The sequence below is a fragment of the Vigna unguiculata genome, chromosome 2 (assembly GCF_004118075.2).
Source record: "Vigna unguiculata cultivar IT97K-499-35 chromosome 2, ASM411807v1, whole genome shotgun sequence".
In the NCBI taxonomy this organism is placed as follows: domain Eukaryota; kingdom Viridiplantae; phylum Streptophyta; class Magnoliopsida; order Fabales; family Fabaceae; genus Vigna; species Vigna unguiculata.
In genome coordinates, this window is record NC_040280.1 from 22,665,390 (window position 1) to 22,716,371 (window position 50,982).

A 50,982-nucleotide genomic window follows, 5' to 3' on the forward strand; every position below is an offset into this window, starting at 1 on the left:
AAGGGCATAAAGAAAATGAAAGACAACTTCTTAAGGTGTCCAAAAAGGAAAAAAGTGAGACATCAGATGATTTGCACTACTAAACAAAGGTACAAGGCAGCCTATGATAGTAAAAAGAGAAAGATGATCAAGTATCATCCTGAATGATGATCAACAATCATTCTATCGGTTAAAGGATGATCAAGCATCACCTGGTCGATAAAAATATGATCATTTATCATCCTAAAGAAGAAAGATGATCAAGTATCATCCTAAATAATGATCAAGAATCATCTGATTGGCCAAATGATGATCAAGCATCATCTGGTTGGTAAAAAAATGATCAAGTATCATCCTAAAGAAGAAAGATGATCAAGTACCATCCTAAATGATAATCAAGAATCATCTGATCGGCTAAATGGTGATCAAGCATCATTTGGTCTGTAAAAAGATGATCAAATATCATCCTAAAGAAGAAAGATGATCAAGTATCATCCTAAATGATTATCAAGAATCATCTTATTTGTCTATTGATGATCAAGCATCATTTGATCAGTAAAAAGATGATCAGGTATCATCCTAAATAAGACAAATGATCATGTGTCATCTTATATTATGATCAAGAATTATTTGATCAGTTAAATGGTGATGTAGCATCATCTGGTCTGTAAAAAGATGATCATGTATCATCCTAAAGAAGAAAGACGATCAAGTATTATCCCAAATGATGATCAAGAATCATCCGATTGATAAAATGATGATCAAGTATCATCTGATCAAGGCATCATCCATCAAGTATCATCTGATCAATTTAAGATGATAATGTATCATCTGATTAAGATATAATTAAGATAATTGCATATCATTTGGTCAAACAATATTAGTATGAATTTTAGGCACCTTGGAAAAGTTTCGATTTAGAAGCATCGAGGTAAGTGTTTAGTATCTGATAATAATTTTACATCAATTTGCCAATTGATCGAGGTACCTATTTAAAAATGGCAATAGTAATATTTATGCGAAGTAGATCCTTGATCATCAGAAGTAAGCGTTTAGAAAGTAAATAATATACAACGTTTTTTGAAGGGTGCTATGTGGTAATAGGCCAAATATCGACCACTCATTAGCCCCAATATCAATTGATAAAGGAATTGTTTCTTCACATCCTATAGCCTTTTTAGTCTAGATTAAAGGTTATGGGACTATGTAGTGTTAGGTCCAATGCCGGCTGGGTTATTAGACCAAAAGCCGACTTAAATATCAGTTCAATACCGATGAGTGTTGAAAGGTCATGTAAGATTTGTAACTGTTAGTCATTAGAATAATTACTGCAAATTTAATAGAGACAATAAATAGAAATAATAGTATTGAAATGGCATGTAAGAAGTTAAGGGAATGATTGGAAGACCTTATAATAGGAGGAAGAGATCGGAAATATGAGACAACTCTGAAAATTCCTTTTGGCTAGAACAATGTAGGACATCACTTCATCTATCTAATAAGAATGTTTGTCTCCATCAAAGTATAAAATTCCTCAAGCCTTTTATGTTATCATTGTGTCTTTGCTTGTATGCAGTAAGAGGATGGTTTCAGAACCGGATGAAGATGAAGAGATAATGCCATAGGCTTCATGTTTTTCACTAGTCTTACTTTCCTCTTGAGCCCGACCCCATAATACAGCATAAAATCCGATAGCTATTATAGCAGCTCCTATCACACTTCACAATGAATCAAAATCGAACAACTTATTAATTACCAAAAATGTAACATTATTAATTTCTTGCTACATGCGTGCACATACCTTCCAAGATAAAGAGTGTCTCCTAAAAATACAATCCCCATAGCAAGTGCAATCACAATTCCTATAGGACTGAACATAGCAGCATATACAGCTCCCATCTTTCGACATGCCCATGCATCCACCACACCTCTTGTACATATCACTATAATACCCTACAAAAATCACAAAAATAAAGTAAAATAAGGTCCCAATTGTACAAAGTTATTGGTCTGCTGCATCAAATAGTTTGTTCTGCCAGAAATCCAAACTTACTGTACACAACATGCACACTAATTCCATATCAGGCTTAAGTATCCAAGCCTTGGGATTTTTCTCTGCAATGAAAGCAACTACGAAAGATAGGATTACAGAGAAACTGGTAGCAATGGTTATTAGCATTAGCTCCTCTGGGTAGTCCTTAATTGTCCATGTCTGCATCAAAAGACTCATTTTTGTTATGTGTGAGGACAAAGTGACATTGCAGAAAGAAAAATGTACATAAGAGAACTAGAAGAATGGAAAATCAATAAAAATAAAATAGAGGAACTAAATTTGAACTTAAAGTCTTTTAGAAGAACTAAAACCATGTTTGTTCCGTTTTTAAGTACAGGGAAAAGCCATTAAGATTTGTTGATATAGTTTTTCTTTAGATAAAAAAGGAATATTAGCCCAAATATTATAATAGATAAACTAATAAGAAGAATGATAATTTATTATGAATTGATTTTCATCACACAATGAGATGAACTACGTTTAGCAAATCTTTCTAATTTCTGTTTGTTTTAATAAAATTCACAGTATTCCATGTTAATTTTTAAAGGGTTTTCTTGCATGGTCATTAAATTTTTACAAAATAGTTAAGATAAATGAATTATATTAATTATATTAATAGGTTTACAAAGCAGGTTTCATTGGGGAGATACAACACCAATGAAACCTGAGTCCAACCACTAAGGCATTAAGGCATTGACACCACTCTCAATCCAAAACCTTAAGACAATGGGTTTATGATGGGCCTTTATTGTTATATAATGCTATACTTTCTCATTTCTAGTTAATGTGAGACTTACTCACTTGGATTCCTAATAATCTTCCCGGGTGAGTTCCTTCAACCACATTGATACACTCTCCTCCAATAGAAGAATTTCCAACCACAAGTATTCATTTTCTGTCTTTTTTGTATCGTCGTTCTTCTTAACGAGACACACTTACCTGAAACCCTTACCAAGAAAACTTTCGATACAAGGACCATACTATATTCTTTATATATATATATATATATATATATATATATATATATATATATATATATATATATGAATTTGAATTTGATTAAGATATTATTGTTATTGAATTTTTTACTTGAATTATAAAGATTTTCTTAACTACAAATACTTTCCTTTGTATCAAATCCATTAATAAAATTTGTCAATAAGAATCATCCATTTTATAATTTTTATTATTGGGAATATTTTTTGTAAGGCCCCTTTTTAATTCTGCCCTAAAGTTAGTGGGCTGCCCTTGTAAGTGGGCCTAAGGGCTGGCCCAGCATATAAGACCCTACTATGTTGCCCTAATCCCACACTCACTTTCACTCTTTCAGAATCGTAGCCGTCACCTCCCTTAGTGCGCCAAAAGTACGTTCTGCTAGGGTTAGGCACTTGCCGTCGTCGAGCTAGTTCGAAGTTGCCTCCTACTCCATGTAAGTACTATGCTAGCCATTTTCGTCTCCTTTGTTCTTTTTTTTTTTCTTCCTTTCACAGCTAGGGTTCCAAATAGCCCATATCGTGCCTCTGTTTCGCGATCTTTTCAGTTCTGTCATTCACTCCGTGAGCTGTTGTGCTCGTACGTTCGGTGTTGGGGGCGTGTTGGGTCGTTTGCTAGCTTATTCCAGGTACGGGAAGTTAGAGCTCTTGTTTTCCAATAGTTTTAGTCTGTAATGGTGTGGATTCCTGCTTGCATGATTCAATCCTTCGATTTGGTGTATGAGAATGCTTTGTATGCGGGTTTGGCTTGATTTTCATGGCTGTTGCAGTGAAGAACAGTGGCGAGACCTGTTAATCTCGCCCAAGCGAGTCCATCTCGCCTAGGCGAGATGAAACAGGGAAGCTCGCCTAAGTTTTTGCACGAAAGGTCGCCCAGGCGACTCGCTTAACTTTTGAGCGAGCAGGCAACTCGCCCAGGCGAGAGGGATCTCGCTTAAGCGAGATCCCGCATTGCTCCTGCACTTGTTTTTGTGCTCTCGCCTAGGCGAGGGGGAGGCTCGCCTGAGCGAGCATGTCTCGCCTGAGCGAGACCCCTCAGCCTGAGCGAGATGCTGGGCGAGACCGTGCTGTGATTTGGATGTTTGATGTTTCCTGAATGATCTGTTTTGGTTGAGTATGATTGTATGATGATTGACCTGTATATAACGGAGCATGAAGTATATTCTTGGGTATGATTCATGAATTGTGGATGAATGGGTTGGTATGAGACTTAGCATGTGAAACGAATGTGAAGTTTGAAATTAAAGGAACATGGTATTAACATGAGATGAGACACTAGACCCATGGGATGGTGAGGATCAGAGGTATGAATTCAATATGCGATGCGTATGAGGAATAAATCTCATGGATGGGTATGGAATTGTAAACATGCTTTTGATGTTCTCCGAATATATTGTTTTATGAATGTTGGTCCGTGTCAGCGTGTAATTCCTTGGGGTCTCTAGATGAGACCTCCAGGGCTACGCTTCAGTGGTCGGGACGTAATTCCATGGCCTCTGTTAGTGGGTGTCCATGGTGGTGCCCCATCTGTATAACTAGGTAAGGATTCAAGGTAAGGTTGCATCCTGACACTCTGAGGAGCCAGTTAGTCTCACCTAGAGCGGACTGACCCCTGTGGTGAGAGTAGCAGGAGGCCTGAAATCCAGTAAGGGCTAACCTTGTGGTGAGGGAGATTTGATTTATCGTAACACTTGAAACACATAGCTTAGGATCGAGCAGAGGTATCCACCACAAGTGCAAGCATCCGCTGAATCCGACCAAGTTATACGTATCCGGATGAGTCGAGTCGAGTCGTAATGTATTGAATGAAGAGTCATGACATGTTTGGTTGTTATATGGATGTGAGTTGATGAAAATATATTTGACTGTATGATGAGTATGTGTTGGCTCTAGCTTATCTGTTTTGTTGCATGACTGTGTTGTATGTGGTGGTTCTTCCTTGCGATGATCATCAACTTGGTTGATGGGAGCAGATGGACGAGGTTCTCGTGGTCAGCAAGGAAGCGGTGATTCAGTAGCTTAGCCATCTGGGCTGGAGGCATTTTATTTACGATTTCTTTAGGGCTACGGCCCCTGTACCATCTTATGATTTCTTACCCTACACTCCTTGTTAGATTGTATCTGTTTTATGTTGGCACCGTGGTGTGCCAAGTTGTAGGGGTTGTGTTAAGGACCCCAAGACTACGCTGCTATACTTCATCACGTGACGTTTTCTTTAATTTCGTTTAATAATTAAATGGGACGTTACATTTATGGTATCAGAGCGGTCATTCCTTAGGTCTGTGGACTTGGATGTCCGCTTAGCTTTCTCTGTGTATCTTCTGAGTGTTCTTAGTTAAATTCTTGCCTTTATCGAGCCTAACCAAGTGATTTTCTGTGTGCCAGTGGATTATGGCACCTCCTCGCCGAGCTTCTCAGTCATCCCAGGGGGACACACCAGATATCGCCAGAGCCATAGAGGCAATGGTAGCAGCTATGACGCAGCAGAGTACTGCGATGATGCAGCAGCATGAGGCATCCATGCAGCGACAGACGGCATCATTTGAGCAGCAGCAGGCTGTGATGCAGCAGATGGAGGCTGCAAGAGTAGCTGCTGAGGATGCTCATAGGCAGCATATGGAGGCTCTCCGTCAGTTGGAGGAGAACAGGGCGACTGCCCTTGTGTTTGGTCCTGAACCACGACCTGCAGTTAGGGAGTGGAGCCTGGAGGACTTCCTAAAACACCACCTGGCGAAGTTTGACGGGAAGACCAGTTCTGACGCCGCAGACCAATAGCTGAAGGACCTGGAGCGCATCTATGATGCGAAGATGTGCCCTGCAGAGAACATGTTGGCGTTCTCTGTGTACATGCTCACGGGGGAGGCGGAGCATTGGTGGAGCAGCACCAGATCCATCCTGGAGGAGAGGGATGAGCCCGTGTCATGGGAGACTTTCAGGGATAGATTCCTCTCCGAGTACTTTCCCGACAACATTCGGTACGCCAAGGAGGTGGAGTTCCTCCAGTTGACCCAGGGAGGGAAGATTGTCGCTGAATATGCTGAGAGGTTCAAACACCTCAGCCGTTTTTATACCCTACCGCTTGATGAGAAGTGGAGATGCCGTAAGTTTGAGAACGGCCTCAGGGGAGATATACGCTTGATGGTGGCACCCTTGTCCATCAAGGACTTTGCTGCTCTGGTAGAGAAGGCAAGAGTGATGGAGAAGATGAAGCGCGAGGTGGAAGGCCAACGCCCACAGCAGCCACAGCCGCCTCAGAGGATCGGTGGACCATCTGGGTCCAGGCCCAGACATGAGGAGAGGAGGAGACCGTATGATAGACCACACCATCAGTCTCAGGGGCCTAGGGGTCTTCCTCCTCAGCAGGGACAAGTGCAGTGTTATACATGTGGAGGACCCCACCCGAGGCATGCTTGTCCACGTAGGGAGGGTTACCGCAGGTGCAACAACTGTGGCAAGGAAGGCCACTTTGGGAGAGATTGCCCCAACCTTTCTAGGGCAGCGACACGCCCTCCGGTTCAGACACCCTAGCAGCATCAGGGGAGGGACAGAGGCAACAGGCCTCAGGCGACGGGTAGAGTATACGCCATGTCAGGGGCTGAAGCATCAGGCTCAGGTAACTTGGTTATGGGTAGTTGCATGATAGCTGGTTCTTCTTGCTGTGTGTTATATGATTCTGGAGCGACACACTCTTTTGTGTCAAATGCATGTGTGGAACGGTTGGGTTTGCCAGTGCGCGAGCTGCAGTGTGAGCTTGTAGTATCTACTCCGGCGTCGGGTTTGGTCAGGACGTCGTCCTTGTGTGCTAGGCTTCCAGTAGAGGTAGAGGGACGCAGATACAGGGTGAACTTAATCTGCCTACCTCTACAGGAGTTGGAGGTGATCTTAGGAATGGATTGGCTCTCTACCAATCGCATTCTGATAGATTGTCGAGAGAAGAAGTTGTTGTTTCCCGACTCAGAGGAACATGAGTTGGTATCCTCCCAGGGAGTTATGAGAGAGCTACAGGACGGTGCGTAGTGCTACATGATCTTCACGCATATGGAGGTGGAGAGAGGAGAGGCAACGTCAGTGATACCGGTTGTTCAGGATTTTGTGGATGTGTTTCCGGAGGAGGTACCGAGATTGCCTCCCAATAGAGAGGTGGAGTTCTCCATCAATCTAGTCCCAGGCACCGGTCCGGTATCGATGGCTCCGTATCGTATGGCTCCAGCAGAGTTGGTAGAGCTCAAGAAACAGATAGAGGATCTGATGGAGAAACAGTTCATCCGACCCAGCACTTCACCTTGGGGAGCACCAGTGTTGTTGGTGAAGAAGAAGGACGGGAGTTCACGCCTGTGTGTGGATTACAGGCAATTGAACAAGATGACTATCAAGAACAAGTATCCGCTCCCGAGGGTCGACGACTTGATGGATCAGTTGCATGGGTCATCAGTGTTCTCGAAGATAGATCTGCGATCAGGGTACCACCAGATTTTGGTAAAGGCTGATGATGTACAGAAGACAGCCTTCAGATCCAGGTACGGCCACTATGAGTACGTGGTTATGCCGTTTGGTGTGACCAACGCTCCAGCAGTGTTTATGGACTACATGAACAGGATCTTCCGACCTTTCCTAGATAAGTTTGTCGTAGTCTTCATAGACGACATCCTTATCTATTCCAGGACTCAAGAGGAACATGCAGAACACCTGAGGTTGGTGCTTGGTGTTTTGAGAGAGAAGCAGTTGTATGTCAAGTTGTCCAAGTGCGAGTTCTGGATGGATGAGGTTCAGTTTTTGGGGCATGTGATATCAGCCCAGGGGATTGCAGTGGACCCGGCGAAGGTCGAGGCCGTGGTAAAGTGGGAAAGTCCTAGATCAGCCACAGAGATCAGGAGCTTTGTGGGGTTAGCGGGCTACTATAGGAGATTCATAGAGGGATTCTCCAAGATAGTGGCGCCTCTGACCTTGCTTACCCGGAAAGACCAACCCTTCACTTGGACGGACAAGTGTGAGGAGAGCTTTCAAGAGTTAAAGAGGAGATTGACGAGTGCTCCTATATTGGTAATTCCGGATTTGGGGAAACCGTTTGAAGTCTACTGCGACGCGTCTCATCTTGGACTTGGTTTTGTTTTGATGCAAGAAAAGAAGGCGGTGGCATATGCTTCGAGGCAGCTTAAGATACATGAGCGTAACTATCCCACTCATGACTTGGAATTGGCGGCTATAGTTTTCGCCTTGAAGATCTGGAGACACTATCTGTATGGTGCTCAGTTTCGGGTGTTCAGCGACCACAAGAGCTTAAAGTACTTGTTTGATCAGAAGGAGCTTAACATGAGGCAGAGGAGATGGATGGAATTCCTCAAGGATTACGACTTCGAGCTCCTATACCACCCGGGGAAGGCAAATGTAGTAGCAGATGCTCTGAGCAGGAAGACGGTACACACTGCACACCTTATGATTAAGGAGGTGGAACTACTAGAGAAATTCAGAGACATGAGGATACATGTGGAGTTGGGGTCTGAGTCCATTAGGTGTAGTACCCTTGCTATATCTAGTGACTTCTTGGGCTCAATCAGAGAGAGGCAGTTATTGGATGCCAGTCTGAACAGGGTTAGAGAACAGATTGGGTCAGATGAGGCTAGGAATTTTGTTGTGGGTGATGATGGCATACTGAGGTTTCGAGGCAGAGTATGTATACCAGATGACGCTGAGGTGAGAAAGTTGATCCTTGAGGAAGGACACAAGAGTCGTCTTAGCTTGCATCCTGGCATGACTAAGATGTACCAGGACCTCAAGGAAACTTTCTGGTGGCAGGGAATGAAGAAAGATGTGGCTCAGTTTGTATCAGCTTGTTTAACATGTCAGAAGGCGAAAGTGGAACATCAGAGGCCTGATGGCGTTCTACAGTCGTTGGAGGTACCGGTGTGGAAGTGGGACAGTATCTCCATGGACTTTGTGACTCATCTTCCACGGACTTTTAGAGGACATGACACTATCTGGGTGATAGTAGATCGGTTGACCAAGAGTGCTCACTTTTTGGCGATGAACTTGAGGATGTCTATGGCCAAGCTGGCCCAGTTGTACATTAAGGAGATAGTAAGACTTCATGGGGTGCCCTCGAGCATAGTTTCCGACAGAGACCCGCGGTTCACGTCCCAGTTTTGGCAGACGTTACAGAGTGCTATGGGTAGCAAGCTCACCATGAGTTCAGCGTATCACCCTCAGACAGATGGCCAGTCTGAGAGAACGATCCAGTCGTTAGAGGATTTGTTGAGGACTTGCATATTGGACCATCTGGGAGCTTGGGATGAAGTACTGCCTTTGATCGAGTTTACCTACAACAACAGTTTTCATGTGAGCATTGGCATGGCGCCATACGAGGCTCTTTATGGCAGGAGGTGTAGGACTCCTCTCTGTTGGTATCAGGATGGGGAGGCAGTATTAGTTGGACCAGAGTTGTTAGAGCAGACCACCGAGAAGGTGAGGATGGTGAGGGATAGGATGCTGGCGTCTCAGAGTAGGCAGAAGGCCTATGCGGATCGCAGGAGGAGGCCTTTGGAGTTTGCAGCAGGAGATCATGTGTTCTTGAGGGTGACCCGAACCACGGGTGTGGGAAGGGCTCTCCGCTCAAGGAAGCTTTCACCCAAATTCCTTGGCCCGTATCAGATCACGAGGAGGATTGGGCCGGTGGCCTATGAGATAGCCTTACCCCCGCAGTTGGCGAACCTTCATCCAATGTTTCATGTGTCACAGCTGAGGAAGTATGTTTTTGACCCGGCTCATGTGTTGGAAGCTGAGGATATACAGATCAGGGAAGATCTCACAGTGGAAGTACCACCCATCGCTCTTGAGGATAGCAAGGTTGAGGAACGTCGTGGGAAGACCGTTAGTCTTGTTAAAGTTATCTGGGATCGGAGGACGGGTGACTCGACGTGGGAGTTAGAGGAGGACATGAGAAAATCACATCCACATCTGTTTACCTAGTGAGTCTTTATTTTCGAGGTCGAAAATTTTCTTGTTGGGGAGAATGTAAGGCCCCTTTTTAATTCTGCCCTAAAGTTAGTGGGCTCCTTGTAAGTGGGCCTAAGGGCTGGCCCAGCATATAAGACCCTACTATGTTGCCCTAATCCCACACTCACTTTCACTCTTTCAGAATCGTAGCCGTCACCTCCCTTAGTGCGCCAAAAGTACGTTCTGCTAGGGTTAGGCACTTGCCGTCGTCGAGCTAGTTCGAAGTTGCCTCCTACTCCATGTAAGTACTATGCTAGCCATTTTCGTCTCCTTTGTTCTTTTTTTTTTTCTTCCTTTCACAGCTAGGGTTCCAAATAGCCCATATCGTGCCTCTGTTTCGCGATCTTTTCAGTTCTGTCATTCACTCCGTGAGCTGTTGTGCTCGTACGTTCGGTGTTGGGGGCGTGTTGGGTCGTTTGCTAGCTTATTCCAGGTACGGGAAGTTAGAGCTCTTGTTTTCCAGTAGTTTTAGTCTGTAATGGTGTGGATTCTTGCTTGCATGATTCAATCCTTCGATTTGGTGTATGAGAATGCTTTGTATGCGGGTTTGGCTTGATTTTCATGGCTGTTGCAGTGAAGAACAGTGGCGGGACCTGTTAATCTCGCCCAAGCGAGTCCATCTCGCCTAGGCGAGATGAAACAGGGAAGCTCGCCTAAGTTTTTGCACGAAAGGTCGCCCAGGCGACTCGCTTAACTTTTGAGCGAGCAGGCAACTCGCCCAGGCGAGAGGGATCTCGCTTAAGCGAGATCCCGCATTGCTCCTGCACTTGTTTTTGTGCTCTCGCCTAGGCGAGGGGGAGGCTCGCCTGAGCGAGCATGTCTCGCCTGAGCGAGACCCCTCAGCCTGAGCGAGATGTTGGGCGAGACCGTGCTGTGATTTGGATGTTTGATGTTTCCTGAATGATCTGTTTTGGTTGAGTATGATTGTATGATGATTGACCTGTATATAACGAAGCATGAAGTATATTCTTGGGTATGATTCATGAATTGTGGATGAATGGGTTGGTATGAGACTTAGCATGTGAAACGAATGTGAAGTTTGAAATTAAAGGAACATGGTATTAACATGAGATGAGACACTAGACCCATGGGATGGTGAGGATCAGAGGTATGAATTCAATATGCGATGCGTATGAGGAATAAATCTCATGGATGGGTATGGAATTGTAAACATGCTTTTGATGTTCTCCGAATATATTGTTTTATGAATGTCGGTCCGTGTCAGCGTGTAATTCCTTGGGGTCTCTAGGTGAGACCTCCGGGGCTACGCTTCAGTGGTCGGGACGTAATTCCATGGCCTCTGTTAGTGGGTGTCCATGGTGGTGCCCCATCTGTATAACTAGGTAAGGATTCAAGGTAAGGTTGCATCCTGACACTCTGAGGAGCCAGTTAGTCTCACCTAGAGCGGACTGACCCCTGTGGTGAGAGTAGCAGGAGGCCTGAAATCCAGTAAGGGCTAACCTTGTGGTGAGGGAGATTTGATTTATCGTAACACTTGAAACACATAGCTTAGGATCGAGCAGATGTATCCACCACAAGTGCAAGCATCCGCTGAATCCGACCAAGTTATACGTATCCGGATGAGTCGAGTCGAGTCGAGTCATAGTGTATTGAATGAAGAGTCATGACATGTTTGGTTGTTATATGGATGTGAGTTGATGAAAATATATTTAACTGTATGATGAGTATGTGTTGGCTCTAGCTTACCCGTTTTGTTGCATGACTGTGTTGTATGTGGTGGTTCTTCCTTGCGATGATCATCAACTTGGTTGATGGGAGCAGATGGGCGAGGTTCTCGTGGTCAGCAAGGAAGCGGTGATTCAGTAGCTTAGCCATCTGGGCTGGAGGCATTTTATTTACGATTTCTTTAGGGCTACGGCCCCTGTACCATCTTATGATTTCTTACCCTACACTCCTTGTTAGATTGTATCTGTTTTATGTTGGCATCGTGGTGTGCCAGGTTGTAGGGGTTGTGTTAAGGACCCCAAGACTACGCTGCTATACTTCATCACGTGACGTTTTCTTTAATTTCGTTTAATAATTAAATGGGACGTTCCATTTTTTTGGTAATTTATAATTTCAATAATCGATATTTCTTCTTTAGTAAATCTATCGTCGTTTTGGGCAACAAATTTGTTGTTAAGTATGATGTAAGTTTTTGTATATTAAGAAAAGATAATTGAGAATAAGATAAAGAAGAAAGGAAAGAAAAAAAAAAGGAGGATGAGGTGGAAGCTTTGCAGTGAATTAATGTGAGTCGATGGTGATGCAGCAACATGCGAAAAAGTTAAGTAATGATCAATTTACTAACAGATTTTTTCACATGGAGATCCGTTAATAAACTTAAATTCCGACAAAAATTTTTGTTATTAACAACGAATTAGATCCATTAATAATATATAATTTTCAATATCCATTTTATTATCGCATAGTGTATGTATATAGGCTTTAGATAGAAATAAATTCTTAATGTAGATTATAGTTTGAATGTTTAGTTAAACCTATTTACCTGTATAACAATCGAGACTGAAGCAGAAAAGGTAGCCATTGATAGGAAAAATCCTCCTAGTAGCCATTGTGATTGTTGAGATGAGAGAAAAAAGTCGTTTCGCATCACACCACTTGTTATTGCCAAACCTTTGTATAAAGTCACCATTAATGCCCCTGCAATTGAGACCACAGTCCCAATGATTTTTGCTTGACAGCTTCTTACTTTCAGGTCCAGCTTTTCCATCCTAAATCCCCACAAGAGGGCCACACTTTAATTACTTCATACAAAAATCCAAACTTGTGATTCTCCAAATTGATCTTCTAACAACTTTAATTATGTGATTTTACCTTGTTTTCAACATTTCCACCGGTTTACGACTTTTCTCGAGATTTTTTCATATTTTCTATGTTAGCGACAAAAATAATTTAATTGTAATTCTATAAATGTATCAATTTAATCATTTTAATTAAATTTTATTAATTTTATTTATAATTTTGAACGCAGTTTAAGATAATTTTTTAGTTAATATTTAAGAGGAGTGTGTCAAAAAGTATAAACAATTTAAATGTTATTGCAAAATACGTTTAAAATAACCAAATTTAATTAAAAGAATTAAATTTACTCATCTCTAAAATTAAAAACTAAATATGTCAAAATCTCAAAAAAAACTAATTACTTCTTCCATCCTAAAGCCCACATCAAACACTTCACACTTTAATTAGTTCCTACAAATATCCTCGAAGGATATACACTTTATTAATTTCGTAAAACAATTATTAATTACAGTTTATCTTTATTATTATTTAAGGTTAAAGAAAAAATATATATTTCTTTTACAAAACTTAAAGTATGTATAATTTTTCGTGTTTTCTATATTACTTTTGTATCTACATTTTAATTTTCATATATTTCTCTCCTGCTTTATTATCCATTCTCTAAATACACATACCAAAATGTGATGGTTATAACAAGTCTGAAAATTTATTATTATCTTAAAAATCGACAATAATATTTTGATTATTAAATTTTGATATTTTTTATAATAATATGAAGTGTTATTAATTTTAAATAATTTTAAAATATTGAGAATAAAAAATTGAAAATCACGATACCTAAGATGAAGAAGGGTAAAAAATGTAGTAGTAAAAAAAATCATTTTTCATATTTCAAAAAAGGTGCATCTTACTACAGCTATATGGAGACGGTTAGGAAAGGCATTGTAACGGTAAAGAATTGGAAACAGACCTGAAAACAACGGCGATTATGAAAGTGAAAGCTGGAAGAAGATCTTCTATGGCTGAGCTGAGAGTGGGAGAGCCGTATCGAAGCCCGGTATAAGAGAGCGTTTCAATGAAAACGCTAGCACAAGAAAAAAAAAAAATCATCAAAGACCAAAATTACAGGCGAAGAAAACAGAAGGTGTTAGTATACCCGAAGAAGCCAATGAGAAAAGCTCTAAAGAGAATGGAGTTATTGATCGGTGGGGGAGAGGTGTTCCTGTAACGAAGGGTGGTTGCAATTAGCAGGAAACAGAATCCGAAGAGGTTGGAATAAGCAACGAAAACGAAATTGCTCATGCCTTTGGAGAGGTTTGCTTTCACCAGAGTGTTCAAACCGACAGTCAAAACCAGTGACACCATCATCACTGTGGTTACGTCTCCGCTCACCATAATTTTGCTCTCTCTGCTCTCTCTCTCCCTCTCTTCCTTTCTCTCTTCAATCTGTGTTCTGTTGTTTTGCTTTTTATCCCTCGCTGTAGATTATGACCATGTTGACTGGAATGTGGACGGCATTTTTCCCATTAAATTTATTCTTTTTTTCATATTAAATTATTCATATTTTTACACATTTAAAAATATCTCCTGTTCTCTCCCTTTTCTTTTTTTTTTTTTTTCAAACAATACCAACCTATTGAGGTTTCTTTTGTCTAAAAGACGTCTGTAATATTGTTGAAAAGTTGTAATATAAAAATACTGTAAAACATCTAAAAAATGTTGTTTGATATTAAATAAGTGTGGCAATTTATCTTTAAATAAGCGTTTATAATAAATTTTCAATCAACATATAACAATATTTTTTAAGAACACACTATAAAGACTTTAATTAAGGTTGAGATAAGTCTATGTACAAATAATAGAAGGTCGAGATATACTAGTTCGGACTAAAAATCGAGACAAATTAGTTAGCCTAAAAGGTCAAGACAGGTTAGCACTAATACAATTTTGACTTTCTAACTCAGTCTTTATGTCTCGGTTGTAGAGCAAACGAGACATTTAAACACGCGATGGCAATTTTAAAATTTTTGCATCTTTTTATGTCTCAGTTGTCCAATACCCGAGGCATAAACTTTTTATCTGCTTCGGTTTGATTTGCACCCAAGGCATAAGGGTGGATTAGGTTAAATAAACCAAAATCATAAACAATCTTCAATTTTCGTCTTCTTCTCTACACTGTCGTGACGTCATGAGGTTCTTCTTCCATATTTTCTCTAAACACAAACCCCTCTCCAAATCAGACCCAACACACACTAGAGCAGGATTCGAGCCCTCTTCTCCTACATTCCCCTTTCTCTGCAATTCCTCTACCCCTCACTTGGCACAATCCACAACCTACAGATTGCGGTCAGGTACTGGTGGGGTTCCGACGAGCTTCAACGACAACGATTAAAGCTTCCCCGTGCTCCTCCATTTGAGCTCGCTGCACATCCTCTAGCATTGGGGCTCACACCCTCGTCACCGTTTCTGGCAGATTCCGATGAGCCTCATCCAACATCAATAGCAACAACTTCGTTGTGGCCACCGGCCTCCACCGCGAGCGCCTCGCTGCCACGCCACCACTAGATTCTACCTCTATTAGTTGTAGGTCACTGTTGTTGATGTTTGTGGTGTCTAAAACCAACATTTGGTTCCTAAACTTAAGCGACTGTGTAATTTGTGTGATTTGTTGATAATTTGTTTTGATTGTGAAATACGATTTTGATGACCTAAAGTTATTGTTTTGTGACAATGCAAATATGGTTGTGCAAATATGTATGGAGAATGGTGAGGATCTGTCATGGCCTTTGGCCTTGAAGTGTTTCTATTTTTTTCTATTTTATGTAGGTTGAATGAATGAAGGGAGGTGCAGGTTGGAGTTGATGGTGTGATTGAGAAATGATGTGAGAATGAGGGTGAATATGGTGCTTGTGTGTATTTTCTATGTGCAGGTTGAAGTGTAAAGGAGTAATGGGTTTGGGGATTTTGTGTTTGTTATGCGTGATTGGTGTTGGAGATTGAATGGTTAAGAATGGCGGTAAAATGGAAATGATGATGGTCGGAGTTAAGTCGTGTTGGTTGAGGGAAGAATGAGATGAGATAATGGGGAAAGAAGGTTTTGAAATGGCCACTGCCTTTATGCTTTGGGTGTGTGGGTGTTTTAATTTTTTTATATTTTAAATGCCTATATTAGGCCTCAGTTATTCTAGAACCGAGACAATAATAATTGAATATACCTCAGGTGTGAACCGAGGCGGAAAGGTAACCTCTTTTGCCTCGGCAATATATGCTTTGAGTCTTAAACTGAGGTCAAAAAATCAAAATAACCGTGACAGAAACTCTCTCATACACTAGTGTAGGAAGGTCGAGACATGTCAGTCTAGATCAAAGATAAAGTTGTCTTGACTACCAAAAGAGTTTGTCTCTGATTAAGAAGTTGGTCTCTAAATATATTTCTAATCACTGAAATTGGTCATTAAGAATTTTCTTATATGATACACATGAAGTTATTTTGTTAAAATGTGTGGTTAATGGTTACACCTAGAGAAACCATATCCATGTATGAGTAATGTTCTATCTTGAGTAGAAATTGCTTCTTTAAAATGTTATGTCTTGAGTGGCACAACTCCAATATCAGTGTGTGATTAGGACTTGAAATAATCTCTTTTTGTACGCTTGTGCTTGTCTTAAATTTCATTATCTATATAGAATGTACATGTAGTTCAACAATTGCCCGTGGTCCAACTATGTGTAGTTCAACGATTGAGTCTACTATGTTTAAGTTGTGATTTTTTTTTAACTTAAATGGCATAATATATAATATAACATGTGCATTAAAGATATTAAAGACCGAAGAAAGAATCAATAATAAGACCTGTGACTTTTCGATATGTTTAACTTTCAAGTTCTAATTTAATATTTGTTATATATTTGACTTTATTTACAGGAGAAATATAAATAATGTTGAGAATAGGTCCAACAACATTACATGCTTGAAATCATCTTCACAAAACTTTATGTTGACTCCATTAATATATATTTTTTCTGTTGGAGGTGAAAATAAGAAAAATTAATGTGTTTGAACTTAGTGTGTTGAACAAAAAGTTAAGTAGTTCTGTAGGTGCTCACTGTACCACCGATCAAACACTAATGAAACTTAGATAAAAATTGTAAGGATGTCAAATTAGAACTCTACATTTCTTTTACTTAAATTAATTTATTTTTTAAAGTGAAATTCGTAAAACAACTTAACATATATTCACAAAATTTTACAAATTTGATCATATATACAGGAAAATATAACATTCTCAGATTTCATAATTTATGATTATACTAATTTAGAAAAAATATAATTAAGTTTATGCCAATTTCATAAAAAAAATTCTTAAAATCATAATTAAAATTCATATTAATTTGGTGAAGTGGCTATTTCAACTCTTACTTCGGAGATGGCTGCACAAGTAAACAAATATCATGACATGGACCATATATATGAATAAAAATATAGGGTAATTAGTCCCTTTAATACAACAAGTGTTCACATATTTTGATTTTAATACAACAAGAAAACAAATTACAGCCTTAATATAAAAATTTTAATTTCGTTTGAATCATGGGTTAGTCTTTAATAATCGAAACAGTCTTTAATGATCGAAACATGTGTCTATTAAGAGAAACAAAATTAACGTTAATAACAATTAATATTAAAGGAATCTTTTCATCATTTACTTCTTCTTTTATAATTTTTTTTTTCAAGATAAATTGCATATCAACCTTAACTTTTTCTTTAATAAATATAGGTGACAATTAATATAAATCAAACACATAATTATATTAACTACTAAGGGAGTTTAAATAAAATTAACATAATTAAAGTTAATTCTTTTTATATAGCAAAAACAAAAATATCACTTATTTCATTTTAAATTCTTAGCTGAATCAACTATTTACCGTGTCATTGGTGGAAAGTAATTAAAGGTGTTGTTATACTTGAAAAAAATAATAACAAAATACCAAATACATAACACGGTAAGATAATAATCATAAAAGATGAAAATTTCAATTGGTTGTTATTAATCCGGCTAAAAGGCAGCCAAACCATGTATCAGGTTTAATTTAAATTACAACCTTCACCAACTTTAAAATTGGTAAACAACAATAATAAAACAATAGGAATAACATGGTCTTATATTGCGACACTATGGAGAACAACGGTCTCAATAGTAAGTCCAGGTCCAAAACCAAACAAGACACCCCATTCAAGTCCTTCACCAGTGGTTTTAAGTCCATTTTCAATTGATTTCCTCCTCATCTCATCCAAGATAAAAAGCACGCATGCACTTGACATGTTTCCATAATCACTGAGCACATCTCTAGTGGCCTTCATCTTTTCAGGTTTTAGACCCAATTTTTGCTCAACTTGGTCAAGAATTGCAGGACCACCAGGGTGTGCAATCCAAAAGATGGAGTTGTAATCAGAGATGTTCAATGGGTCGAAGGCTTCAGAAAGTGCTTTCCCAATGTTCTTTGAGACAATCCCAGGAACATCCTTAAGGAGGTGAAATGTGAGTCCAACTTCACGAAGGTGACCATCAATGGCACCATCACTGTCTGGGGCAATGGTCTGTGCAGTCCAAACCAATTCAAACAACGGCTTCTCAATCTGTGGAATCGGGTCAGAACCAACAATCACTGCAGCTGCTCCATCTCCAAATAGTGCTTGTCCCACAAGACTATCTAGATGGGTGTCACTTGGGCCACGAAACGTGACTGCAGTGATCTCAGAACACACAACAAGCACACGGGCACCCTTGTTGTTCTCCGCCAAATCCTTGGCCAATCGAAGAACCGTACCTCCTGCAAAGCACCCCTGTTGGTACATCATGTACCTCTTCACATAAGGGCGAAGTCCCAAGAGTTTGGTAAGCTGGTAATCAGCACCAGGCATGTCCACGCCACTGGTGGTGCAAAAGATCAAGTGAGTAATCTTGGACTTTGGTTGCCCCCACTCCTTTATGGCCTTCACTGCAGCCTCTTTCCCTAGCTTTGGTACCTCTACCACCACTATGTCTTGCCTTGCATCCAAAGAAGGTGCCATGTAAGCACACATGTTGGGATTCTCCTTCAGGACCTCCTCCGTCACATGCATGTATCTCTTCTTGATCATCGACTTGTCGCCTGAAACATGAAAAGAATAATTAGATTGATTCAACAACAGATATAATAATCATGTGAAAGTGAAATGACTATATATTGATTCAACAACTTACACATGCGCTGGAACTTCTCCTTGAGATCGGTCATGTGCTCACTGTTTGTGATTCTGAAGTAGTAGTCAGGATAGGTGCTCTGATCAACACAATTTGGAGGAGTCGCAGTTCCAATGGCAAGAATGGTTGCTGGGCCTTCTGCCCTTTGAGCTTGACGAATCTCGGACACACTCACCATCTTTGTTTCCTTTGATAAAACTAACGAAATGGTGATGTTGATGACGGTGTTTGGAGATCAAATCAAGCACTGCACTCTACTGGTAGAGGGGCTTTTCTCTTGGTTGCTGAAGTTGTGTGTTTGAAGATGTGGGAGAAGTTAGCGTTTTATAGGCATGCAAGTATGCTTTAGAAATGGGTAGGTGAGTTGCACGTGCATCACCAATTGCAACTTACGTTGTATAGTCTACCATGAGTTTGGTGGCATGTTTTAGAAGACCATCTCTACCACCGTTAACTCATTCATTTATTTTTCAAATGACTAACCAATAATGGTCATATTTTATCACTTGTGTGGAACTTTGTCGTGGAGTGGAATGTAGGAATTATTCTCCTACCATGGTTGACTTGTTTTAATTCAGAGTTGATTTATGGTAAATGGCAAGTGAATTAATATAGCATAGGTTTATAATTAAATTGTATGAGATATTAATATTAATTAGCTTCAATATTTTTATCTTGCTGTTGTGTAGGCTTGTATAGTTTTCAAAACCACGCTTAAAAGGATTTGAGTGTGTTTTAGAAGAAGAAAAATGAAAGAAAGTTTTGAATTAAAAAGCATTCCTAAATTAATTAATAAATACAGTTTTTGTGTTGTAGTACTTTTGAAGTTAATTATAAACTGTGGTAGCGCAGATAGGTAGGTTGCATGTGAATAAAAATATCTACTTAACAATTTAAAGTAGTAATATTTTAATTGTATTTACTTTACTTTTTAGTTTAAAATTTTAGTGATATTAATATATTATTAAAATGGGTACTGAATGGAATATTTGTAGTGGTGAAAAATTATTATATTTGGTGAAGTAATATGAACGGGTAGAGTGAAATGCAAATAAAATCAGAGTTCACTAATTATTGGTACTTGGTTGGTTGGTTGGTGAAGCAAGGTTAAGTTCCATGAACCCAGAAAAGAATGTGTGGAGTGAATATTTTAAATTAAAATGAAAGTGGGTAGTTCATTCTTCAACGGTCAACCTAATGGAGCTACCTACCCGTTCTCTAGTTTGCTTCGTGTTCTTTTATTTTTACAATAAGTATTAGATAACATTCTTTCGGTGCATACTTCTACATACCATATATAAAAAACAATTACTAATTAGATATTCAAAATGTCCATTTTATTCGCTTAACATGTGTCAATTTCACTAATTTTTCTGTCAATTTACTTTTAACTACTATTCAATTAATAAAAATATCTTTATTAACTTTATTATCTTCAAAACTGTCACGGTTGAAATACTGCTATTAACATACCTAATTTACAAAATTATCTTTTCAAAAATATTATATTATTAACAACTATCATTATTATAATTATTCTTATTATTTTTATTACCAACACCAATAATAACAAAAATAATAATAATAATTATTAGTATTATTAACTACAATAATAATTGTTATTAACTATAATTATTATTATTATTATTATTATCAACTATAATTATTTTTTATTATATTATTATGATTAAAATCATAATAATTAGTTTTATTAAATATTATAATTATTATAATAGTTACTATTATAATTATTACTAATTATAATCTTAATTATTATTATTATCATTAATTATAATAATTATTAATAACAATAATTATTATTATTATTATTATTATTATTTTTAATAAGAATTATAAATATTATTATTATTATTATTATTATTATCAACTGTAATTATAATAATAATTATATAATTAATAATTATAATTATTATAATTAATATTATAATTATTATTATCAATAATAATAATTATTTTTATATTATTATTATCATTATTATTATTAATTATAATTATTTTATTATATAATTATTATCATAATTATAACCATAATAATAATTATTATTAAAAATAATAATTATTGTAATAGTTATTATTATTATTAATTATAACTATAATTATTATATATTATCTTCTTATATTTTTATTATTTAGTGATATTCAGTTATGCACCTGTCCTGCTTATTTATTTTATTTAATCTCTAATTATGTATTGGTCTTATTTATTTATTTTATTTTATTTATCTCTAGTTATGTACTGATTCTCTGTTTATTTATTTTATTTAATTTATCTCCTGTTATACACTAGTTCTGTTTATTTATTTTATTTTATTTTTCTCCAGCTATGCATTGTTACCAGTGACGGATCTTGACCAAAAATTTTGGAGGGACCAAAATAATATAATTTTTTTATCATTAAATTAGATTATTAGTGTAATGTTTCAAAAAATAATTCTTTAAACCAAACAATTGGATCATTAGATTAGATTATTAGTATAATATTTTAATATATGAAGAAGTGGAATGTATCTGTTTTTATCTTCACGAATAACTTCCCTTTAATCATTTAAAAATAAATAAATCTATTATTTTATTTTCCATCTATATAAATAATTTTTTTTTCAAAATAATATTAGAATACAAATTTTATCTTATATATTCATAAAAATAAATTTGCAAAAGGCTTGTAAGATAAAAAAATCATGTTAATAACTCTTAAACTAATATTTTATTATCAGGTAAGACAATAGAGAATTACCTTTTTTTCAAGAAAAAAAACAAATGAGAAATCAGAAAAAAAAAATTATTGTGTCTAATTTTTTTTCTTCAAAAACAAAAAAGAAAACACATGAGAATAAGAGATGAATACAATTTGTGAAAACTTAGAAAGACAATGAGAAAGAAATACAAAATATCTTAATAAAGATTTGGTTTAATGATTTTTTTTGTTTCTTTATTTGTCCAGAAATGTCTAGTTGGTTGTCTAATGTTTTTTTAGTCTCAATTTGTTGAAAATTGAAACGATTAATAAAGATGTTTTGTTTTGTTGGTACAATTAATATGATCCCAGTGTATGAAAAATCTTTCAAATTGCATCAACATTTTCAAAAATCAGAACCAAATTAAGACTAAAAAAAGGTAGATGACCAACTTTATTAAAATTAAAGGTTGTGTTTTATAAAAATAAAAAATAAAAAGTGACAATTTTTAATTTCCATTAATTTATAAAATATACTACATATAATTTTAAAAAAACTTAAAAATTTAAAAGATATATAGAATTTAAAAAAATTTCAAAATATAAATACAATTTAAAAAAATTTCAAAAACATACATATAATTTAAAAAAAAATAAAAAATATTGGGGGGGGCCATGGCCTCTCCCTGCACTATGAATGATCCGCCCCTGATTGTTATTGTTTATTTATTTTATTTTATTTATCTCCCGTTATGCACTAGTCATATTTATTTATTTGATTTAATTTATTTCTAGTTATGCACGATTATTGTTTATTTATTTTATTTTATTTATCTCCCGTTATGCATTAGTCCTATTTATTTATTTTATTTAATCTCCAATTATGTAGTGGTTCTATTTATTTATTTTATTTAATATGCAGTTATGTACTTATTCTTGTTTATTTATTTTATTTAATTTATCTCCAGTTATGCATTGATGATGTCTATTTATTTTATTTAATCTCTAGTTATGTATTGGTCCTGTTTATTTATTTCATTTTATTTATGTTCAGTTACGCACGTCCTGTTTATTTATTTCATTTAATATATCTTCAATTACACACGAGTGCTATTTAATTTATATTTGTGTTATTATTTTTATTTATAACATTCTAATTCTTATCTTGTTATTTATTTAAAGCTCTTGCTTTGATTCTTATTTTATCATTATTTTATAATTCAAAAAGAAATAAAATAAAAATAAAGTAAAAGTAAATATTATTTTATTCGATGAGCTTGGATAGAAGAAAATTTCATGTACATTTTATTGTTATTTTATATTCGTTGTGTATAGTTTATACAATGACATGATTTGATAGTCATCACATTTTATGAGCTTTGTAAATATCCAAGAGTATTCAGTTATGTAAGAGTTAAGTCTGGTTTCAATAAGTTGAGATTAAACCAGTGTTAGAGTGTTGTATTTGGAAAGTCACAGTTTGGTACACTATGGGATGAAAGGTAGAGACCATGGTGGGGTCTAAGGAAGTTTTACCAAGTAGGTGAATATCTAGATACTTCAGAATAGCGAACTGGACTAGGATATTCATAGGTCAAACTTGGGACTATCTGATACCTGCTCGGCATCGCCAATGTTAGGTAGTGAGTATATATCTCTTTTGTGGGCTGATAAATGGCTAATATTCTCGAGAAAGAAATAATTATGATTGTACCTAGGGATGGCAACGGGTCGAGTCAGGCACGGATAATGTCTACCCACAACCAGATCCGCCAAAAAAAGTTCCACCCGTTACCCGCCCGTTTACTCGCCGGGTATCCGTTTAAAAAATACCCGCGGGTATTTTTAAAACCCGCGGGTACCCGTGGATACCCGATACCCGCAAATATTTAAAAAAATATGTATTTTATAAATTTTTTAATATAAAATTATAAAAATAAAATATAAATTAAATTAAAATATAATTATAATTAAATTTGACATAATAAAATATACTATTACTTCTAATTTTAATTAAATTTAACTTAATAAAATATAATTTTTTTTTATTTTTTTCAGGTAACGGGTACCAGCGGGTATGGATAGTATGATACCTGTACCCGACCCGTTTATAAGTGGGTATTACAATACCCGCTACCCGCTACCCGCGGGTAGTAACTATCCGTCGCAGATTTTATCTGCAGATCTCCGCGGACACGGGTATTTTTGCCATCCCTAATTGTACCAATGTTTTATGAGAAATATTCAACTACCTAATCACTTCCCAAAGTAATTTTTGATGTTCATAATGGATCATCAGAAGTGGAATATGAATCCATATGTCTGGTAAAACAAGATCAAGTTTTGTGGTTGTTGCATGAACAGAAGAGGAACTTGCTCAATGAGAGTTGTTCGGGATATTATTGTTGAATCTTCTGAAGATTGACTCATGGGTAATTTCTATTAATATCTTTAGGAGATATTAAAAATATAGATAACCTTCTATTCTTATGCAAGACTCTTAATATTATACAAATATATTTTTTTGAAATATTTCATGAATAATTACAAAGATGTAAAAAAAAAAAATATATATATATATATATATATATATATGTTTATGTCTGGTAAAACAAGATCAAGTTTTGTGGTTGTTGCATGAACAGAAGAGGAACTTGCTCAATGAGAGTTGTTCGGGATATTATTGTTGAATCTTCTGAAGATTGACTCATGGGTAATTTCTATTAATATCTTTAGGAGATATTAAAAATATAGATAACCTTCTATTCTTATGCAAGACTCTTAATATTATACAAATATATTTTTTTGTAATATTTCATGAATGATTACAAAGATATAAAATATATATATATATATATATATATATATATATATATATATATTTATGTTATTATTAATGTTTTCATAAGAAAAATCTTATTGTACAAAAAAATTAATTCCATATCATTTTATCAAATGATAAATATGGTAATCGGGACGTCACAATAACTATAATTATAATTTTATAACTATAATTATTATTATTATATTGTTATTATAATTACTATTAATTATAATTGTAATTATCATTATTATTGTTGACTATAACTATAATTTTTATTATTTTAAATATAATAATTATTATTATTATTAATTATTTTTATTTTTATTTTTATTATCAACTATAAATATTATTATCAATTACAACTATTTTTATTATTATATTACTATTATAGTAGTTATTGTTATTATCCTATAATTATATTTATAGTTATATTATTAACAACTACATTATTATAATTATTATAATTAATAATATTATTATAACTATTAGTTAGAGAAAGTTACTATTCTAATTATTAGAATCAATAATAAAGATATTATGTCAATAATATTAGTTTAATTATTTTGTGTGTTGTAACCATGTTATCTTATTTCTTATTTCCTATATTAATTATTGTATTCAATGATGGTTTGATTACAAAGAGTATGATTGTATTGTATTGTGTTTATATAAACATAACATTTACAATACAAATATGTAGAATTGTATAACAGTACCTCCATTTTATCTTTCTCTATTATTATTTTTAGTTATAAATGTTATTATTATAATTAGATTCACATTTTACTTTTATTTAATACGAGATCATGTTTTAATTACAAGTCCTCTTTATTTGTTATATTTTTCATTTATTTTTGTATTTGAATAATTATTTGAATTCAAAAATGTAGTTTTTAAAATTAATAAAATAATAAATTTAAAAATTATTTTGATTATGAATAATTATTTAAATTTAAAATATAATAATTTCGTTAAGCTAGGATTTTATAGGATTAATAGACAAGTTGAGAACAAATAACATCCTTTGATAGATTTAGAGAGTGTTGAAATGAAATTTTATTAACTAAATTATAAATTTGTATAACGATACAAAATATTATATAATCATAACTCTCTTAATTTAATTCTAATTCTATTTTTCAATTTTAACTGTTCAACTAAATAATCCCACAACCCACATATAACACATAAAATTGATATAACCCTATAACTACTTGACCTAGGAATTAATATGGGACAAAATCATACATATTATGTCTACTTGTACTCAAGATTTTATCACCAACAATCATAGCTAGTCTAGTTTTTAATGTAAGAAATTTACAAGAGAAGTAATTACTTTAATTAATATTGTTGAGTTTTTAAAATAATATTACCAAATTTACTAGTATAATAATTTTTTGAATTATGTTTTCATTGTTTATTAAAAATTATATTATATTAAGGAATGAAAGGAATATTAAAGTTGTTGAGGTATTTAATACAAACGTTAAAAGTAGAATTTAAATTTGAAGACACAAATTATATGTAGTTATTTTAATTACATGGTCAATCATACGAGACAAATATAAGAATAAAGTAGAAATTAAGTATACACTACAACTTATTATTTGTCATAGATATTTTCTGCAAGAAGTAACATGGTGTGTGCAAATGAATGACTTACATGTTGCTATAGTTCTTCTTGAAATAGAAGGAAAACATTTATGATATAGGTCTTCACTTCAACCATCTCATAATGTTTGTCTCCATCATAGGTTAATTAAAAGTCTTCTATGCTACCATTGTGTCTTTGCTTTTATTCAGCAAGAGGGTGGTTTCAGAACAAGATGAAGATGAAGAGATAATGCTACAGGTTCCATGTTTCTCACAAATATTTTCCTCTTGAGCCTGACCCCATATCACAGCATAAAACCCAACAGCTATTGTAGCAGCTCCTATAACACTGCATATTGAATCAAAATCCAACAACTTTATTAATTACGAAAAATCTAACATTATTTCAACCTACATTCATGCACAAACATACCTTCCAAGATATAGAGTGTCTCCCAAGAACACAATCCCCATAGCAAGTGCAATCACAATTCCTAAAGGACTGAACATAGCAACATATACAGGTCCCTTCTTTCGACATGCCCATGCATACACCACACTTCGTGTAGAAAGCACTAGAATGGCCTACAAAAATCACTAAATAACTACACCAGTAAAATAAGGTCCTAATTATGCAAAATTATTGGTCTGCATAAAATAATTGGTTCTACTATAGAACCAAACTTACTGAATACAATATGCACACCAATTCCGAATCAGGCTTAAGTATCCATGCCTTGGGATTTTCCTCTGCAACGAAAGCAACTACGAAAGATAGGATTACAGAGAAACTAGTAGCAATGGTTATTAGCATTAACTCCTCTGGGTAGTCCTTAATTGTCCATGTCTGCATCAAAAGACTCATTTTTGTTATGTGGGGACAAAGGGACACAGCAGAAAGAAAAATATATTTGAGTGAATTAGAAGAATTAGAAACATCTTTGTTCCGTCTTTATTAATAAAAGAAAAATATAGTTATGAAGATTTGTTGATAGTGTTTAAATAAAAAAGAATATTAGTGTAAATATTAATCGGTAAAGTAATTAACAAAAAGAATGTTAACTAATATAAATTGATTTTCATAAAAATGAAATGAACCACCCAATTTTACCTGTATAACAAGTGAGAGTGAACCACAAAAGGTAGAAGTTGCTAGGAAAAATCCTCCAAGTAGCCATTGTGATTGTTGAGATGGGAGAAATAAATTGTTTGGCATGACACTACTTGTCACAGCAAAACCTTTGTACAAAGTTATTATTAATGCCCCTGCAATTGAGACCACAGTCCCCATGGTTTTTGCTTGGCAGCTTCTTAGGTTTAGGTCCAGCTTCTCCATCCTACATCCTCACAAGAGCTCCAAACTTTAATTACTTCATACAGAAAATCCAAACTTGTGATTCACCATTTGGGGGAAGTAAATTGATCTTCTAACAACTTTAGTTATGTGATTTTACCTTGTTTTAAACATTTCCACTGGTTTACGACTTTTTTCGAGATTTTGCAATTCTTTTCTATTTTGTGGAAAAAATAATTTAATCTCAATTTTAAAAATGTCTAAATTTAATTATTTTAATCATATTTATTAATTTTATTTGTATTTTAGAACATGATTCAAGGTAACTTTTAAGTTAATATTAAAACGAAATGTAAAAAAAAAATATAAATAATTTACATATTATTATAAAACATGTTTAAAATGTTGAAAAAATTTGATTAAAAGAATTAAATTTATGTGTCTCTAAAATTAAAAATTAAATAAATAAAATTTTGATCTAAAATTAAAAATTAAATAAATAAAATTTTGAAAAGAAGATTAATTCTAATTTTTACTAAGAAAGAAATAATATGTAACCTTTTATTTTACTTTTTACTATAATAGCAAGATAGTTTGAGTTAACCTTGATTCTACTATAAAAAAAAATTTAAAAATGGTAAATCTAGTTGGAGGACCAAACTACTCCCATCCCTTATAAAAGTCGTTCACTTGTGATAAACATATGTTGCCTCATTTGAAGTTTAAAGGTCCTACAAAATATCCATTTTATTTTATTAAAAAATTATGAATTACAATTTTATTTTATTTTGTGCTATATTTTAAAATTTGTATAATTATAATTTTGTTATTGTTATTTAACTTTATAAAGAAGAAAATATTATTTTTCTTTCACATTATATTATTGATAATATTATGTTTTCATTATTAATTTTTATAAAAAATATTATTTAATAAATAGTTAGGCATATACCAATTAGCAGACAAAGACTTAAAATAAAACACGAGTTTTATATCAATATGAATCAAAAACACAAATGAATATAAATTTTATATGAAAAAAATGGGTATAATCAAAATTCAAACTTGTCTCTTGTAAGAAAAAGGTAAGGAGGGATAACTATTAAAGCTACAAAATAAAAGACGATATAAATAAAGTCAAATTAAATTAAAATAATATAAGACTATTAACTGAAAAACAGAGATAAATTTATTATGGTTAGATAAGAGGAAAAGAAAAAATAAAGAAAAAATTGATTATTATTATAATAAATAATAATTTAAGATTATATACGAAATTTAATGTTTTATTATATTATTTAGAAATCTTATCAATATAATTGACAAGAAATCTATATTATTCGATTTTTATGAAGATGAATATTTTATTATGAAATTAGAGTTTATTTTAGTCGAGATTTGAAGTATCTTATCGTAATTTCTTAGTAAACTGATTTTATGACAATGAGTAGATAAAATAACTTACTAATCTTAGTAATTAAAATTAATAAATTTGTTTTTTTTTTTAAATTTTGAACTAATTTAATTATTTATTTTTTAAAAATATGTGGATTTAATTATTTAAATTAATCTTTTTAAAAATTAATTTCACGTTTCAAATACATTTACCGGTTTTCCGGTTTCCGGTTAATATAAAAGAAAACATGTATGTGATAAATGGTCAAATAGTATAATATCAAAACAAATCTTCAATTCTTATCAAAGAACAACTAGTAGTCGTACCTTATCGATCTGTCCATTTCATGGTCGGATCCATTCAAATCAAACAAATGAACGGCCACTCTCCCAATCTTGTAGGAAATCCTTTTTTTTTCTCTTGAAATTAGTGAAATGTAATAGTAACTTTCCTTCGAAGTAATTTTAAGATACTGTAATTGACGCAACAGTAACTAAGTCAAAATATTGTAGGTAATGTTTAACATAACACTATAAAATAACTATAAGATGAAGATAAATTAATTAAAAATAAATAAAAATATTAAATGTATATCTTACAAGTAAGTTATAAAATTAAAAATTAAAACAAAAGCTGATGTAAATTTTATAAATTACTTTATTTTAATAATTTAAAACAAGATAAGTAATAGAATAAAAAATATAGAGCTAAATATGTTCTTGTCCCTCCATTTTTATTAAAATTTAGAATTAGTTTTAAAATTTTAGTCAAATTTAGTCCCTGACTTTTAAAATGTATGGATTTAATCCTATTACCTAAATTTTATTAAATTATTTTTTATATTTCAAAAAATTATTATAAAATGCATTTTAAACGTTAAATAAATTTAACAAAATATGATTTTAATATGATTAAAATGATTAAATTTACATAGTTTTAAAGTTATGGACTAAATTAAGCCAAAATTAAAAAAAAATTAATTTTAATTTTCATTAAAAATTGAGAGATAAAAAATATATTAAAACAGTAAGATAATTAATAAGAACTTGTAAATATGTATATACTTATCTTATGTACATAATCAATTTAAAATCTTAAATATTAAATATGTTCATTTTCATATACAGAGGTAATATCAAAATGTTCAGTAAAAATTAAAATGGATTCAAACAATATTAACAAGTACAAGGTCATTTATCATCTTTATTCTCCATTAAATTTCTATGTCTCGTCTCTAATTTTATTTTACTAAGTCATTTTCTCTCCTATTTTACTCTTAAAGTTTTGTTTTAAAAACTTTACAAACCCACTCTAAATAAATAATATATATATCGTATTAGTTAAAGATAAAACTCATATCTACTATTTGTTTCTTCTTAGATAAACACTCAATTCAGTGTAATGAATATTGATATTTGTTTTGTTGTTATAACAAGAAGAAAGTGTATAAAAACTTTAATTATGTTATAACTTTATTTAAAGTAATATTTATAAATTATTTTTGTCAACATTATCTTGCAATTAATACGTAAATAATTTATTTATTTTTATTTTATAAATTTAAAATCATTAATTGTATTTAAATATTAATTACATAATAACATTAATCACCAAGTGCTTAATTATATTATGTAATAACAAATATCTAACAACAAAGTTTAAATAAAATTATTAGAATTTAAATTTTCGTAAAATGATCATAACTTTGTTTTATTACATATCTCAATATTTATTATATTTACTTTTTTCTTTTAGAGGAATAACAGGAAAACATCTACAAGATTAAAAGACGCATTGTAACATAAAAGAATCGGAAACAGACCTGAAAACAACAGCGATTATGAAAGTAAAAGCTGGAAGAAGATCTTCCATGGCTGAGGTGAGAGTGGGAGAGCTATGTCCAAGTCCAGCATAAGAAAGCGTCTGAATGGAAACGCTAAGACAAGAACAAAATCAATAAAGGATTCAAATACACTTAACAAGGACTGTAACAGCAAGCAGAAAAAATGGAATATATAACGCTAGCTAGATGGAGAACCAAATGGTTCATCTTAAGGAGAAAGACATGAAATAATTTTTCACAAAGAAAATCATAAACAAAACAATAAAATAGGAATTTCAGCACACGAAACGCAACAGTTCTGAAAACTGTACACAAACGCTGAGAGTGATAGATGCAGATCTTAATGATTCTTATGCTATCTGTTTTGTTCTTTTGTCTGATGCAACTTTGGCCTTTTATGTATAAACATTTTTCTGCTGATAAAAAAATTTACAGAGCAAATTTAGAAGCAAACAGAACAAAGCGTTTAGTGTACCTGAGGAAGCCAACGAGAAAAATTCTGAAGAGAATGAAGTTGTTGAGCGGTGTGGGAGATCTGTTTCTGTAATGAAAGGTGGTTGCGATTAGCAGGAGAGAGAATCCGAAGAGGTGGGAATAAGCAACGAAAACGTAATTGCTCATGCCTTTCGAGAGGTTTGCTTTTACCAGAGTGTTCAAACCCACAGTCAAAAACAGGGAAACAACCATCACTGTTGTTACCTCTGCGCCCTGCATAATTTCGCTCTCTCTCTCTCTCTCTCTCTCTCTCTCTCTCTCTCTCTCTCTCTCTCTCTCTCTCTCTCTCTCTCTCTCTCTCTCTCTCTCTCTCTCTCTCTCTCTCTCTCTCTCTCTCTCTCTCTCTCTCTCTCTCTCTCTCTCTCTCTCTCTCTCTCTCTCTCTCTCTCTCTCTCTCTCTCTCTCTCTCTCTCTCTCTCTCTCTCTCTCTCTCTCTCTCTCTCTCTCTCTCTCTCTCTCTCTCCTCTCTCTCTCTCTCTCTCTCTCTCTCTCTCTCTCTCTCTCTCTCTCTCTCTCTCTCTCTCTCTCTCTCTCTCTCTCTCTCTCTCTCTCTCTCTCTCTCTCTCTCTCTCTCTCTCTCTCTCTCTCTCTCTCTCTCTCTCTCTCTCTCTCTCTCTCTCTCTCTCTCTCTCTCTCTCTCTCTCTCTCTCTCTCTCTCTCTCTCTCTCTCTCTTCTCTCTCTCTCTTTTTTTTTTTTTTTTTTTTCTCTTCTCTCTCTCTCTCTCTCTCTTCTCTCTCTCTCTCTCTCTCTCTCTCTCTCTCTCTCTCTCTCTCTTCAATGTTTGTTCTGTTGCTTTGCGTGTTCTACGTCCATGTAGATTATCAACACGCGACTTTGGAATGCGGACGGCATGTTTTTTCAAATACTACCTACTAAAACATTAAAAGAAAGGAACGAAATTCCTTTCATTTTTATTTTTTGTCAAAATAAGTTATTAATTTTTCTTTAAATAACTGTTTGAAGATTTTTTTTTCCAAACATGCGACGGTTCTAATTAAAACTTTTTTTTATGATACATATTATTCATGATATTTATTTAAGTGGCATTATTAATTGTTAGAATATGGTGAAATTCTTTTTAAAGTAGTGTGACGCTTAATAATTAGAAATTTATTAAGTATTGTAATAATTTTAATAAACCGATTGAGTTAATTAAATAATATATCAAACGATATATTAAGTAATGTAATAATTTTGAAAAATATTACTTTTGTGTAATGAAATTTTGTGATTCAAGTATAAAGAAATTATGGATATTACGTACGGATTCAAATCAAATCTGTCGGTGAAATAGTTCTTTCGTCCGTATTTGTGTACGAGAAAGGTTTGTACTATTTATAAGAAAGGTTTTTACTATTAAGAGGGAACTACTTCCCAAAGAACATGTTTAAAAGTAATTTTAATTGAATTTGTAGATAAGGTAATGCATACAGATTCTCTTTCAATATATTTGTCCCGCAACGAGATTTTAAGATTTCTTTAACTACTATAAAATTTCTTTACCTTTATCCTAGTGAATGATCCTTAACATTTTCTATTTTTAAAAGGATTTAAAATTTAAAATTTTATCCTTATATACTCTTAAAAATTCTTATAACGATAGATCCAATAGATTAAACAAATATCAAATAATTTCGATAAAATAAATTTTAATTATGATTATGATATCATACTAAAAAATATATTTTAAATTTAATTCAATTTTTTAAATTTATTTGTAAGATAAGATTTATATTTTAGTTTATATGTTTTTAAATCATCTATCTTCTATCAACATTAGACTTCCAACCGTTCGAATATTTAATTTAGGTTTATAATTTACTGCTGAAGGAAAAATTCAGTGGTTCTCGTGAATAGATATGTCTCTATCGTTAGTTGCATGTCCATTTAACGACATTGTACGATCAACATTATTACCATTCTTCGTATCATAAATGAAAGAACTAATACTGATCAAGAGCATCCAATGTAAACATCTTATGTGACAGGATATATATATTTCATTATTATATGGGCTTATGGTCATAGATATGGTTATGGATATTGAGAGATTGTGATTTTATATGGTTATATGATATTAGTCTTACACATATAAGATTTTAGACACCACTTTTATACCAAAATCTTAAGGTAATGTTTTTATGGATCTTTGTTTTTATATAGTGTTTAACTTTATCTTTTCTATCTAATATGAGACTTTTACTCACACTTGGACTATTCCCAACATTACGCAGGGTTGTATATTTCTAATTTTTGTCTTTCACTTCTCAGTAACAATTTGAAATTTGGTCTGTCTCAGAGAGAATCTATAGCCTAGACCTGTGAATGATTGTGGTAACATCACCTACGTTAGAAACAGAGCTAAGAAAAATTGTTTCAAAATATTCCAGGATCAAGGTCCACTGTCTTAAATGGTTAAAAATTAAATAAATTGAACCAAGCTTTTAAAAACTCTTCAGGTTTGTTGGTTAAATCAGATTTTATTAAAAATTTAAGTGCTAGTATAAGTCTCATATTAAGTAAAAATGAAAAAATTGAGTATTATATAAGATGAATATATAAATTTATTGTCTTAAGATTTTAATTTAACAATAATATCAATCTTTTATATGTATGTCTTATTGATGTTATATCTATCTAGTAATCGATTGTCGAAAGATCTAAAAAATTTTTATACATATTCAAACTTTCAAAAAATATTTACAATAAATAACTAAATCAGACTTAAATGTTATTCTCTTAACAGTTCAATCAAGACCTATAAAGAATATCTATCTATACATCGATGCTTTTGGTAGACAATAGAGGAGCTGCAGAGGAAGTCACAGTATTCTCCTCTGCCACATTACTGTCTTCAGCATGTGCCCACATCACCAAATAAAATCCAATACCTATCGTAGCAGCTCCAATCACACTGCACCAAAAATTACACCCAATGTTATAACACATTTCAGCAAAAATCGTTTTTCACAAAATTTGCATCCTTAATTACATGCATTTACCTTCCAAGATAAAGACTCTCTCCCAGAAATATTACCCCCATGCCAAGTGCAATCACCATTCCCAAAGGGTTAAACATTGCTACGTAAACTGGTCCCTTCTTTCGACATCCCCATGTGCACACAACACTCCTCATTGATACCACAAATATTGCCTACAAATACATATCATCACAGAAAAACAATGTAACATTAGTATAATACGATACAAATAAAGGTTAAACATGTTTTCTTCCCTCAAATTTTAATTAAAATTTAAATTAGTTTATTTTCGAAATATTTGACCAATTTAATGTTTCATTTTTAGATATGTATAGATTTTGTTCTTTTAATCAAATTTTGTTAAATTTTTGAAATTTCAAATTCATTTTATGATATTATTTAAGTTATGTATATCGTTTGTCACGTCTTCATTTCAATATCAATTCAAATATTATCCTAAAACGTGTTTTAAATGTCAAATAAACTTAACAAAATTGGGTTAAAAGAATTAAATTCATGTATTCCTAAAATTAGAATACTAAAACTAAAATTAAAAAAAAAAAACTAATTTCAATTTTCACCAAAAAACATATTTAACCTAAATGTAATATAATGTGGTTATACAAGGGTTATATTTACCGAATAAAATACAGCTATGAACTCTTTGTGAGATGTGAATATCCAAGCTTTTGGATTTCCCTCTGCAAACAGAGCAACTATGGCAGATAAGATGACCACCATGCTGCAACAAGTGGTTGTTATCACTAACTCTTCAGGATATTCCTTCACAGCCGAAGTCTGCAGTGTTGGAAAAACATTAAAATATGAAAAAACTGGTGTGTTGATGTTCAGAATGGATTGTTTAATTACCTGAACAATAAGCAAAACTGAAATGCAGAGACTAGAAATTGCAAGAAGAAAACCACCAATGATCCAATCTGATTGCGTTGAAAGGTAAGTTCCATTTCTCAACAAACTGAAATTCAATGGCGTTCCTTTATATAGAGTCACTATGAATGCCCCTGCAATGGAGACCACTGTGCCCATAACTTTTGCCTGGCAGCTATGCTGTTTTAGATTCAGATTTTCCATCCTGAAGGATCAAGAAAGTTTAATTATAATCATGAAATATCATATAAACAATAATATTTTTATAACTTTTTCTTAAAATATCAGATGGTAATTTTAAAATTAAAAAAATAAAAAATTACTTAAAAAATGTCATATCAAATTTTAATTATAAAATAAAATTATCAAAATTTAATTGTTAAATCATTATTTTAAAAATTACAGTTAATATATATGATTTTTAATTAACCTAAAAATAAAATAAAAAACTTTGTTTAGAAAATGTATTCCAATTAATACTAAAATTAATCTTTCATAATATAAAAGTGTTACTTCTTATAAAAGAATAAATTTATTTTAATTTTGAAAGTCAACTAATTAATAGAAGAAATGATATTGATTAGGGGAAGAGGAAAGAACCTTGAAAAAAGGGCAAAGATGAAGGTAAAAGCAGGAACAAGGTCAACCATAGCAGAACATAGTGTGGGAGAGCTGTATGAGATTCCGGTGTACATCAACGTCTGCACTACAGTGCTGCATAGTTACCTGAAGGTCATCTTCCAAATAACCAAACAAAATAACTTTTCAACTAAATAGTTCTTCTATCTATTAATTAGAATTGAAGTTTCATCTAAAATATTGACCTAATAAAAGTTTACATCAGCGTAGTTTACCAATTTTTTTTTAACTTTTATATATATAAAAAAAAGTAGTTTGATTGAAAATTAAATAAGTTGAATGTTAAAAAAATCATTTTAAGTAAATATATTGTCATTCAATAATAATTTATTGTCATTCAATATATTTGTGGGAGGTTTTTAGAGTGAAGATACAGAAAATATTCATGAACTATTCCCTACCTAAAATTTCAAAAAGAAATAAGATTGTTGATGTTTTATCTTACTTATTTTTAATCTAAGGATTTCGGTATAATTTTAATGAATTAAATATATTTTATATGTTTAACTTTTGCTGAAAATTAGAGTTAATTCATTTTTTAAATTTTTAAACAAGTTAGTCTTCATTTTTAACAATATATTGATTTAGTCCTTTTAATCGTATTTTGTTATATTTATTTGATGTTTTAAACATATTTTTTAGTTAATATTAAAACGGAAACATATTAAATAGTATAAACAACTCAGTATAAAACATATTTGAAATGTCAAATAAATTAAACAAAATTTGGTTAAGAGAAATAAAACCATATACTTTTAAAGTTGGTAGACTAAATTGATCGAAGTTTCAAAAATAAATTAATTTCGATTTTGAAAAATTAAAGATAAAAAATATAATTAATTCATTTTAATTTCATAATAATTTATTTTCCAATGTTATCAAATTTCCGATTCAGCCTACTCTAATGTCAATTTTATATATATATTAGTTAAATATGAATATTTGAGTGCTTTGGATATGTTGATACCTGAGGCAGCTAATGGCAAACATTTTACAGAGAATTGATCTTGGGATTGTAGGAGGAGCTCTCTTCCTGTGAAAAATTTTGCAGAGCCATGAAAACTGAATACAAGAAATACTGAAACACAGTGTAAAAAGAAAGTTAGCATTTTTGAGTTGAAGCAAACCTGTGGTAGAAGAAGGTTGTTGGGGCGAGGACGAAGAGAGCGAAGAAGTTAGAATACACAATGAAGACAAAATTACTCATTCCGTTGGTGTTTGCTTGTTTGATTAGAGTGTTGAGACCCACTTCCAAGAACTGAGTTCCAATCATTGCTGCTGTCACACCTAATCCTACACCCACCATTCTCTCTCTCTCTCTCAATCCTTCTTCACTTCTCATATACTCTTCTGCTTTACTTACATTTATACTCTTTTTTCTCTGCATTTTTCGCGTACACGTAACTGCTTTTATTACTTTCACAATACATTTTTTATGCTTTCACATTTTAAATTCAATTTCTTTCCTCCACGCTTCCATTAATAAGAGGAAGGGGTGCAATTATTTGACGCTAACATCATACCGATAATCAAAAATTAAATAAAAAATCTTTATGCTTAGTGTAGAAAATGTATTTTGTTTTAAATTAAATGATTTTTTAGGTTTTAATGCATGGTTGGTTTTTATTTTAATATATCATAAATACTTTTTTCACTTTAGTTCAAGAATCTCTTAACGCGTGTCTCAGTTCTGTTACTTCTACTGTATCCTCTAAATTTAATCAATTGTCATATAATTCAGAATATTCAAAAATAGTATGTATTACTTTTTTTTTGTCTATATTTGAGATATTACATTTGTTATGATAAAAAAATATATATTCATTGTTAAGAGATAAAATATACAAGTTGACTGATTAGGAAAACGTAAAAATATTAGTGCGATTAAATTGAAAGGAATTGAAATTTATTTACACCTTCTAGCGTTAAGAAATTGTTATTAGGAGTAAAAATAGATAGGGTTCTGTTACAAATATATTTTTAAGTTAAAAACGTTATATATAAAAATTAATTTTTTATTTTTTATTTTTATAAAATCAGTACTTTTGTATAACCTAAATCTTTTATAATAGACTTTTTTTCGGTAAACACAACTCGGTCAAAGAGAATTTTAATTAAGATAAATTTTCTTATCTCTTTGATTTTTTGGGTTATGCTTTTTCTTTTTGTTATCATAGAATGTTAGGATTATTGCATGCATGGTTATATTAGGAAATATTTGAAAATATGATTTTCTATTAGTGTAAGTTCATAAGAGTGTATTGGTTTGTTAGGTTTGACTTATAGGAAGCACCATATAGAGGATTTTTTTAGCAAGCTCAAGTCATTATCTTCCTCGGGAGTAGATTTCTTAAAGAGTAAGACATTGTTCGATGAAAAGTTCTATGGATATTGAAATCTAAAATATTATACTTCTTGATAATATTGGAATTAATTAAATGTGTCTATTTAAAATAATATTGAGAACTTAAATCAATTTGTTTTCAAATAGTTTGGTTTTAAATCGAAGGAGTTAACTTTCGGTTTATTTTGCACTTATTTATTGTTTGTTGATATATGCATACATCACTAATTGAAATGATAGACATTAGCCATTTTACATGAAGTTAAGATACCTTCTTCGTGCAGTTTCACATTTAAAATATTTTTATTGTATAAATCGTAAATATTTTGAATTACACTATCTATAAAGTAAATTTATATTTTGGATTATATACTGTATAATATAAATTTGGAAGATAATTCAAAATACAATAATTACATTCCAAATTTTACAATATATAGTACAAATTTATATTTTGAATTGTATAATTCGTAATACAAATTTGAAAAAAAATACAAAATATAAATTACATTTGAGATCGTACAAATCTACAATGTAAATTTACATTCTAAATTGTACAATTCATATTACAGATTTATATTCTTAATTATACAATTCACAATATAAATTTTAAAAAAATAATCAAAATATAAATTATATTTCAGATTATATAATTCGTAATGTTAATTTATATTTCAAATTCTATAATCCGTAATGTAAAATTGAGGCTAACAATTGCTGATACTTTGAAGATGGTGGAAGGTGACATTAAGTTTCCACAAATCACATATTACCCATTGCCTCTTGGCCACCCTTCCTTTTATATATCTTCAACATTAAGTGCCCCAAGTTGCAAAATGATGAAGTTGCAAAATGTTGGGTTATTTTCTTATGCTATAGAGGAAATGGAGAAATTGAGGTGCATGGTGAAGAACGCAGGTGTGAAAAGAGATGAGAAGTGGGAAATTAGGATTTTTAATATTTTTTAATAAAGGATATTAAAGACCTTTCACTAATGCTGTGCGGTGCAAGAAGAAAACATGGGGTGCAGAAGAAAATATCGTTGTGCAAGAAGAATTTGCCCAAATTAAACACTATATAAACAAAATATCCATAAACTCAACGTCGCTATTTTTTGTTTTGTTAAAAGTAATACAAATCTATCTCGTAATGTCATCTTTTAATAAAACTATTCTATCTTTTACATAACTATACCGTTTCTACCAAAAGACTATAATTGTTTGATTTAATTATTGTTAAATAATTCTTGAGTGCTTAGTTTTTTTCTTTTTCCTTTCCATTAAAGGCTACTATTGTAGGTCATTTTAATAATACGGGCCTGGGTTGCAGCCCAGGTTGTCATCACATTTTTTATGGGCTAGTTTACCAAACAATAAAGACAGTTTCTTCCTGTACCTGCCATACATTTCTTCCTGCACTCCACAATTTTTTTTTTTCGGAATATATAGTTCATAATGTAGATTTTATTTAATATTGGAATGCATATTTTATTTTGTATTCCAAAATATACAGTTTTTATATTCCAAAAAAAAAATCTGACATACAAAATTTATATTTTAAGTTATACCATCTCAAATATATTTTTATTTCAAATTATACAATCTAAAATGCATCTTTTTCGGTTAAATTTGGAATGTACAATTTAAAATTATAAAAAATTATATATCAAATTGAACATTACGGAATAAAGAAAAATATGGAGAAGAAGGTTGAAATTTGGGTGGTGCAGCAAGAAATGGATAACAATAAATACAGATATTTTAAAAGAACAGCACTGAGTTTGAACAATCAATTAATTTAATTGACCAGATCTAATGAGCAGACAGGTTAGGGCTTTTGCTGTACACTACCTGAAATTTCTATGTTCATATCCCCATGATTTTTTTATTTTTTTTATTACTAAATATACCCTTTTATATGAGAAAAGTGTAAATCTAACCTCTTTAATTTCTGCGAATTCCAAAAAAATAAAAATCATCGAAAGCATGCAAAATTCATTTTGTTCCAATTCTATTAAATTAAGTTGATTATATAGAATATTTTTATCAAATTCTTGATTTCATTGACATAAATTTGAGGTATATTGTGTTTTGTTTCTTCTCGCTCTAAAAAAATGTCTTTTGTAATAAGATTTTTTAAAGTATTTCCCGGAAAAATTCAATTTCAGAAAGTTCTTTTGAAATTGTTTTCGAAAATATTGTTCAGGGTTATCTGGATGATTATGCTTTTAAAATCTGGGTGAATTAGTTTGTATAAATTCTGGTACTGATAAGTTTGGAGCTAAAATAAATTTCGGTACTTTGTTTCCATTTCTTAGAATTTAAAATGTATTTTGACTAACTTTAAAATCATATCTACAATCTTCTAAAATATAAGAGCCGAAATTCAGAAGAAAAAAAAAAGAATTCAATGCTTTTTTATATGCTACAAAGGGCAACTGTAAAAGTTATAAAAGTACTTCTTAAATATCTAAATAAAATATCAGTGTCACCTGGATTCACATTTCAACTAAAATTAATTGATATTCATTAATTAAAATCGTGAACCTTTTTTTTTTCTTCCATCAAACTTTAAATATTTCGGTAACTTTTATGTCATTTTCATTTTAGAGAATAAATATGATTCCACAATTTACAATTTTGCATGATCCTAACTATAATATCGACTTTAAGTACATTGAAGATGATAAAGGATCAAACATTCTTGATATAAATGACATGAGAATGATTCATCTTTTTCAACCTTTCCTATATTTTAACGAAACGTGTCATTTTTGTTGTTATTCTTTGTTTTCTTTTCATTTCACACCAAAGTCCTTTTCATCTTACATAATCATTTAAATACTTAGATCAATTCACATAAACGTACTATTCTAATATCTAACCTGCTTTTTCTACTTACACTACAAAAAAAATCACTTTAGATAATGACATAAAATTATTATATAAATTATAAAAACCGTGGTTTAAAGATTAGACCACAATTTTTTAGGCGTGGTATAGGTGAGTGTAGTTATAGATAATAGACAACGATTTTTAGTATGATAATATTTTTAAAACCGTTACTTAAAATTCTCACAATAGACAACAATTTTACATGTTGATTTTATACCTTACCTATGTTTTTAGATCACATTTTTACTAGTTTTGCCCATATAGTTTAAAGTAACAATTATATAATTATGGACTTTCATGATATTTATACATCATTTATAAAAATGTTGTTTATTATATGTTTAGGCTACATTTATTTAGCTGTTATCTATTTTAGTGTGGTCTAAACTATAAATTGTTGTAGTGTTAATTTACAAACTATCAGTTTAAGGATATCTAAGTTTATAGAAATCAATCAAGCAAGTTATAAAAGAGGAAAAGAAAAGAGAAAACTCTACCAGACTAATCTAAAAAGTGTGCCAAAATTTGTATAAAAAATTCTTACATCAATGACTATATATTTATAAGAAATTTGTAGACTTAGACTTCGAACATGTCAGCATGCATGAGCATGCTTCTGGAAAACATGGTCATGCTAGGGTAGCACAGGTGTGTTAACATTCCACCCCTGAATGTGTTGCATTACATGAAAAACTCATAAAATTCCCCTACCATGGTTCTGTTCAATGGTAGTGCTAGCTAGCTTCATCACATCTTCTTTTGGTTATTTCCTCTTTCTAAAACATTTTGCTCTATTTTACTATTAGCTCTCTACTCCAATCTTCACTACATGCTACGCTCCTAAAACTTTCATGTAACAATGATTCGTTATGAAATTAATAACCATTTTGCAAATCCATTTTGGTTCTTGAGAATAGACTCAAAGCTGATTGTAGTGAAAAATGGTGAAAAGTACATCCTTCAGCTTTTACATAGTCGCTTTTACTTTTAGAACCTGTCAACAAATCTGCTTCTGTGGAACTTTTGGTTAATTATACTTGAGGAATCTCACGCTAGTTGTTGTGTTGTCAACGTTAACTCTGATTTCCTTTTTCATTTTTGTTCATTGTAGGTAGCCAGTGCACTTGCTTATTACGTCACTATCTTCACACTCTCTTCCTTCAAAGTGCACACTAAGTGTAAGCTATTATGGCCCATGCTTTATTCTTATGATCCTATATATAGAACTGATGCAAATCTTCCGTGGCTCATTGAGTAATGATTGGAGCATGAGTTATACAAGATGGTGTCCACTATCTTACGATGAAATGACAAGGAAATTTTTGTTTTAATTTATGGGTACATTCATGAATATGACTTGGTCGAGTAGTTGATTGTTAATATATGTATATATAGTCCTTGATGTGTTTAAAGTTCTTCCCTTCTCACTTTGCAAGAGGGGGATCTCTGAGATCAAAGTTATGTGGTTTCACAAGTATAGGTTAGGTGGATAGTGTGGAGTCAGAGAAAGTGGGGAAAAAGAACTTTTATTCAAAAATGTGAAGTAAAGTTTGGCAGCTTATTCCTATATCACAAAATCAACCACAATCCGCAAAGTGGTTAACTATGTCTTGTCTTTGTCTAAGTTAACAAAGTTGTTGGCAGTTAGATCAATATGGAAAACTGTCTGAAGCAGTGTAACATGGCAGTTTAGGTTTGTGGTGTTTGGTTCAAGTCCTGGACCAATGGAGCCGGAGAGTGTGTTTTCATTCCTATTACCTAATGTTTCTATTCAAATAAAAGAACTTGATTTTTACTGAAGTTAATACGAATATATATATTTTTGTTTCGATCGCTTGTGAATTATATAGTCAAATCTAGCCATAGATAAGTGTAGTTAAGTGCATTCTATATAAGTATCACAGTACTATAAAACTATTAAAAAAGGAAAAGTTCTACACTGATTCGTGGTCGGTGCATGCATATAAAAGGATACAAGATAATAAAATTAATGAAACAATTACACTGTGATATAGATGCTCACCATGTAAATGGATTCAATTTGAGTTATTTTTCCTAGCAAATATGATTCATGCAGACCTGTTTATAATTTCACATATAACATAGCGTTTACACTGTCATTGTTAAAATCAATCTAAGATGAAATATCTTATTGATACAGAAGATGTATTAATTAAGTTCAATGCCGTATCACAATTGTGTCGATCATATATATATATTTATATTGGCTGGTCCTGAGTCTAGCTTGATCCAATCACTTTATGCAGATTTTATCTTTAGTAGCTTAATCCAATTACTTTATGAAGATTTTGTTGCAGGTAAATTTTACAGCAATCACTCCTCTGACATCCATTTATGATTTGTCGTTCTTGCAGTTAGAATAAAAAAATGTATGCACTTATAAACTAGATATAGAACATACTAGTCTTATTAGACTTTTGAGTATCTTCCATCATCAAGTTAAGTGGACTAGTGTGAATTGAACACCCTCAACCTCAACCATCAACCATCAACCATCAACCATAGTAGTCGGCAACACCATGAGAAATTAATGGTTTCTCAGTATGTTAAGATAAGTTAATAAGTTGAAATGGTAATTTGAGTGCATGAGTGAAAATGTGTGAAAGTTATAAGAAGAGTGTAGAGTTATCCTTTTTCCCTTTTGAATTAAGCAAATGCAGTAGTAATGATTCCGTTTGACTTGAGGCAGCCTCATTTAACGTTGGATGTACAGACAAAATTAATTATTGATATTGCATGTGTCTGGATGAGTAATTAAAGGGTATAGAAGATGATTAAAAGGAAGAAGTTGAAATAGTGAAGACGAAATTAAAAGTTGTACGTCTGGTTGCATGGTATAGCACAGTTGGTTCCACTGTTATGTCTGTGATGAAGAGTGATAAAAAAAGTTAATTAAGAATTGCAATTTACGGTGTGAAGGTGAAGGTGAGGTCCATATAGGAATAGGTAGCCCCTAAAAAGGAGATGGAATTAGACCTAAAGCTATAATCTGTTAACTAACTACATGTCAAGAAGAAAGTTGCTTTCCATTAAACTGTAGTAGCAGTTGTGGGGCTTGTGTCCTATTGGAAAAGTGAGTAGTCTCAAAGTTGCAGTAGATGGTCAATAAATGTTGTGTCTTAAATAGGTGTTGAAGTTAACATGAGGGTTTGGCAATGTGGTGAATGGCCTAATAATAAAACTGTGGAAGGGAAAGGCATGGTTGAGAGAGTAGGGCATGTAGTTTTGCTACACTTACTTGGAATGGCTATAACACGACACATTAAAAGTGGCGTGCTTGGTCCCCGTCTATCAACAGTTCCATTTTGTACAACTTCAATCTCTAGTCAATTAAGATCTCCCTGAAACGAGATTGCCAAAAAATATGCTGTTCCTTTGCACCGTTCTTTGTCTGCCCGAACAAAGGAAAAGAAAATAGACATGCTTCTAAGTAATGCCTGACATAATAACATCCAGTACTTTCGAATATGCCTCACCCTTTGCCAATCTTTTTTTTTTCTTATATTTCCCAAAACATCAACCAAACCAAACTTTATTTCACTGGGCTCTCTCATCTACCAACATCATATGCCTTTTTCTTTCACTTCGGCCTACAAATCAAAAAACCAAAACAAGCCCATTTCACAACCTTTTTTTTCTCGCACGATGATGATGATGATGTTATGAAAGAAGTGAGCAATGATGGAGTGGTACGGCAACATTAGATGGTGCCGTGATTCTTTTATGTAGAAAAAAGGGTGATGATTAGTATGATTAGTTGCAGTGGAAATTCTTGGTGCAACAAGAACAAAAACCCGAGTTTGGTGGGATGGATGCAGGGTTTTGGATCGAATGGTAATATGGCACGTGCCACGTGGAAGTCACATGGGAGTGTGAAATGAATAAGTGAATAAATGAATAAATGAATGAATATGATATGTGAAGTGATGGTGGAGATGGTTCTGTCCCTTCCCTTGTTGGTTTTTTGATATTGTTGTTGGTGTTGTTCTTCCCTCTACAGGGTTGGTTTGGTGACAGTCCTTTAATATAAGTACATGTTCGGCTACACCATCACCAATTTCACCACCTTTGACGTTGCTTACAGTTGCAGAGGGACAGTGACCACTCAGTGCAACCCATTGGCTGCTAGTACCAAGTACTTCTCTCTCTTTTTGCCCCTTCCCTCACTGCTGCACACATAAAGAAACGGAAAATACATAAATAAATAAAAAGAAACGAAATAGTACAATGTGGGACACCTTCTCTTTCATGCTGGCCTAACCTTGTCTTCCCATCCCTGGATACCATCATCAATAGCACTATCAATTATCTTCAATTTCAATCAAATGCCTCCAATACTATAATTCATCTACAATTTCTTTACAATCAAAATAAACTCTAAGATATGATGATGAGAGTGTAGTTTGGCTAATTCCACTAAAACTTTTGAACGCTGTGCAAGTTTGGAAATTGAACCAACCCCATCTTTGTATGAAAGTTCACTGTTGGGGCCAGTCTCACACTGTCAACTGAAACTCGTATTTAAGCTTTTAGAATAGTTGAATCCGAGACCCAAAAGGGAAAAAATAAAATAAAAAAATTTATCAAGATGTACCAATCTTTATGTTAACATTCCATTCCCTCATAATTGAATTGGGGTTGAGTTTGATTTTTCTTTTTCTTTTTCTTTTTCTAGTTCTTTCTCTCATAGTTAAAGTGTGGATTACTTTGATTTTTTATGTTACTACATGTGTCCAATAAGCTCTAATTAGCTAGGCTTGTTTTTATCCAAATGTGATGTTGTTTGTTTGCATGCATCTATAGTTTTCAAGCAAGTTGCATCCCAGTTTCCAATAATTGAATAGGGTGGTATTGTTTTTTCTCTTTTTGTTTGCTAATTGAGAAGAGAGAAGTTATATGCAATGCACAGGAAGGCTTTATTTTTTTTCCCCCCTCTTCCCCTGTTTATGTGTAAGGTTTTTTGCACTATGTGTTTCAAACACTGATCGTCACCAACCAGTGCATTATAGTTCCGGAGGGGCCCATTTTTGGGGACATGCAAGACGTGGGACCACTTTTGTTTATGGGCCATGGCCCACCAACTTTACAGCCTAATTGGATATGCGTCTATCTGAATCGTGAAGGAAGGGTACGTAGTACTCCAATCTAAAAACCCCGTAGCATGTACCATGTTTTATCACGTAAACGTCAACCCTCATCATCATCACCAATTTCGAACTCAAAGATTCATGTATTGTGACTCAGTGAATAATCGTGTTGCTCTAGGTAGAGGTTAATTAGTGAAACAGGTTATTGTAATAATAATAACATACGAAGCCTCGAATACTAACCATGAAAAATGTTATAACGTTTGGAGTTTGGAATTTGACTATATATCCCATGATTGTCTTGGAGAATACATTGTGATTGTTCATGTGAAAAAGGAATATATTTATTGTGATGAAAACGCAGAGTTTTTTTTTTTTTTTTTCAAGAGGCAGTATGAGAATGAGGGAGAATAATACTCTGAAGAAGTGTGCCCCCATGGTTTTATATTCAAATCTTTAGTTACGTTTTGGCCATACCCCCCATGTGCCATCCATCTGTAAAGTGATTTTCTTATTTTTGTGATTACAAGGAAAAACAAATCAAATGTAAGTGCTTGTGGTTTGACATGAAATGACATCATCTCAATTTGATATCACCATCCTTTTCCGTGAAAAGAATATATGATCAGGTGCATTTAGAAAATAGGACGTGGCTCTTAAAAAACAAAAACAAAGTTTTGCTTCCGTGATTTTTCTGTCTTAAGGGTAATCATTTGTACTTCTACATGCATATATAATAATATGACACTATGCATGTCAATAATAATATATGGGGTGTTTTTATTCTTCTTAAGTCAAGACCCATTGATATCACGTCACGTGCACCGGTGGAAGATGATGAAAATTAATAAAACACAAACAGTTGTTATTACCTTGTACAGAAAAGAACATGATGATTAAGGGAGTTAATTAATTAATCGAAGAGATTTGATTAACATGGATGAGTTTCGTAGGACCTCCGTTTTGAGAGGGTAAAGAGGAAAGGGGGGCACTTTAATGTGAATGATCAAATGTCTCTATCTGTGGGGTACCCCACATATCTCAGTCATGTTGTCCTCAACCACAGCACTAGATGCCTATTCCATCTCTCTATCATTGTAAGTCCTTTTCAGTTCCCTGTTGGCTAAAGAAGCTATCATCATCAACCCAACCCCACCTCTTAACACTTGTAATCATTAATTTCCATCTTATTCCCACTTCCTATATATCAAAACTAATTCTCAACTTTGCTTCATATATATATCTCACAAATCCTTCACTTAATTTGCTTCCAAACCTCAAACCTTTTTTTTCTTTTGAAATGTAAAAAATAAGCAATATTTATGGTATATATATATACGGTACGTGATTATTAATGATGGTGGTGTGAAAGTGTTTTATACACTCACAGTGCGTACAGTGTTTAGAGAAATAATTAATGAAAGAAGTTGTTGTTGTTGCGTGTGCATGACACAGAGAAACACTAGCTATGTATTAAATTTGACAAGTCAATAATTTGAAAGAAGGCTAGGTGGCAGCATATGTTTCATGAGGATGGAACAACTAAACGTGTTTTAGTTAAAGGTTAAAATTACAGGCTAGAAGTGGACCTGACCTACTTATAATCCAACTAGTTCTGTCCTAGTTGTCCAACAAATGAGACAATGATGGGTCAGATGTGTGCTTAGGAGCATTGTGAGTGTATAGTAAATATTTTTGTAAGTGTTGGAAAAAGTTTGTTTTCATCACAATTCAACATCTGTATCACATTAACTGCATCATCATCTCTATTAGCTTGAAAAATCCTTCCCATTCTTGATGGATCGATCAATCACTTTCTGTTTGACTATAACCTGAACAAAAAGTTTCTCCCTTTTGCTTAAATGGCATGCAGAGATTGAAATAATAATAATAATAATGACATACGTGTGATATGTCTTAATAGTAATAGGTAGAGTGAGAGGAAGATTGAATAAATTTATTAAAGAGAAGGAAGAAGGTTGAAAAGTTGAAGAAAAGTGAGAAGTGTGATAGTAACATGAGGAAGTGGCTCTTACAGTTACTCTTTTTCCTTTGGGTGGTGGATGGCTACTATGGAGGGTAGGCAAAGCTTTTCTTGGCCAAGATGGTGACTTGCAATCCGATGCTTCACGTGATGCTTTGGAGGTTTTCTCCATTCCAAAAACTACCAACTCCCACACTTTTTCATACGTTTGACCATCTTATTTCCTATTACACTCCATCACACTTTGCTCAATTTCTTCCACCACCTTCTTTTTCATACATATATATCAATAATATAATGTTACACAAAAATATTCATGTGCATTTCGAATATTCATCAAACATCTCATATTTGTATACAGGGAGAACAAAAAAAATTTATATAGAATCTATAGTGTAAGAAAGCAAAATAGAAAAAAAAAATATATGTATATTCTCTTATATTATATGCAAAATTAACTTCATACACATAATGATTTATGTAAGTACAACCTCACTTTTTATTTAGGTTTGGTTACCTATTATAAATAATCACAAGAAAATTTTCAATTGAAAACCAATTTTAGAAATAAAAAATATTAGTTATTGTAATAACGAATTTAGATATCAATTTACAATATTAAAAATTATTTATTACAAAAATAGTCACTATTATGAATATAAGATTATAATCGGTTACTATTAGAGACTAATTTAGAAACTAATTCTTTTGGTAGTCAAAATTTTTATAAGTAATTTTAGAGATCAATTTAGTGACCAATTATAATTTTTTATTCATAATAGTGACTATTTTAATAACCAATAATTTTTAGTTTTCTAAATTGGATATTATGATGACTAACAATTATTGATCACTAAAATTTGTTATTATTTAAAAGTTTTCTTGTAGTGAAAGATATGTAAACAATGATGTGAGATGGAATAGTTGATGCAAATTATGTTATAGTCGGTTGTTAGTTCAACGTGAACAAGTACTCATTGGAACTTTCTTTTGTTGTCAGTTTATATGATTTTTTTTTTTGTTGTAATGGCTAATGAGGATGAGGATGTGCCTAATTGGATGTTAGATGATACAAGTGTTCTTTCTCAAAAATTTGCAAAAATTTTTACTCTTTTGGTATGGAACATGTGAATTGGGAGAACTTGATTTAGTTGGATGATATGCCACCGGCTAAAACTTTAGTTAGTTCCTTGGAAGTTGTTGTATGATCGTCTACCTATTGTTTTGGAGATCAAAAAAAGTGTTTTTATGCTCTATGTGTGGAATAATATTGAATCTTTGTCTTATTTGTTCTTTCATTGTTCTATTGTCATGTGGTTGTGGGAATAGTTGAAGAAAGTTTTTTAAGATTTATAGTTTTCTTCTTTAAATTTGGTTGTTCAATTTATGAAGTCTCCTTATAATCATTTGTTTAAAATAATTAAAGCCATCGTCATTACTGTGGTTATCTAAATTATTTAGAGGATGAGAGATTTCAGGATCCAATTGTTTTTCCTTCTGTTGTTTTTCAAATTAAGGAGTTAGTACATATGGTTGAGAATAATGAAAAAGAAGAGGAAAGGGAGGAAGAAGGAAAAAACAAGAATCTCGATCATGATATTTATAGACATGTTTTACTAATAGTTAGAATTTGTCGATATATTTTATCAATGAATTTGACATATCAATAATTATCGAAAACTTTGCAACTTGCCAACGACAATTTTACCAATGAATTTTTTAGTGTCGATAATTTGTTGATAAACTCGAATTTCTGATTTTAAATTCATCAATAATACGTGATTTTCTTGTAGGAAATATATCATAAACTACATAAAAACATAGTATAACAAATACAATAACTAAATAGTTCAATGTTTCACTCATATTTTTAACCAAACTTGCATATGGAATAAATCAAGCCAAAAATTATTAGTCAAACTTCAATTTAAGTTAAAAATGACAAACATTTCGCTATTTGAACTTTAAAAGAAATATCAATTAAAATTCACAACATTCATTTCCAACACGTGTAAAACAATTGAAGATGACTTCCTTCGCACTTAGCTCCTTATATTTTGAGATGACTTGTTTTGCAAGAAAAGAAATTCCAATATTTCAATTATAAAAGAAAAAGAATTTCCAAAATTTTAGCCTATCAAATTAACACCTCCACTTTTTAAAATTATTATAAATTTAAATTTCTCCGTTAATCTATTAGATGGAGTATATCTCTCACATAATAAGAAAAAGTAAAGGAGATAAGAATGGTAGGAAACAAGAAACTTACCTAAATCAATTTGTATAAGAAAGGTTAACGTTTAGATCGATGAAATTTTTAAATAAATAAAGAATAATTTATTTTATTCCTATTTATAATTTTTTTCAATTTTTATTATTCCATTTAATTTAAAATCTATTATCTTGCTTAAAATATATATATTCATACATCTTCTTTAAAATATCTAAACATATATAAGACCATTAGATTAATTTAATGTTAGAAGTATTAATACCAGTTTTTTTATTTTTCAACATTTAATTAATAAGCACTCTATAATAAGGGTGAGGTCCTACCTGGATAATATTCCTCTGTGTCCCATGTAATCACAGTCCTTTTGAACTGAAAAAAAAATACTGAGAGTCTAACTTAGTATTAATTTTTCGTAAATTTTTTCACTATCATCGTATTTATTGAAAAAATAAAATTTTTAATAAGTATTTCGAAAGGTGACGTGTTTATTATCATTCTTAATGGATATAAAAGAATCTTAAATATTAAATTATATTCAATCGTGAGAAAATGAAGTAATATAAACCTTATTTGGAACAATTGCTTAATTAATATAATTAGCTAATCACTTAATTGATTCTTTGTCATTAATTCATAATATATTTATATAAAATTGTGCTTGAATTTAAAAAAATTATATTTATATTATATTTATATTATTGGTTAACTATATATTTAGTCCTTGAACTTTAACATG

General features: G+C 32.4%; 4 protein-coding genes across 10 annotated transcripts; all 4 read right to left on the reverse strand.

Annotated features, from left to right (window-relative positions):
• Positions 1 to 1,258: 1,258 nt before the first annotated feature.
• LOC114173217 (WAT1-related protein At5g40210-like) lies at positions 1,259 to 14,242 on the reverse strand. Of its 3 annotated transcripts, none has more exons than XM_028057480.1 (6): positions 13,937 to 14,242; positions 13,751 to 13,864; positions 12,524 to 12,749; positions 2,033 to 2,191; positions 1,781 to 1,932; positions 1,259 to 1,689 (listed from the first exon to the last, which is right to left on the reverse strand). In XM_028057480.1, exons 1-6 carry the CDS (start codon positions 14,173 to 14,175, stop codon positions 1,626 to 1,628), a joined length of 954 nt encoding a protein of 317 aa, XP_027913281.1. In that variant the 5' UTR covers positions 14,176 to 14,242; the 3' UTR covers positions 1,259 to 1,625. The 3 variants fall into 3 exon arrangements, with proteins under 3 accessions (XP_027913281.1, XP_027913280.1, XP_027913282.1); XM_028057479.1 differs by having other exon boundaries at positions 1,259 to 1,697; positions 13,937 to 14,241; XM_028057481.1 differs by having other exon boundaries at positions 1,302 to 1,674.
• A 3,551-nt stretch (positions 14,243 to 17,793) lies between these two features.
• Positions 17,794 to 19,318, reverse strand: LOC114173536 (chalcone synthase 17). The gene is made up of 2 exons (XM_028058002.1): positions 19,029 to 19,318; positions 17,794 to 18,936 (listed from the first exon to the last, which is right to left on the reverse strand). Exons 1-2 carry the CDS (start codon positions 19,204 to 19,206, stop codon positions 17,945 to 17,947), a joined length of 1,170 nt encoding a protein of 389 aa, XP_027913803.1. The 5' UTR covers positions 19,207 to 19,318; the 3' UTR covers positions 17,794 to 17,944.
• Positions 19,319 to 26,065: 6,747 nt separating this feature from the next.
• On the reverse strand, positions 26,066 to 31,448 carry LOC114173143 (WAT1-related protein At5g40240-like). Of its 4 annotated transcripts, none has more exons than XM_028057383.1 (7): positions 31,325 to 31,448; positions 31,155 to 31,220; positions 30,659 to 30,759; positions 27,258 to 27,483; positions 26,835 to 26,993; positions 26,580 to 26,731; positions 26,066 to 26,495 (listed from the first exon to the last, which is right to left on the reverse strand). In XM_028057383.1, the coding sequence occupies exons 1-7, from the start codon at positions 31,391 to 31,393 to the stop codon at positions 26,324 to 26,326; spliced, it is 945 nt and encodes a 314-aa protein (XP_027913184.1). In that variant the 5' UTR covers positions 31,394 to 31,448; the 3' UTR covers positions 26,066 to 26,323. The 4 variants fall into 4 exon arrangements, with proteins under 4 accessions (XP_027913184.1, XP_027913186.1, XP_027913182.1 ...); XM_028057385.1 differs by having other exon boundaries at positions 30,659 to 30,772; positions 31,303 to 31,402; XM_028057384.1 differs by having other exon boundaries at positions 26,067 to 26,495; positions 30,659 to 30,772; positions 31,325 to 31,342.
• A 2,384-nt stretch (positions 31,449 to 33,832) lies between these two features.
• LOC114173029 (WAT1-related protein At5g40210-like) lies at positions 33,833 to 37,032 on the reverse strand. Of its 2 annotated transcripts, XM_028057223.1 has the most exons (7): positions 36,811 to 37,032; positions 36,651 to 36,716; positions 35,645 to 35,758; positions 35,027 to 35,249; positions 34,796 to 34,954; positions 34,178 to 34,329; positions 33,833 to 34,089 (listed from the first exon to the last, which is right to left on the reverse strand). In XM_028057223.1, exons 1-7 carry the CDS (start codon positions 37,023 to 37,025, stop codon positions 33,951 to 33,953), a joined length of 1,068 nt encoding a protein of 355 aa, XP_027913024.1. In that variant the 5' UTR covers positions 37,026 to 37,032; the 3' UTR covers positions 33,833 to 33,950. The 2 variants fall into 2 exon arrangements, with proteins under 2 accessions (XP_027913024.1, XP_027913023.1); XM_028057222.1 differs by having other exon boundaries at positions 34,796 to 35,249.
• Positions 37,033 to 50,982: the final 13,950 nt, after the last annotated feature.

Coding starts and splice junctions, on each gene's coding strand:
- LOC114173217 (XM_028057479.1), bottom strand. CDS start 14,175: ATGGTGAGCGGAGACGTAACCACAGTGATGATGGTGTCACTGGTTTTG. Junction 12,750..13,750: donor ATAATCGCCGTTGTTTTCAG/GTCTGTTTCCAA, acceptor GTGGGGATTTAG/GATGGAAAAGCTGGACCTGA. Junction 1,933..2,032: donor TAGTGTGCATGTTGTGTACA/GTAAGTTTGGAT, acceptor TGATTTTTGTAG/GGTATTATAGTGATATGTAC.
- LOC114173143 (XM_028057381.1), bottom strand. CDS start 31,393: ATGCAGGGCGCAGAGGTAACAACAGTGATGGTTGTTTCCCTGTTTTTG. Junction 27,484..30,658: donor ATAATCGCTGTTGTTTTCAG/GTCTGTTTCCGA, acceptor GTGAGGATGTAG/GATGGAGAAGCTGGACCTAA. Junction 26,496..26,579: donor GACACTCTATATCTTGGAAG/GTATGTTTGTGC, acceptor TTCAATATGCAG/TGTTATAGGAGCTGCTACAA.
- LOC114173029 (XM_028057222.1), bottom strand. CDS start 37,025: ATGAGAAGTGAAGAAGGATTGAGAGAGAGAGAGAGAATGGTGGGTGTA. Junction 34,330..34,795: donor TCATAGCTGTATTTTATTCG/GTAAATATAACC, acceptor ATGTATTTGTAG/GCAATATTTGTGGTATCAAT. Junction 34,090..34,177: donor GAGAGTCTTTATCTTGGAAG/GTAAATGCATGT, acceptor TTTTTGGTGCAG/TGTGATTGGAGCTGCTACGA.
- LOC114173536 (XM_028058002.1), bottom strand. CDS start 19,206: ATGGTGAGTGTGTCCGAGATTCGTCAAGCTCAAAGGGCAGAAGGCCCA. Junction 18,937..19,028: donor GGAGAAGTTCCAGCGCATGT/GTAAGTTGTTGA, acceptor TTCATGTTTCAG/GCGACAAGTCGATGATCAAG.